Source organism: Pongo pygmaeus, chromosome 4 (genome assembly GCF_028885625.2).
Source record: "Pongo pygmaeus isolate AG05252 chromosome 4, NHGRI_mPonPyg2-v2.0_pri, whole genome shotgun sequence".
Classification (NCBI taxonomy): domain Eukaryota; kingdom Metazoa; phylum Chordata; class Mammalia; order Primates; family Hominidae; genus Pongo; species Pongo pygmaeus.
The window spans coordinates 140,557,586-140,628,760 of NC_072377.2; the positions used below are offsets into that span (position 1 = coordinate 140,557,586).

General features: G+C 47.1%; 1 protein-coding gene across 1 annotated transcript; it reads left to right on the forward strand.

Moving 5' to 3' along the window:
* Positions 1-15,695: 15,695 nt before the first annotated feature.
* On the forward strand, positions 15,696-50,594 carry TGFBI (transforming growth factor beta induced). Its single transcript, XM_054489201.2, has 17 exons — positions 15,696-16,061; positions 20,582-20,680; positions 30,896-30,960; positions 33,189-33,349; positions 33,705-33,869; positions 34,129-34,275; positions 36,290-36,431; positions 39,706-39,918; positions 40,742-40,879; positions 41,476-41,621; positions 42,442-42,578; positions 43,429-43,559; positions 45,855-45,979; positions 47,602-47,704; positions 48,268-48,347; positions 49,431-49,455; positions 49,954-50,594. The coding sequence occupies exons 1-17, from the start codon at positions 15,928-15,930 to the stop codon at positions 49,992-49,994; spliced, it is 2,052 nt and encodes a 683-aa protein (XP_054345176.1). The 5' UTR covers positions 15,696-15,927; the 3' UTR covers positions 49,995-50,594.
* Positions 50,595-71,175: the final 20,581 nt, after the last annotated feature.

Below are 71,175 nucleotides of genomic sequence, written 5' to 3' on the forward strand. Positions count from 1 at the left end.
TCGTATGTTTTCTTTTGAGAAATATCTATTCAGATCTTTTCCTCATGTTTTAATTGGATTATTTGATTTTTTCCTATTGAGTTGTTTGAGCTTCTTATATATTCCAGTTATTAATCACTTGTCAGGTGGGTAGTTTGCAAATATTTTCTCCCATTATGTGGGTTGTCCTTTTGCTTGTTGATTGTTTCTTTTGCTCTGCAGAGGCTTTTTAGCTTGATGTGATCCCATTTGTCCATTTTTGATTAGGTTTCCTGTGCTTTCGAGGTCTTACTCAAGAAATCTTTGCCCATACCAATGTCCTGAAGAGTTTCCCCAATGTTTTCTTTTAGTAGTTTCATAGTTTCAGGTTTAGATTTAAGTCTTGAGATAAGGGTCTAGTTTCATTAAGTGGAATAAGCCAGGCACAGAAGGACACATTTTTCACATATTCTCACTCATATGTACGAACTAAAATTTTTTAAAAATTGATCTTATGGAGATACAGATGATTATCAGAGGTAAGGAAGAGCAGCAGGAATGGGGGGGTGTAAAGTGGGGATGGTTACTGGCTACAAAAATGCAGTTAGATAGCATGAATAAGATCTAGTGTTCAGTAGCACAACAGGGTGACTATAGTTAACAATGATTTATTGTGTATGTTTAAATAACTAAATGAGTGGAATTGAAATGTTCCTAACACAAAGAAATGATGAACACTTGAGGTAATGGATACTACAATTATCCTAATTTGATCATTACACATTGTATGTCCTGTATCCAAACATCAGATGTACCCCATAAATACATGCGACTATTCTGTATCCATAACAAATAAAAACAAAAAAATGACCCCCAAAAACCCCAAGGTAGCAGCAGCCTTCAGAAATCTTTTTCCCCATCCTTCCTCTTCGTAGGGCTTGTCCTCAGCCAAGTGTAATAGATGGCTATATGTTCTTAAAGATCTCCTTGGGAAGCCGCCCAGCAGCCTCTGCAGTCTGTTCCAAGCCTAACACTCAAGAGGCCCTTTTAAATGTGTAATGTAAATTTGCCCCACTCTAATCTGGGGCCCTGCGGGGTACTGGCCTTAACACCACATGCCTAGGTGAGACACAGGGAGAGAGGCTGACTCATTTCTGTCTCTGCTAAATATCTATTCTCTTATGTGTACTAGGGAAGTAACATTTTCTAACATTTCTCTTGAGACCTATGGTTTGGGACTAAGAAGATAATAATGAAAGAAATTATCTGGCTCTTTAATAAATCCTGCCATATGCCTGCAACCCCATCAGTACAAATTCTTATCTCAGAGAAGAAACGAGTCTTGAATTCAACCTACACTGATACTTATCAGAATCCTGTCTACAAAATGGGAAGGCAGATCCATATTAGAAATAGGTGTCTGGCAAGGGCAAGAAATGAAAGTGAAGGTCACCAGCAACTAGAAAGAACAGCAGCTTGGATTGTAGAACCTTGGAGAGGAAGGCATTTTGTCAGCCCTGCTGAAAGGCACATAAATGGCAATGATGGTGAGGTGACGTCTCCGCCCTGCGCACTGTCTGTAGACATTAAATATCTGGTTCTCTGCTTGATTTTTATGAGGACAAATTACTAAATGATTTCCATAGCATGAAGGGAAAACAGAGGAGGAGTCCAAGCCCAAATGCAAGTCTCTGCATTAAAGGAACATTTATCATGGACTTGAGCTGAGGCCAGGCTCAGACTGCCAGATGGATCTGGAAGGAGTGATTGGAGAATATTTCCTTTGAAGTTTGGTGGTCAGCTGCTGCCGGCTGTGCTGATGAACCCATCTTGTTCTAGGAAGAGTAAGGCTATTATTTAGAAGGGAGGGAGCCCACATTTGAAGTTCTGTATTAACATTGCTACAAATGATAAAAAGCTTTTCATTTCTAGGCAACGTTTAAAGCAACTTGCCTGATGTGGGTTTTGCCCACTCCCCTTAGGGTAGTAATTTTTAAAGAGCTTTAATTTAATGGAACAATTAGTATGCCAAGTAATCACCAGCGGTAGTGGCGATGGTTTGCAAGGCTCCCTGAGCCTGTCTCTGCCTGGGGAGGGAGCAGGGCGGGGGTGCAGCTCTGTGTGCCCAGGCAAGTGGCAGGTCTTTCAGGGTAAATAAAGAGAAGTGGGTCCCTACTCTGCTCTTGTAGCCCACAGGCTAATGGGATGGGGTGAAGTGGGGAAAGAAGGCATACAATGTGAATCTGAAGTAGAAAGTATAAGGGAAGAAACACTACATGTAGGTCACAACCAGGCAGAGGGGATCCAATGGAGGAGGTATCTTAACATGATCCCCCAAAGGAGCAGAAATTTGGGCAAGAAATGGAGCAGAAGACAGCAGACTGTGGTGGGCATGTGGGAAACTTTGAGGCACGTTTAGAGAAGAGAGAATCATCAGGTTGGATTGGAATGGAGGGGAGTGTCTGGAGAAAAGTCTGGAAGGAAAGTCAAGGCCATGTTGTGGAAGGTCTTCCTTTGGGTGGGAAGGGCTGGAGGCTGCCACAGTAGCCCAGGTAAGAGAATGAGCATGCGGCGGCGAACGGGTGGGCAGAATGCACAGAAGAGCTACCGCAGACAAGGCTATTATTTAGAAGGGAAGGAGCCCACATTTGAAGTTCTGTATTAACATTGCTACAAATGAAAGTGGTTCTCCATTGTGGCTGCACATCAGAGTCACCAGGGAAACTTAAAAACTAGTGTTGCCTGGACCACATGACCAGAAATTCTGGTTTAAGTGGCCTAGGGTGTGGCCCTGGGCATCAGGATTTTTTAAAAGCTCCCCATGATTACTTATTCTAAGTTGCAGCCAGGGTTGAGAACCACTGGTTGTAGCAGATTCTGATTCAATGGGCTGAGGCCTGTTCTAGAACGCTCGAGGCAATGTTAGTGACGCTGGCCCATAGACCACTTTTTGAGTGGCACTCGATCATGCCACATCAGCACAGCACCTGCCTGCATTTTCACTTCTCTGGGGAGGCGAAATTACAAAAAAAACTTTGACCTCTTTTCATCTGCTATTCCCTGGGATGTTGGGCCCGGTAAGAGAGGGCTGCCTCATTCACTGGTGGTTGTTGCCCTTCAAGGACAAATGGAGACTTCAGACTGGAACACACACATCCTTGGGGCTACAGGAAGACCTTTTAGGGAGCATGCATAATTTTTACCAGAATCAACTTCCAAGTCCCCATTTTCCACATGTGCCCTCTCCTAGAACAGATCAGCCTAAGCACGTGCCTCCCCTCTGCTGATGCTCCTACTTTCCCTTCCTCAACCTCCCTTCTTCATGAAGGCAAGATTTCCCTCTTACCGGCTTACCATGGGGCATTGTGCCAGGACTTCTAACAAAGGGGAATTAGAAAAGGCAGCCTCTCATTGTTCAATTAGAGTTTATAATAATAGCAAACACTTATACAGAAGTGTGGAGCAGTCCTTTTTCTAAGTACTTTACATAAAATTATCTCATCTAATCCTCCTAATAGTCCTGTAAGTAGGTATCATTCTTATTCTCAATTTGCAGAAAACATTGACATAGAAGCAGTTAAGTAACTCACCCAAGGCTGGTATGAGGGACAGAGTTGAGATATGGCAGAGATTTTCTATCAACTGCATAAACTCAATCTAAAGTTCCAATATTTTGACAAAAACATAATGTAATGCTCATATTCAAAATACAATGCTCTGACATCTTTTACAGTTATTCAAACACATGATAAAAAATCTTTATAAGTCAACTTTAAAATGTGCAAAAAAGGTCAATTCTTTGAGTTGGGTTGTGAGCAAAATATTTGAAGATCATTGATTTTGAGCCAAACAGCCCTGGCTATGACTCTTGGCTTAGTCACTATGCCATCTTGGCCAAATCCCACTCTTTCTGAGGCTTAGTCTCTCATCTGTAAAAATGGGGACAACCATCTCAGCAGGGTTGTTGAAAAGATCAAATGAGACAGCCCAAGAAGTGGCCTGGCCTGCAGCCAACTCAGGGTGAATGGCAAGTATTATTAATGTGGTTGGCGTCTGGCAAATCTTGGCATGTGGTAAGAGCTCCATGAATGTGAGTGCCCTTCCCCTTAGTAATGGTTCCCAGATTTGATTCCCATGGAAGCCTAGACATCTTGTGGAGAGGGAGGGGGTAGCATGAGGCCCCCAAGTTTTGTGCCTCCCATTGTTTTCCCTTTTCAACTTCCTCAAAGAAAATCTCAAAATGCACCTCCCCCAAGTTGCCTTCCCTGACTAATACAGCTTCACTGTGACCTTTTTCATCATTTGACTGGCTCATGCCAGGCACTCCATAGTTAATTAACCAATGAATGAATGAATACCGGGAATGGGGTAGTGAAGAAGGCAGGCATTTTCCCTGCCCTCATCAAACTTGCCATCTGGTAGAGAAAACAGACATGTCACTGATAGATGCTGTGGTGGGAGAAGAAAAGGAGCCAGTAAAAGTCCACAGAAAGGGCACCTACCCAGGCTAAAGGCATCAAGGAAGGCCTCCCAGAGAAAGTGTGGTCTAAATTAAAATCTCATGGACACATGGAAGCCAGACAGCAAGAACAAAGGTCTGTGTTCACGGGTTCGGAGGTGGAAAAAAAGCATGCTAGGTTCAGAGAACTGAAAATATTTTAGTAAATTGGCTACAAAAATGTATGTTTTCCAGTCTTGAACTTGATTTCTTGCCTTTCCTTGGCCTTCCCAGACAATGGTGTGCTTCTGGAAGACATGAAGGACCTTCTACATCTTTTGTGTTTACCCCTTATTTGCTTGACTGTGCAATATCCACAGCTGACACTTTAATAAATGCTTAGTGGGTGTGGAACTTACTAGAAAAGGAGACCTCTCCGAAGCTTCCTTGGAGCTCATTTCATACATTCCCTGGGCCTGGGCAGCACTGTATAGAATCCCTTCTAGCCAGAAAGGGGCTAAAAAAATCCACCTACTGGCCCTTAAGACATGTATCTACAGGAAGCCATGCTCTGAAATATCTTTTCATGCATTATCCCAAACTCAGGGTTATGTATTAATAGGAGCATTTCACCTGCAAGGGATACTCATAACCAGTGGCCCTGAGGCTGGGGCTCTGATCCTGTGGGATGGATGAATGGCAATGGATGGCTTGTCTCATTCTGCATTTCCTGTCCAAGACCAAGGAAAGGCACGGGGTTGGCAGGAGGGATGAGAGAGCAGGATTGTCCATTCAGACTCTGGCTCTATCATGGACAGGTCAGATCCAGTCACCAGTAGATGGACTCGGCCTTTCTTGCTGTCCCAAAGTGGCCCTTGCTAGCCATCTGTTGTCCTCTTTTCACACCCTTCAAGGCTTTCTGATCAAGTCCACAAAATTGACTCCTGCAAATGACACTGGGAAATAAGCTGTGGTCACCAACAAGGCAAAACCAGCTGAGATCAGATATTTATTTTGAGGCATGAAAACAAAGATTTTTGGTAATCTTTTAGAGCATTCCTAGCTGCAAACTTTTCCCACAAATCCATAAGTAAGTGCTCCTTGTGTCCTAGAGAGCAATGAAATTTATTCTTACACCATCCATACCAACTGAATGCTAGTTATGATAGGCTCTAAGGTGGTCCATGATACCACTGCATACATAGGTAAGCTTACTTCCTGTGTGTCTGCTGGAGAAAGCTGTGTTTATGCCAAATGAATTTATGTTTCCAGTTTTCAAAATTCAGAGCTGATTTTCCCTGGTTTGTGGCAAGCGGGTTGGCCAGCAAATGAAAATCAGCAGGAGGAGACTTTCCCAAAAGTCAAAGGAGGATGGAAGCAGAATGTGAGAAGTCTAAGCTCAGCTAGACTGGTCTCCAAGCCTTGGGCCACATGCAGCCTGGTTGGTACATGACCAAGGTCTGAAGTCAAAGGTGAGATTCCACACACATGGAGACAGGCCAGTTGAACCATGCCAGAAACTACCACTTCCTAAGTGCACCTCTTTTCTCTACTGAAAGCAGACCCAACTGTCCTTAGTGAGTCCTTTAATATGTCTGTTTTGTGTCATGCGTATGTGACTTCTCTCAGGCACCTTGAAGTCAGGAACAATCTTCTCTCACCTCTCCCCTCAAGAACACTAGAGGAAGCAACCATTTCATCTATGATAAGAACAGGACCCTGAGCTGACAACTTCCTGCATATCATTTCCTTGGTGATGAGATGTTTTTACCCCAAATTCAGCCCATGCCTTTCCCTGTTGTTTAGGATTATTAGATGTATGTACTTTTCTACCACCTTCTTTTTCAAGAGACATCTTGCACTGAGGTTCTTGTGTCATTTGCTGTCCATAGCATATGCCAGGTAAACATTCAGCAAGAGGCAAATGCTTCCAGCCACGTGAGACCTCTGAAATGAAAACACAAGCAGGCCTTCTGCCGGGACCAGTAGCCGCCTGCTGTTAGCTGGGGAGAAAGGACTTTCATTCGTTTTTGTCATCGAGCTGATGCTGTGCCAATGCCCACATCTGGAAACAATTATCAAGAAAGAAGAGGCATGCAAGCCTGGGTCTCATGACCCTGCAGCCTTCCTTTCTGCTGCTCTATTTATTAATGTACCGGTTTAGAGGGATCAACCTACGCCCCCAGAGTAAGTTACAGAAACTAAATTTTAAAAAGACCACTGCCGTCACACCACTCCATGAAAACAGGCCAAGGTCTAACTTATGGGGTCTTGGATGGAGTTTGTATCTAAATAAACACATTTTAAAGTTGCTTATTGTGTTGTACTTTAATCACTGAGCCAAGCCTTTTTAAGCTTTGCCTTGAGCTCTGTGCCCCTCCCCATCTTGGCAGAACTCTGTCCTATCTGTCTCAAGGGCTTGATAGAATTTGTACTTATTGGATCTGGACACACAGATAGAGGAGTCTGTTATTTGCACGTCACACAGACCCACATACACAGATACACACTTGTTGCCCTTCCTTGCCTCCTTCACTGTAAGTAACTAGAAAGTTAAGAAGGAACCTGAATTGTGTTTGTGTAGCACCAGCGCTATGTGATGTTAGTTGCTGATCGTGCCCTGAAGGTGTAAATAGAATCCACAGGGGCTAGGGGCCTGCCTCGGGGCTTATTGGTTTTGGAGTCTGAAAAGTGCCCACAGAGAAGACTTGAACCTATTTTTGAGAAGGACCAAATCAAGTCATAAGATATTTAGTAGATCTCTCTACAATAGAGGGAGGAATAAAAGTGGCCATTAAGAGTGAATACAGTAGAAAGCATTTCTTTCAGGCTTATATATGTCTCAGGAATTGTAAAGTGCTAACAAGAACCAGAAATTCAGACCAGCAATCCTGTCTCTAGTACTAACCCCGTCTCCGGTTTCTATTTTGATGAGTTGCAGTCTACCTTGCTGACTTGGCTTCACTGTCCACCAGATGATGAATCACCTCTTCTGGGAAGAATCTGGTTTCCCTCCGGCTACCCCAAACTCCCCCCGCCAATCCTTGCTACCCTCCCACCCCCGTTGTGTGGTGTGTGGTTGGGTACTTCCCTTTGGAGTCCTTTTGTGTATAGCCATGCATTTGGCACTTATTTCATTGTATATGTGCCTGGCTCCCCACCAGAGAATGACTCACTTGTGTCTAGAACCGTAATAAGCAGCCGACTGCTGGGCTCCTAACATGAGCTCAGTAAATATTGGTAGAATCTATCAAGAACTGCTTTCTGGAGCAAGCTGGTTGTTCATACATTGTCGGTAGTATTTTTAAAAAATAATGTAGAATAACAGGACTAACTGAACTTCTAGTTAGACTGTTACTTCAGGAATGTGCTAACTAACGTGGGCAAATCTTTTCTAGGCACGCTGGACGTCGTTTTAATTTTTTTGTTGTCCTGGGATTTTGGTGTATCAAATGTTCATTGAAATGACCATGCCACGAGTTCGAAGATTTCTCAGGAACATTTAGTTGATATTTCATCAGTAATTAAATGAGGGATTAAAGGTTGTTGAGGATTACTAAGCAATTCTAGTTGATCCACTGAAAGGAATGCTGATTCATGGTCATCTAGAGAGTGGTCCATCAGCTCAGGTCCCCTGTCTGTCTGGAGAAGGGGATGAGTGGCTGCGTGCTGGCTGCTTTCTTCCCCAAGCCTGCCTCACTTACCACAGCAGCTGCTAGAGTCTTGCTCAGTGAAAATGTGTGCAAGGGAGAAGGTTTGAAGGTTGTATGAGTCCGTTTTCATGCTGCTGTTAAAGACATACCTGAGACTGGGTAATTTATACAGAAAAAGAGGTTTAATGGACTCACAGTTCCACATGGCTGGGGAGGCCTCACAATCATGGTGGAAGGCAAAATGCATGTCTTACACGGTAGCAGACAAGAGAGAATGCGAGTCAAGCAAAAGAGATTTCCCCTTATAAAATCATCAGACCTCATGAGAGTTATTCACTACCATGAGAACAGTATGGGGGAAAGTACCGTCATGATTCGATTATCTCCCACCCGGTCCCTCCCACAACACATGGGAATTATGGGAGCTACAGTTCAAGATGGGATTTGTGTGGGGACACAGCCAAACCATATCAAGGATTTTCCAAAAATGTGCAACTACACTACCTGGGGAGGGGGCGCATAGTGGTTTAGGTAGGACAAGTACTGGGGGCTGGGCTGCCTGTGTTCAAATGCTGGCTCTCCTACACACTAGCTTTGTCACCACTGCAACAAACTTCTTCACCTCTCCAGCCTTGCCTTCTTCATCTGGAAAACAGAAAAGAGAACAGTACTCAACCCATAAGAGTATTGTAAGGATGGAATGACTTAATGCATAAAGGTATTGAGACTAGTACCTGACATTGGTAAACTTATTTGTCTTTAATAAGCCAATATTCTATGTGGGCACATGCATGCACATACGTGGTTTTTTTTTTCCTTCTGCTTGCTTCCCTGCATCATTCTCAAACGTATAGCCTTTCCTAAACATAGCCTCATCTGGAGGAAGCTTGGAGGCTAATTCTTGCTTTTGTTGTCTTTAGAAGCAGAAATCATTCTAAACGTTTGCATCTTAACTACAGAGCACTATGTGGTTTGTGTAGAGCACAGCATTCACTCCATTCCTGTCCCAGTGAAATATGAGGAGTCCCATGGATGGAAGACTGAGGAAGAAAATGCTGGGAAAGACTGGGGAAGGGGGTGTTACGGCTGGCCTGCCACTGGGCCCAGTGCCCAACCACTAGATGAAGGGCAGTGGAGGGTCCAGAGAAATCTGGGGTGGGTATCATGGGGCACTCTACATGGGGTTTAATTTTTGTCCTTTCATGCCAGGGCAAAGGTGCTGATCTGGACAATTAGCAAGTTCTAAAATGTTAAAACCAGCAGGCAAAATATGGTGGCTGTCATCTCACCAGTTCTCTAGGCTGCACAAATTAATTTCTATGCCATGGGTTTGAATGTCCAGGGTGTTTTGGAGTAGGGTGGATCAGGTCAGGATAGCAGCAAATTCTTAGGAATTTTGAAAATGGCTCTCAGAATGGCTGCTATGGAGCCATCAGTCACGGCTGCATCAACCCTGCTTCCCCTTTCTACTTTCTGATGCTGGCACAACATTGCAGCTGAGGAAGCAGAGACTTTCTTTCACCTAGCATGAGGGAGCATCCAAAGGATCAGGATGTGATGTTGGGAGCACCGGCCCCAGAGAAGCTCGCTCCTTCTCCTTCGTGCTGGGACTTAAGGCCTGTGCTAGGGAAACTGGGGAGGGAGCCAGGTCCAATGTTCTTTAAAGCCCTTCAGAATCCCTGCCTGACCCAGAGGGCCACGCAAATGAGTCTAGTCCACAGCATATGGTGGAGCAGTCACCTACAGCAGAGCCAACAAATGTCTTTGTCTATTCCGACCACTCTATTAGAATAGATGTGAATTATGCTAGAAAGAATTTAGGAAGCCAGTCAACTGATGGATCCACAAATGCTAACTGGGCTCCATGCTGACTTATTAGGAGGCTGTAAAAGAATCAGAGGAACAAACACACGGGCTCACTGTGATGACGGATGTTAGACTTCAAAAAGGAGAGGCTGTATCCAGTGGGAGAGCCATGGAAGGGAGACCAGCTGAAAAAACAGCAGCCCAGAGAGGTGAAGGAATTTGCCTGAGCAAAGCTTCTTAGCAAAGCTGGTTTTGGAGGGAGAGTATCACATACATGTGTAGAGGCAAAAAAGGAGCACAGTGCTCACTACACGGGGAGCAGAGCAGGGCTGGGGGTGGGGGCCTGAGTGGGTGGAAGAGGCACAGGCTGGCCCTGCAAGAGCCTAGGCTGAAACTGGGACACAGGGAAAGCAGGTTACATGAAGCAAAGGGGGAATTTTGCAGAGGACTTTAGAAGCCGGGTACAGTAGAAAGAGGGCAATACGTGGGAAGTTCTTTCAGTATAGGGATTATGGATGTGTGTGTTCCTCTTATCTAGCCTTTTCAGTATTTTTTAAGGTTTTTCTTTTTTTGGTAATGTGCCTGTATTCCTTTTTAACATGGTGGGGTGCTGGGGAGGATAAGATGTCCATCAAAAAAATAAATAAATAAACAATCAGAGAAGTCTGGATTTTCTTTTACAAACAATAGAAGCCATCGGGAGTGTTCTAGGAGTGCAGTGTTTTGGTAGAAGTGGTGTTTTAGGAAGATAAGACCAGCCACGTTGGGAGATGGATGGCTGGGGTGGCAGCTGATGTCAGACTGGCTGGAGGCTGTGGGTGGTGAGAGGTAAGGCAGTGGGGAGCTGGAGTATTTAAGTAGCAGAAGAGGGAACAGAAGCATCTAGGAGAGATTTGGAAAGAACACCTGCAGGATCTTGGTGACTGATTGCACATGGGGGACTTGAGAGCAGAGACAGGCAAAACTGAATGCAAGGTTTCCAACCTTGAGCGGCACCATGGGCAAGAATGAAGAAATGAAGAAGGGGAGCTGGATGAAGGAGCAAGAGATTTCTGCACTTTGGAATGAATCGCTGCTGGGTGGTGTCCATTTCCCTGAAGGCCTTTATCCTACGTGCAAGAAAACTCATGGGAAGCAGAGGAAAGGCATGTGTAAGCCAACAATCATCTGTGGGCATCCCTCCACTAAAGTATTTGAGGTCAGGCAACTAAAGCAACCTCAAAAGTGCCTCTGGATTCTTCTTAGATATTTTAGCTGAGCCAAATCAATGAAACTCTCATGAAAAATCAGTTTCCCTGGAAAATGAAATTGGGTTCTAACCAACAAGTAGCATTTGGCAGGCCCTGATTAAGAAAGCCAGTGTTTGGAGAAGTTGTGAAAACAGCCAAGTCATTTAAGAAACTAAACACTGAGGCCTAATGCCATTCTAGGGCTGCGACGGCTGTTCTGTTCCCAACAATTGCAGAGCCCGAAGCCTCAAGTTTGTTTTAAGTTCCCGCCGTTACAAACCTGTTGATTATCCCAGCCTCCCTTGCAGGCTTTGAAAAGAGAGAAGAATGGAAAGTGACTGAGGCCAATTTCCCCTCCCTGTCCAGTGTGTGGAAGACACTGAATATGCAACAACTGACCTTGTACCTGGGCATCTTGAAGGTCATCCACAAAGTGAGCTGGGCCTCAGCGGAAGATGAGAGTTCCTCTGTGGTCCCTTCACTGGTACACATTTTCAGGTGTATTTCGTTTCTTCCATGCCTACATAAATTGCATCCTGTTTTAACCACCTCTGAGCTCGTAGCTATTTAACATGACCCTGTAGTCCTGTGCATACAGATCACCTAGGGATCTGGTGAAAATGCGGATTCAGTGGGTCTTGGGAGGTTATAAGATTCCACATTTCTTCATGAGAGCTAGAAAAAATAAATAAATAAATAAATAATTGGTTAAACTTTCCACATTTCTAATGAACTCTGGGGTTGTGCCGATGATGCTGTTTTGCAGATCACATTTTGAGTGGCAAGATTGTGGATCCTTCAGAAATCAATCCAAAATCCCCTAAATGGTACTACAATCACAACTTAATGTTAGTAAACTGAGATGTTTCTTACCTTTATTTGTACCATGGAAAAAATAATTACTGTATATGAAGTACCATTCTAAGTTCTGTGTGTTATACAAGGGATGGCAATTTTCCCCCAAATTTGATTCATGTCTTTTCGTTTGGATATCTCTTGCCAAAACTCACCTTTTTTTTCTCCCTAGCAAGTCTTGGGGAGCTGAATTTTAAGAGCTCTTTATTTAGCTACATGGTGGCCTCTGAAAATGATTTTGACTGTGTCTTCTGTCTCCACGTATGCCCAAGCATCACCAGGAACTTTAGGGAGTAAGGAAAAGGCAGGCCCGAGGTCAGCTGGGCAGCAGATGCCAGCTCTCCCACCAAGAGGCCCAGAACCAGTTTCTTTCCTAGGTTCCTTTGTGAAGAACTTGTTGGAACTACTAATTTATCATGATGCAAAAAGCTTGTTGTCATACCCTACAGGATTATTGTCAAAACCTGAACTGTTTTTGGTGACCTTTCATGTGCCACAAAATGTAAAAGCAGTCATTTTTTAAAAAGTGCTTGAAAAAGTCTAGTAAGGATTCTTCCAAGCAAGCCTCACTTTCTCCTGTTTAGATTGTTTAATCTGGAAGGAAAAAATTCTTTCTCAAATGACAGGGTTTCTGGTGCTCTGTGTTTGCCTGGTTGGCTCTGGGTCATCTGGGGATGGAGGGTCCCTGCTCTTACCTCCAGCAGCATCACTCTTGTCTCCAAAGAAGCAGCAACTTCAGGTGGGAAAATATTTATACTCACAGCATTCTGCTTTCCATGTTTGAAAGAGGGGATGGGTGGTGGGGCATGGAGGTGGGATTTTTAAAAGATATCTAAACCATAAATAAAGTATTACTGCAATCTCTTTACTGAGCTCATGGAAAAACTCAAGTCATCGAATGTTAGTTTTGCAGACTGGAGAAGTGAGGTCCAGTGAACTTGCTTGACTTGCCCTAAATCTTGCTAGAGAGAGAGCTGGAACCAGATGGCAGGGCTCCTGGCCTCTTACATAGAAGGAGCATTTTTCCTAGAAACTGCAATGCAGCCAAATTCTACTGGTCTCAGGGGAAACTTGTTCTGGGAGTCAGCCTGAGCTTGAATCCCTTTGGGTTCTTCCCATTATCCTATGCCAAGCAGTCGTGCCGAAACAGAGAAATGTTTTGCTTTCAATAAATGAAATGAGCATTTTCAGATAATTATTTCTGTAGTTGCTCAAAACTATCATATCGTTTCATTGAACCCTACTATATAGAACAATTATTGGGGAGAGGTAATAATAATAGCAATGCATATTTATTGGCCATTTTACTCGAATTGTATCATGTAACCTAGTTTAGAGTCCTGCAAGGTAGGTTTTATTATCCTCTCTATGAGGCTGAATAACCTGCCCAAGGCCACACAGCTAGGAAGTAGAAGGACTGGTATTTGAACCCATCTTCTCCTTTTCTTCCCCTTCCTCCTCCTCCTCCTCTCTTCCAGCCTGCTCCTGAGGAAGCTCATCCAGTGCATGACTTTAGCTACCACCTGCTCGTAGTGGTGACTCAAATCTGCATCTCCAATCCTCATACCTATCCTGAGCTCAAGACCTTTGAATATAGCTCCCTCCTGTCCATCCCTCTTGGAAATGCAGGTGGCTTGTTCACGCATAATGTGAACACAAATGGAACACTCTCCTCACACACCCAAATGTGCACCTTCACCAGGGTGCCCAGCGCAGGCATCCCTTCCTGCCAGCTACGAGCCTCGAGGTTAGCTCTACTCCCCCTCCCTAACCCTGCATGCCCAAGGGGTTTCCAAGTCTAATCAACGCTACCACTAAAATCTCCCATACACCTGTTCCCTCCTCTCCACTAGCTTGGCCACTCCCCACACAGGCCCTCAATTGCTTTATGCTCTCAGTAGGCCATTCCTCCTCCAGTGCCCACACCACTCTGCTTCCTGCTTCCCCTTGCTCCTGTCCCCTCACTTTCATTATCTCTCTCCCTTCTCCTTCCCACCTTCTTTCTGTCAGAGTTCTAACCTCTCCAAGCCCCGCTTGTCTTTGTCTTTCCCTGGCTTCCATCCTAACTCACCCCTTCCCTTCTCAGACAAGCTTCTACATGCTACTCATCTCTCCGTCAAACCACCATATTCAGGCTTTGGCCATCTGCTCTCCACAGCCAAGTCCCCAGTGACCTCTCTGCTTCTGACACAGTGAAAGCCATTCAGATCTGTCTTGTTGGCAGCATTCCTCATTTTGAGCAGCGCCCTCCTACTAGGACACCCCTCCTTGACTACAACCCCACATTCTCTACTTCCTGGGCTCTTCTGTCACTGGAGGATGACTCCCAGGTGTGAATCTTCATCCTGCGTCCCTCGCTCAAGCCCCCGATCCTCATATCCAGCTTTACCCTCATGGGATGCTTCACCAGGATGAATCATAAGCACCTCAGACTCAGGGTGTCCCAAACCACTCACCTACCTGGCAAGCCTGCACCCTGCATGTGACTCATTCTGAACGTGGCACCATCACCTGCTGCAATGTCCAGACCACAAACACCCTACAATATCCTTGACTCTCCTTTCTCCCCCTCTCCCTGTATACAGACTCCAAATTCTACTGAGAATATTACCTCCTACACCCATCACATTTGCCCAGCCTTCCCCATCTCTGCCTCTACCACCATAGTTCAAGCTCTCCCATGGTCCCTTCCTGGTTACCTGTTCTTCTTGCCTCCTTAAGCCTCTCATGACACTGGCCATGTCACTTGCCTCCACCCATCACCTGCTAGGCTCTTAGCTGGAGTCTGGGCCCTGCTAGCTTCCTCCCCTTCTTCCCTACCCTTGACTCCACCTCCCTGTGCTTCAGCCAACCAGATAACTTGAGTTTCCTGAATGCATGCCTCAGTTTACCTGATTAACTCCTTTTCATCTTTCAGGCCTCAGAGCAGGTATCACCCTGTCAGGGCCAGGTGCCTCCTCTCAGCCCCCAAAGCCCCAGCTACTCTTCATGGAACATCATTGGCTTGGGCTACGGATTTGGGCTTCCTAAATTGGAGCTTTTTCACAAAGGGCTTAGATCTCACTCATTCTATTCATCCATCTGTGTCTCCCCAGGGCTAGCAGTGCCAAGTAACTGATGGGTGATTAATAGATGCTTAGGTAAGTATCACCTCTTTACCATGTGACAATTTGTTTACCTGCCCTGAGCTCCTCCAGGGCAGGACTCTTGCCTTTGCAGAATCTGTCTGGCAGGTACTGTTGCAGAGATGTTTACTGAAGAAGGGAATGAGTTAGTACCAAGCTGAGGACCCCACCCTTCCCCACGGGCTCCAAAAGCAGCTTAGAGCCCAACAAAACCTGCCCCACATTTTTGGCGTTTCTGTGGATCACAGGATTTACTCATCTGTCTTTCAATGAGCATGACAGGTGGGGTGGGGGTGGAGGGATTAGAGATTGAGGAGCTGGGGAGGGGGGTCGGCTCCTGGGGTGCAGAAACAAGTCTGATGGGCCATGGTGTTTTGGGAATCAGCACTGCCTCCCCTCACCCCTCCCCGCAGTGTTTTGTAGCCTCAAGATCAGTGAGGGAATCTTCAGGCCCCAGCATGCAGGACCCAAGCCCCAGAGACAGCTGTCCCTCAGTCCCAAGGTCCCCATTTGGAAGCAGCCACAGGAGGCCTAAGGGACCTATACCCTTGGTTCGAGGGAGACTGTGGCGAGGGAGAGAGGGAGGGAGGGCTGGCAGTGAGGGCAAGGGCTGGGAAAACTGAGCACGGGCACAGTGCGGGAGCGGGTGGGTGCCCAGGGCAGCCGTGGGCGCGCGGGTTGGGAGGCGCCAGGCGGCCCGCCCTCCTTGCACGGGCCGGCCCAGCTTCCCCGCCCCTGGCGTCCGCTCCCTCCCGCTCGTCGCTTACTTAACCTGGCCCGGGCGGCGGAGGCGCTCTCACTTCCCTGGAGCCGCCCACTCGCCCGTCGGTCGCTAGCTCGCTCGGTGCGCGTCGTCCCGCTCCATGGCGCTCTTCGTGCGGCTGCTGGCCCTCGCCCTGGCTCTGGCCCTGGGCCCCGCCGCGACCCTGGCGGGTCCCGCCAAGTCGCCCTACCAGCTGGTGCTGCAGCACAGCAGGCTCCGGGGCCGCCAGCACGGGTAAGCCGAGCCGCCTGGCCAGGGGCCGCGGAGGGTCAGGTCGTCGGGGCTCGGAGCGCAAGCCGCTGGGGGCATTGAAGTGGGCTGGGGTCGCAGGGGACAAAGCCCGAACTAAAAGCCTGCAGCTTGGAGCGCTCGGACCACCAGCCCTGCACGCGGTGGAAGGAGAGAGGGAGGGAGGTGGGGGACCATGGAGGGAAAGAGGGCTGCCGCCGCTTTGTAGAAGGGAGTGGGGAAGCGGACCAGAGACCTTCGACTCAGGCCAAGAGCCTGAGACGGACAGCGCTTTCAGCTTCTCCTCCCAGCCGCTGGAGAAAGGGGGAAATGGCAACTCTTTGGCCATAATCACCGTGGGAAGGTGCCGAGGGCAAAGCCCACCCAGCAGTACACCTATTCCAACCCAGCCAAGCCCCCGGCCAGCGACTCCAGACAAGAACCTGGGCCACACACGGTGGCAGCATCTAAGGTGCCCCAGACTCCTGTGCTCCTGGCCAGGCCCTGCACTCAGACACTGCTGGCACCCAACACTACTCTCTGGGCACAGCAAGGGCAATGTGGCACTTCTTGTCCTGCCCGATGAAGAGCAGGAGAATGCACCGGGCCCTCACACACACTGTTCAAATGGGGAAACTGAGCCCTGAGTGGTTCCACTTTCCCACAGTCCTGAATTGTGCGCTGGAGCCAGGATTGGAGTCTGTCTTAAAGTAATAGCTGGGTTTGTAAATGTAGGACACTATCATTGCAGGAATTCCTTTGAGACCCTGAAGATGTGTTGGCTTTAGGAGACAAACTCAAGCAGAAGGTCTGGTCTGATAGTGGCCCTAATTCTGACCCAGGCAGGGGCAGGCAACATTTCTACCTCAAAAACTAGGCCATACCTGTGTCACAAATACCCAGGCTTTGCTGCAGCTTCCAGCCTACCTGGTTGCACCAACTTCTTTTTCATAACTAAGTAAAAATATATATGAGTAGAATCTTGTAGTGACTCCTCAGAGGAAGCCTAAATACCATCGGGGTCTGGCGTTCACACCCACAAGCAATGCCCAAACCTCCAAGAGACTGGGCAGATCTGTGCTCAAATCAAAACTCATTGTTGGAGGTGATAGAGTTGACTTAATAGGCCCTGACAGTCTTGGCTCCTTGCACTAGGAGTGCTCTGGGTATGGGTACAGGCTGCCCCTTGTAGGGCATAGTTGCTCTTGTTTCCTCTACTTGTGGCTTTATGGTCTAGGCCTTTCAGGAGTTTGGGGCTCTGGCAGAGAGGGCCTGCTGGGAGCACATCTGGCCACCCTGCAGAGTGAAATCAAACCAGGCCCGGCTGCAGCCTCAACACCCTCCTGGAAAGAGGAGAATAGTGGGGATATCCTGGGGTCTTTCTGGAAGTGGGAGAATCACCTTTGACTTGGGCAGTGTGCAGAATAGAGTGAGGGGGGATGTCAGAAAGACGAGAGGGATATGAGGCCTCAACATCAAAATGCAAGCACCTGGCATTTTTATTATCGCTGCCCACCTCTCCGTTGGTCTCTCTGCCTTTCTTGCCAATGAATTGTGTTATGTTTGGGTGCCTCAATTTGCCTGGGAGGGTTCTATTTCTTCTGTATCTTCACCACTAAGTCAGGGGAAGATCCTTATAGCATGCCCTGCAACAGTGTCACCTGTAAGGGCATCTCTCTGCACAGCCACAGTGAAGGATCCTCAAAGGTATTGAGGGCTTTCCATCAAGAGCCATCTTTATAGCAAACCTCTTTCCCTTCAGAGCCCAGAAGAGTGCTGACCAGCTGGAAAATAGGGTTTTTTTTCTTAAATGCAGATGCTCTTGATTATGAGTTCCAGATATTAGATCAATGTCCCCACCATACCCCTGCAGGCAAATCCTCTTAATTAGCTTCCTGCAGCACAGCTGGAAAGGCCTATTGTAATCTGTGATGGGCAGAGTAATCTAAGAAGTCACAGGAGCACCCCTCTCCCAGTAGAATCTGGATGTGCAGGCACATGAACCATGGCAAAATGGTTGCAGGCACAGTTGTATTTACTCTGATCTAACTGTCCCTGTTAATGCCACAGGGCTGCCTGGCCTGGCACACAGGGCTGTGGCACCTTGTGCAAATGGATAACGTTGTTCAAGCTCCAGCCTTTCATTCAAAGTGAAAACTGTTAGAAAGGGAAGGAAAACTTTGCTATTTTAAGGAATTGTAGTGTGCTGCCTGATACGAAGGAAGAAATAACAGCTGTGTCTTGCTTGTGCGCAGCACTTGATTGCCACTTTTGCTTTCGACCTCACCACAACACAGTGAGATCTACTGTTCATGTTCCCATTTTACAGGTGGTGAAATGCAGCTTAGTGAGATAGAGAGTGACTTAGTTCAGACACAGAATGCTGTTGGGAGAGTAATAACTATGATGTGGTCTCTTGACTCCCAGCTGTATCTGTGTTGCTATAGGGAAGGGGAAAAATAATACTGAAAGAGAAGTAAAAATTCGATCACACTTCCAAACATCAACAACCAAAAACTGAAATGAATTTCCTGAAGCACTTGGTTTTCAAATCTAAGCTGAACATCAATGCTGTTATTCTTGAGGCCCAGAAGCAACTTGCTCATTTCAATTAAGCTTCAGCATGAATTTCCTATGTACACAGCCCACCCACACTCCCCGATGTGAGAAGGAGAAGGTCACAGCTGCCCCCAGCCTCTGCTGCTGCCACAAGGACAGCAGCAGTGGAAACATTCAGCAAAGGAATGTTGGAGCCACATCCACAAGAGACTCACTCAAGATTCGCCAAACGCCTACGGAAAGTGGCAGGGAATTCATTGACAGTAATTGTTTCCTGCTTGATCAGATTGAAGAGCTTCTGGGATTCTGTAACAATAAATAAGACCAGGGGCTGGAGTATGGCCAGCAAGGACTCTTCAGGGGTTGTTCAGGGACTGTCTAACCTGTGAATCCTAGGCAGCAAACAGAAACCAGGTATTCAGAAATCTGGAGGATTTGGTCAGCCCCAGCTAGAACTAGGGAGGCATGGGCCTCTGCTGGCTGTGGTCCCTTCTCCATCCTTCACTTCTCTTGCCCCTAGATCCTTACATGGATTCACTAATGCTCATTGCCCCCCCTGGGCCCACTCACTTTCACCTGTTGAACAAAAAACTGGCCAAGAGGTGACAGTCATATCACCGTAGAAGAGACAGGGCAGAGAAATGAAGGGACAGAATGGACTCCCACCCAAAAGCCTGACTCTGAATATTTGAGAATTGTTCAAGTTCCTGCAGAGGAATCATGATGGGGACAGTAGGTGTAGTTCTTACTGCAATATTGGTGTCTTCTTAACAAATACGCCACACATCAAGTGATGTCTGTGGATGGCATTCTTAAAGTAACAGGGAAATTGATGTTAAAGAAATACTTCATCCTTTGGGTGATAACTGAAGTTCTCTGAGCTCGGAGGTCTTGTGAAAGCCCTCAGTATTGTTTGTTTTCTTTGCTTTCCTCTGACTTGTGATTCAGTCAGATGCATGCCTGCCTCCAGCTCAGGAAGATCAACCCTCTCCTGACTGACCATGTAGCACAGCAGCTTCCTTTCCCTAGGGGCTCCTAATGAAGCTTTCACAATCACCTGGCCTGAATAAAACATGCAAAACCAAAATCCTATGGTTCTGGAAAAGGCTTCTTAGCAGAACCCCCAGATATTTACACTTTGCTTTTTCACAGGGTCCCTGAGGATGCTTTGGATCTGGGTAGTTTGGGGAGCAGTATTTTCAACAAGTTCATTTTGTGCTCCTTCTACACCCTGCCTGGATGCTAGGCCCCATCTAGAATGTGAACAACAGAACAAGGCAGAACACTTGTCCTCAAGGTTCTGTTGAGTGTTAGATGCAGAGAAGAGACAACCCCCACCTCCCCGCATCACTTACAGGAATTCTGTTTGGAACATCAAATAAGGACCGTATCCACTGTCAGAGGATGGAAAGCAGCATGTCATCTGGGACATTGGAGAAAGGCTCTCTGGGGGAAATGGGACTTGAGCTGGAATCTAAGTAATGAACAACTGAGAGTTAAATGGGAGAGCATCCCCTATCAGGGTCCTGACAGCAACCAGCCGTGGTTTAAACCAGTTATAAAGCCTCTGGTTTATAGGATGGACAGTAACAATGGCTTGTCTTTGGGAGCCAAGCAGCTCGTCCAGGGATGCAGAGCATGTCTGTATGGAGAGCTGCCTGAGAGATGCTTTTGTTTACACTTATCAATTGCCCATGTCAAAGAAGGATATGTACATGAAGTTACAGCAATATGTAAGAGAGATTTTAACAATTTTTGCAGGGGAAGCTTTCATGGGGGCTGATGGGAATCTAGGTAAACAGAACCAAAGTCTAAACCCAAGATACCCCCAGTACCAAGACTGAAATGACTGTCTCTCCTCTATCTCTAGAAAGTTCCAGTGACCCAAGGAGGCCAACATGATGGGAGTCATTAAAGTGGAGTGGACGTGCTGATCATTTTCCTAACTCTGCTGCTTTTGTTTTCAGCCCCAACGTGTGTGCTGTGCAGAAGGTTATTGGCACTAATAGGAAGTACTTCACCAACTGCAAGCAGTGGTACCAAAGGAAAATCTGTGGCAAATCAACGTGAGTATCTGTAACCAGCCAGGAGACCAAGCTGTATGCACACTGGCTGCGGTTCCCCAGGGCCTGGGCCAGCCTTCTAGAAGGTCAGGTTGCCTAAAAAGCCATGAAGATGCATGTGCGAACGTGACTGGGACCTGCATGCTAGGGAGTGGCATTTTTAGGAAGCTGGCCAATTTTGTTTTGCATTTTTAAGTCTGCTGACAAGACTTGGAGACATTTTGACATTTTTCAGGGCTGGTTTGGGTTTGCAAGAAACATGAAACATTGTGTGTGTGTGTGTGTGTGTGTGTGTGTGTGTGTTTCTCAATCCCCATAAAATAATACAGATATGCAGTGGAGAAGCCACCAGCATGTGACTCTGGAAAAGAAATCCCATTGGTGAATCTGTACTAAAGAATGCCATCCCTATCTTACAGTCCTAAGGTAAACACCCCAAAAAGACTGAGAGCACTAAACATATGCAGATTATGAGACAGCATGGCATATAATACTTGCACAGACTTCCTCATTCAAACCGTAGCTCTACCTGGGCCAGTCGATTCATCTTTAGAACCCTCCATTGCTTTACCTGAAAAGTTGGTATAACAAAAGGACCCACCTTATCGAGTTGTTACAAGGATTAAATGAAATAATGTACATAAGAGACTGAATATGGTGCCCAGCACATGTCAGTGCTCAATAAATGCTAGCTACTATTATTATTATCACCCTAGATTTGCAAACCTAGACCACACAAACAGAAGTAAGAGTGCCAACAGGGTGTGGACCAGTGTGGTTACAATAGGGCTTGTTGATGTCTGTATCAGCAAAGAGGGAGGCAGCTTTTACCCCACTGCCCAGCTCCCTGGTGGAATCAGGTGCATGTTCTAACAATTCTGGGGAAACCTAATCTGTTTTGGCACTGTCAACAGATCTCAAAGCTGGCTGTCTCCTACAGCTAGGAAGATGTGTGTGACAAATCTCCTGAGCCACTTGTGAAGGCCTGACCTTCCTCCTGTCTCCATACATAATGGGATGATTAAGAAACTCTAAGCCACTCTCTTAAGCACTTTCCAATGTTAGGGATTTTTAAGTTTATTGTTGTGACATTGCTTTTGAGCAGACATCTCCTCCAATTTGATAGCCAACTGAAAGAAGAGAAAATGCTCTTTCCTTAAACTGTATGTGGAAATAAATATCCCAATGTATGACCCTGATTATGTTAGGCAATTAGCAATCCTAATATGAATTGAGGGAAGTTGGGATTCATGGCAGAGCTGGGGAGATATCAGCAGTCCCTGAGAGCCTGTCCAGGGCAGGTCCATGGCAGCTTGCTCCATGCCTGATTGAGATCCCAGCCTGCAAGCTAAAAGTTGAGTGAGCTAGGAGGACACACTGCCAAGATTCAGCTAACAGACACCCAGCGATATTCTCGCTGCTACAAACAAAAGGAGACTATGCAAATTATACACCACCCATTCTTCCATGATGCCTGACTTAAAAAATAAGAAAAAAGATGGGCCAGGCGCAGTGGCTCACGCCTGTAATCCCAACACTTTGGGAGGCCAAGGTGGGTGGATCACAAGGTCAGGAGACAGAGACCATGCTGGCTAACATGGTGAAACCCCATCTCTAGTAAAAAAAACAAAAATATTATCTGGGCGTGGTGGCAGACACCTGTAGTCCCAGCTACTCGGGAGGTTGAGGCAGGAGAATGGCATGAACCTGGGAGATGGAGCTTGCAGTGAGCCAAGATCGTGCCACTGCAGTCCAGCCTGGGCGACAGAGCGAAGCGCCATCTCAAAAAAAAAAAAAAAAAAGAAAACCTTTAGTACTGATTGATTTTTTTTCCCATGTGTGTATATTATCTACTCAAATTAACAGTTAATTAATTACTTAATTAAACACAAAGCCAGGCCTCACCTAATTGCTTCTTGGAAGGTGACCAGAGCGCTAGTGCCAAGCAAACAACTCTTCTATATCTCAAGAGCCCTGGGCTTCAGAGGGCCATCTTTTTTGTTAGTTCAAGTTTCTCTGAAAATGGAGACCCATTTATGATGACAAGCTGGCTACAAGGTAGCATCTGCCACACTGTTTCGGGGGTGCCGCTGGGCTGAAACATTTGCCCAGCTAGTTAACAATAGCTCGATAACATTCCCTATCAGTGTCCAGGCTGACAATACTGTCAGTGATGAGTCGCCTTGGCTCTCGTACCTGTATCTTTGTGTGCCAGGACAAGGCACAAGCAACAGAGCTGTGTGTTGCCAAAATGTTCCTGATGAGCAGGTCATCCCCTCGGGGGCAGGTTTGGATATGATAATGTGGTGATGTGGTGGCGCAGCTCCCTTACCCAGTGAACACAAGCGGAGTCCTTTAGGAAAAGGAAGAAATGTCTGGATGAGGTGGGGGGATGGGGTTCTGAGTGGACTCAGGCAAAGCCCGATGCCCAGTCCCAGCTGTTGGCCTAGTCTCACAAAGCCAGAAGGATATGACATTCACATTCAACTCTTGAATTTGTGGCCATTGCTTTGGGCAACTTCAAAAAGAGAAAATGAAGGTAGAAAAATATTATTTGATATAAAACTTGTAGGACAAGAGAGGCCCTTCCTGGAACATCACATGTAGTCTTAGGAAGGTGGAGCTGCCCTGGAAAAGATCCAGAGAGCTCAGAGAGAGGAAGAGGTGGAACCCGTCTCTGTTCTTGTAGAGAGCTCAGTAAGAGTGGCTTGGCAGGGCTCCTGTGTACCTGAGACCAAGACCAGTGAGGAGGCTACTGTCTGACCACCTTAAGGTCAGAATTCAGTGCCATGGGTGGTCAGGTGGGAAGGGGAGAGGGCTGTGCTGGCTGGAGTTGATGTTATCCTGGGGAAAGTGGGTCCCTAGATGCCTTTAGTTGGGTGAGGACCAGACTGGGAAGTGGGAGCACAGTAGTGGTTGGAGCAAAAGGGACTGTCTCTGCATGGGGTCCATAGGCAGTTGGAATTTTCTCAGCAAGACTCCAGAGAAGGAGGCTGGAGCAGAGGTGTATGTTGGGATGAAAAGGAGTAAAGTGTCATGGGAAAGGAGGCAGCTCAGGTTGTCAAGGGTCCCAAAACCAGAAGGAGAATTTCACCTTGGAAGCAGACAGAGGTACCAAGCATACAGGGGAAGACTTTGTGGTGAGAGGTCACACAGAGATACAGGAGCCAACCTGGTGAGACAGGAGCCTGGAGCCATCTGCCTGCTTTTGTGAGGCCTCAGACTCCACTGCTATCATCAGGTGAAGCTCTGTTCCCTGCACACAAAAACTTTTCTGCATTTACAGAGAGAGAAGGGCCTGAGTCTCTGGTGCAATGCGTCAAGCTGACATATGGACTTTATTGCAGGAAGTGGTTACCAGTGGGTCCCTATTTAGTGGCTGTTATTGTGAATTTTATTGTTCAGAAATTCACTTTAGCATTTATTTCAGATCCTAAAGAACACCAGAGTGATACAATGGCTAATCAAACAAAGAGGGCTGTGGGGGGCAGACAGTCAGCATCCCCCTCTGTGATTTCAGGCCCTGGTTTGATTAGTAGCCATAAAATTTTTACGTGTGGCACTTTGAGCAAAGGTGCAGGAAATTGTGGTCAGGAAGCCTGGCTGCCTCTCGACAGGCTTCCTTTGTGCTAGCCCTAGGGAGAGGAGGCCTATTTAACAGCCAAGTCCAAGTTGACATCATGGGACTGGAATGGTCATAGCAGGAGCTCAGACATCATAAACGTGGCATAGGGAGGGCTGGTGGAGGAGCTAGCGGGTATGGGTGGCAGCTATTCATTCCAAAAGTCTTGAAATTGTTTTCATGAGCAACACATTTCACAAGTGCGAAGCCCTTCTCTGGAGCCAAGATGAGCTGGCAGAGCACTCCTGTTACTCTAGTAGCAAGTGTTCCTTTGCCCAGGGGCAAAAATATTAATACTTCTTCAGCACTGCATTAATGCTTAAAGATTTCACTTTTAAAGAGATCAGCTGGTGCATGGTCGAGCTTTTCCATCAGCTGGCAGGGTTTTTTCAGTAGGTGTCCTTCTGGGCAGGGCACCGGGGACAGCTGACGTGAAGGTGAAGAAGAGCTGTCCTTTTCCTCCCTTATATCCCACAACCTTGGTCCCAAGAGGAAAAAGAAGAAGATGGTGAGAAGCCATCCAAGCAGACCCCAGACCCATACTAGTGCTTCCTTTCCTGTTTCATATCCCTGTGCAGCCAGCTGGGATCTCTTAAATAATCTGCTCTGGGGGCACTGAGATTGGACATACACCAAACAGCAGAGATCGGCCAAACGCCTCTGTTGGGCAGTGTTTCCTGAGGGTTCTGTCCCATCCTGTAAACTAGGAGGCTGACTAGCTGACAAGGAATTTTATTTTGTTGGGTATTTACATGAACCTGTGTGCCACCTGGGGTAAGACCCTGTGGTAGGTAGAAACATGACCTCCCAAAAATGTCCACATCCCAATCTTCAATCCTGTAAATATATTCCCTTACTGGAAAAAGAGACTTTGCAGGTGTGATTAAATTAAGGATCATAAGAGGGGAAGATTATCCAGGATTATTTGAGGAGTCTAATGTAATCATCAGGGTGCTTAAAAGAGGGAGGCAGGCTGGGCATGGTGGCTCACACCTGTAATCCCAGCACTTTGGGAGACTAAGGTAAGCAGGTCACGAGGTCAGGAGTTCAAGACCAGCCTGACCAACATGGTGAAACACCCCCACCCCCAGTAAAAAAAAAAATACAAAAATTAGCCAGGCATGGTGGTGCACACCTGTAATCCCAGCTACTCAGGGGGCTGAGGTGGGAGAATTGCTTGAACCCAGGAGGCAGAGGTTGCAGTGAGCTGCGATTGCACCACTGCCCTCCAGCCTGGGCAACAGAGCAAGACTCCATCTCAAAAAAAAAAAAAAGAGGGAGGCAGTAGGATCAGAGTCAGAGAAGGCAATGTGATGATGAAAGCTGACATTTGAGTGATGCAACCACAAGCCAAGGAATGCAGGCAGCTTCTCAAAGCCGGAAGGACAAGCGATGGATTCTTCCCTACAGCCTCTGTAAGGAATGCAGCCTTTGATTTTAACCCCATAAGGCCGATTTCTGACTCTAGCCTCTGGAATTATAAGATAATTTGCATGATCTCAAGCCACTAAATTTGTGGTAATTTGTCACAGAAAGCAATGGGAAGCCAACACAGGCCTTATTTGTTGAGTTATAGATGGATTTTTCTTTATTTCAATGTACTTTTATCAGTGGTCTCATGTAGGGCATTGCTTTCAATGAAGTTATTAACATAGCTTCAACTTTAAGGTTTATACCTGGAGATTCTTTAGAAGCTTCACAACTGACCACTTAGTAAACAGTAAGCATCTGTTAAGTGCTTCTTATATGTAAGTTCATTCAATTCTCACAATCACACTATAAGATAAATATGATTATTAGCCCATTTACTGATGAGGAGACAGGCTTAAAAGGCTTATGCAACCTGGTAAAAATCATTCACTGGTAAGCTGAGGAGGTCTGTCCACTTCCCTTTGCTGCCCTCAGGGGGTATCAAGCCTGGCAGTTAGTGTCAGTGACTTGGGAGGTGAACAAGTGAGCAGGCCTGTAGGACCTGGCTAAACTGCCCCAGGTCTCTTGTCTACAGCCTCAAACCTGTGGCTGTGGGTCCCAGAGACAAGGCCTCCTCAGCATCAGAGAAGGATGCCTTTGTCTCAGAGTCATCAACCTTCTCCAGGTTGCTCACTCACTGCTGTAAAGGGGATCCCCAAGACCACTCATCAGACAAGGAGCTTGGGAACTGAGGAGACACAGTCAGCCTCCAGGAGTGCCCAAAATGCCCTCACATGCTGCACACAGATTGCCACAAATAAAGTACATCCACATTCTGAAGACTCTGTCCTCATCACTAACCAGGCTGGCCCCTGGTGAGGGCTGTAGTGGTTGAGGCCTTTGTTGGTAGACAGTAGGTTAAAGCAAGCCCTGATTTTCTATTGGGAGGCTTCAGAATCAGCTCAGCTGTGTTTCCAAGACCAGGAGGGCAGAAAGCAAACCATCCCAGGCAAGCAGTCCATGGGCCATGTCAGATGTCTAGACGTTATGGGTCTGTGTTTGCTCTGCCATTCCTCTCGGAAACTATGATGCCTTGTATGGTTTACCTTCAGTCACAGGTGACTGGCCTACAGGGCCATTCCTTGCTCCAACGACTTCTTGAGTCTAGTTAATCCCAAGGCATTTACAGCCAGAGAAGCCGGCCAAATCTGTGAAGTACAGTGGTTGTTTTAAATTATATTAACTTATTGGAAACTTATTTTAGGGAGAGAAATCTCAGTACTTCTCTCTATCCAATCATGAGTAAAAATGTTAGAAGGAACTGGTGGAGAGCCTCCCAGACATCCCTACACGTAGACTTTGGGTTGACGTTATCTCTTTGCACCCTCCTTTAAACTTTCTTCTAAATTAGGTGCCTTCCCTAATTTAGGCACCTTCCAGTACTAGTCTGTGACCTGTTAGGAACCAGGCCACACAGCAGGAGGTGAGTGGCAGGGAGCGAGCATTACTGCCTGAGCTCCACCTCCTGTCAGATCAGCAGTGACATTAGATTCTCACAGCAGTCCAAATACTATTGTGAACTGTGCATGTAAGGGATCTAGCTTGTGCCTTCCTTATGAGAATCTAATGCCTGATGGTCTGAGATGGAAGAGTTTCATACCAAAACCACCCCTTCCACCTGTCACCATCTGGGGAAATATTGTCTACCACGAAACTGATCCCTGGTGCCAAAAAGTTGGGGACCGCTGTCCTAAGGGATCTGCTTTTTCTGACCTGAGGTTTTTCTTTATTAGACTGTGTCTGGCTGAGGAGAAGCCTGAAGCCTTTAATCAGAACAGCTTTGGCAGATGAGATCAGATTCAGAAACCAACAGATTGGTCTTTTCTATGCAGGGAAGCCTAGGAACTGGGGGGCTACGGCTGGGAAGCCCCCTATTGTTTCCATCCTTTCCTATGTTCATCCTGGAGGAATGGCATCAGACCCATGCCTCTGTGATTGCTCCCAGCCCATCCAACCACAGCATCTGTGCTCTCCCTGGGACCAGGGCCAGGTAGCATGGCACACTGAGCTGAGTATAGGGAGAGTGGAGCAGGCCACTGCCAGCCCAGAAAATTTTGGTCAAAGTTGCCTGAAATCTTCTCAGCCTTTGATTCACAGCTGCTGTCTGCTGCTCTGGGGCCATGCAGACCAGTTCAGAAAAGAGCTAATTTGTTGGGGCAGTTGGAGGCAGGTGGACCGCCAGCTTTGACACCTTCTCAACCCACAGGCTGCTGCACTGGGGCTGAAGGCGTGGCTAACCCCTGCACACCTAGAGAGTGACAGAGATGCCAGACTGGGCAGCAGAAAGGCAAGAGGATTAAGAGAGAGCTTCCTGGCTGAAAGCCACATTCAGTTAACCAGGAAAAAGCCCTTGGCACGAGAAGACTCAGTGGCCTGAGGGACTGAGCCTTGGTTGTGGGGCGTGTGCTGCATAAGCCATCCATGTGTGACAGTAGAGTGTAGTCCAGCCACTGTGGGACATGGGTGCTGAAAGACCACATGGAGAAGAACAGTGAGTGCTGACAAGGGCTAGCCTTGATCACTTTGGAGACACCCCCTGTGTCTTCTAGATGTCAGACTTTCCAAATCTGTCTGCTATCCTCCAAACATGTGCATTTTCAAGAGCAACAGAAAAAGGATTGGACTTGATGGAATGCAGCAAGAGTCCTAGGTCTGTTACTACCTACCTATGACCTTAAGAAACTCCTTCATCCCTCAGAACCCTTACAGCTTTCTTTCTGATTCTATCCTGAGTTACTCTACTCCAAGCTGAGACTTTTCTGCTTAGATCTATCCCTTCCTCCTAAACCCCTAACCTCCATTTCTCCTGGTGTCATTCTTTACACACCCCTCAGCATACACACACACCTAGGCACAGGAACCAATGAGTTAATATTTGAGGAGTTGGTTTTCTTTTGTCCTCAATGAAATCCTGGTGAGGCCACTTGAGCTGTTCAGCTCCCTTGTGGTATTTTGGGGATGGAACTCAGAAGCCAACAATATAGAAAAAGAGTCTTTGGCCAGCTTGTCCAGGGGCTCCATGCCATGGAGAGTACTGCACCCGTGTGCACAGGGGACCCTGACATGAGGACTTTGAGGATAGCACTATTCCTCCAACTCTGCTTCAGCAACTCCATGGATTTTCACACAGACACTTTTGGAAAGAAACTAAGTTTGGGGGGACTTGACCTAATCCCACATCCCAGCCCTAGTAATACAGCCCTGGAATTTATCACAGAAAGCCTAGAATCCCATGCATATGCACCCCTAGTCCTATGGGTTCAAGGCTTGGAGCTCTCCCTGGATTTAGCTGGGAAAAGTTGGCAGACAGTATCCTTTGAAAGAGTTCTTCTCTGTCTTCTAGAAATGTGGACTAGAATTGTGAGTGTGAGATTGCAAGTAACTTTTAAAATCATCTAGTTTAACTTCACCCCATTTCATAGACCAAGATACTGAGACCAGAGAGAGAAATGGACTTTCAAGTTCACCCTGCTAGTTACTGATGGATCACAAGCCAAATGTCCTGATCCTAGCACTGTTTCTCTTGCACCACACCACCTTTGAAAGTGTGTCAATCAAATCTTACTTTAGTTGCAGAGGATGACTTTAGTTTCTGAAGATAAAATTGTGAGTCAGTCAAGATCAGTCCCAAGACAGTAGCCTGTTTAGGCCTTATAAGTTCAGAGATGAAAGGTTAGAAAGAAACAGGATGGAAGGAGGACTGGAGAAAAAAGCAAAAGAGGAAGGAAGGAGGAGGAAGCAAATAGGAAAAAAAAAGAATGTGCATAGCTTGTCCCTCCTCAGTCATTTCCTGGGGGCCCATTTCTAGCAAAGTGACAGCTTCAACTCCCTGGCCACCTGAGCATCTTAGCTGATCTGTCTCTGAAACACCCCCTGGATAACAGATGAATCAGGCTTCATCTTCATTTAACTAAGTCTTCCCTGAGACAACTCTATTTAAATGAACAAGAGCAGGATGTCCTGGGCACAGTGAGAGCACCTTCCAGAGGCCCCTCCAGAGACCTAAAGCCTGTATTTCTTCCAGTCGGCCTGTTTCTTTTCTGGTGATGTCATTAAACGTCCTGTGAGAGTCCCACGGTGAGCACTTCTGTGGTAAAACCCGCTGCAATTAAAATCTGAGTCCTTTCCTGTCTCAAAGGGCATATCCATATAGAAGAAAGGAAAGGGAAAGACTGGCTGTTTGCATCTGATTCCAGGCCTGTTGAGTAGAGATCGTGCTCACTCTGCCGGTACAGGGTAGCCTTCAGCAGAACCTGGGGATTTGGTTTTAAGCAAGTCTTTCTTAGGTGTGGGCTTTCAGAACGCTTCCTTCCTTGCAATATTATTGGAAATTCTCAGTGTTTTAGGTGTCCCCAGAGTATTGGTTCGTTAAAGGTGTGTATTTCAGATCTCCAGACCGTGGTTAATGTTTGTATATTTTCAATTTCAAACTAGAAAAAAAAGTTCTTACTGATTAATTTTTTTATTTAAAAAATAAAAAGTAAGTGTCTTCATAAGAGGAGCTTTGTTTTAATTTTAAAATTTAAAATTTGATTGTGAAGACAGGGAAAAACTTGATGATTGTATATATATTCCCCTCTTTGGTTATTTAATCAGAGAACGAGAAAATCATGAGAGATTTAATGACCACTGACTGATACACATATGTGTTTTACAGATGAGGAAACTGAGACCCAGAGAGATGATGAAATTGGCTGAGGATGTCCCAGCTGGTCAGTGACAGACTCAGAGCCAGAGCTGGTGCAGGGCTCTTTCTGTTCCTTCCTGTTCCCTTTCAGGAACACTCACCATCGGATTTCCTGTGAATAATGTTGAGATAAAATCCTTGGTGCATTATGTTTTCTAGTCACAACATTGACTAGGCTGCCAGAGTCCTCTGTTCTCCAAGTTGGCTGGCTGTAGGTGTTGGCAGCCGCCAGGAGCATTCTACAGAGCAGAAGAGGAGTGAGACTCTTCTTGCTCAGGAAAGGCAGACCTATGACTTAGCAAATGATTCCTAAGAGGAGAGTGTTTCACCCACCATTCCTCTTCCTTGGCTGTGGAGGCAACTTTGTGGAGAGGGGCCCGAAGACCTGTGAGGAACAGTGAAGCCCTGCCTAACACAATATATGGTTGTCTTGTTACAGAGTCATCAGCTACGAGTGCTGCCCTGGATATGAAAAGGTCCCTGGGGAGAAGGGCTGTCCAGCAGGTGAATGAATCTGCCGGGCCTTGCCTGTTGGTGTGGGTGGAAGGGAACGGTGGGAGAGAGGAGTACCCACATAAAAGGCAGCAGAGTGTGAATGGGGGCGGTGGCACAAGGACATGGCATTCTCCCCACGTGCCCACTGGCCCCAGGCTCTATGCAAGGGGCTGAGGATGGAAGCTGGAAACAGTGCATTTCCTGAGCTGCTCCTTCTGGCCTCCTTACCACACTGGTGGAGCAGACTCCAACTGCGGCCTGTCCATGCCCTTCCCAGCAGGCACAGGCTCAGGCTCAGGCTCTTGGCCGCTGCCTCTGACTGGGAGTGATTCTAAACACATCCAGCAGGGTCAACCTGATAGCCCATCAGTTTCCGATCAGCCCTGCTAGAGAGCAGATGGGATGTGGGAGGAGGGGGTCACTGGTGGGCTGGCAACCCCAAGCCATCCCCATCTCCCTCTGTGTCTAAGCTTGGCCCTTTGGAGTTTTGGAGGGAGAAGAGCCATAGGCCAGGTGGGCTCACCCAGAGTCAGCAGAGAGTCCCACAAATGGTTGCACTGGGCGAAAGACAGAATGGCACCTGTGAATTTTATTAGAGCCTTTCTTTTAGTGCCACATACAAGTGACTGTACAGGGGAGTTAGTATTTTGTTTTAATTTTGAAATAGAGTCATCTTTTGGTATCTGCGGGGGATTGATTCTAGGACCCATTCTAGGATGCCATATCCTCAGATGTTCAAGTCCCTGATATAAAGTGGTATAGTATTTGCATGTAATCTATGCATATTCTTCCATATACTTTAAATCATCTCAAGATTACTTATAATACCAAATATAATGTAAATCCTATGTAAGTAGTTGTTATACCCTCTTTTAAATTTTTGTGTTATCTTTTATTGTATTTCAAAAAATATTTTTGGTCCATGTTTAGTTGAATCTGTGGGTGAAGAACCCACAGATATGAAGGGCCAACTGTATTGGCTATTTTTTTTAGTTAAGAATGTGAGACTAAGGCCAGGTGCAGTGGCTCATGCCTTTGATTCCAGCACTTTGGGAGGCCGAGGGGGGAGGATCACCTGAGCCGAGAATTCGAGACCAGCAGCCTGGGCAACATAGTGAGACCTTGTCTCTTAAAGATTGTGAGACTGGGCTGGACGCGGTGGCTCATGCCTGTAATCCTAGCACTTTGGGAGGCCAAGGTGGGCGGATCAACTGAGGTCAGGAGTTTGAGACCAGCCTGGCTAACATAGTGAAACTCTGTCTCTACTGAAAATACAAAAAAATTAGCTGGGTGTGGTGGCAGGTGCCTATAATCCCAGCTACTCGGGAGGCTGAGGCAGGAGAATCGCTTGTATCCAGGAGGCGGAGGTTGCAGTGAGCCGAGATAGGGCCATTGCACTCCAGCCTGGGCAAGAAGAGCAAAACTCCATCTCAAAAATAAATAAATAAATAAATAAATAAATAAATAAATAAATAAATTGTGAGACTGAGACATAACAGGAAGGAGGGCAATTTGGTTGGTGCCAAGGTTCCTAGAGTATGCGATGGGAGAGGTTGGTGTGAGTGGGGCCATGGAGGTACTGACTCAAGTGGAGGGACAGGTGGGGAAATGGGATGGGAAAAGAAGATTGACCTTAGAAGGGGAGCTCAACCTCTGAACCCTAATTTCAGACCCTTCAAAATGAACATTAAGCTCATTTTGGTCTAAGAAACAGAAAACAAATGAACATGAAACTCATTTTGGTCTTATAAGGTCTGAGAAACCCCTTCTAAACTTCAAGCTACTTTAAGAAATAACATTTTATTACCTGCAAATACACACAGTACTTTGGAGATTTATAATAGTCTCTCATTCTAATAGAAGCCATTAGGGAACCAGTTTCAATAAACTGGTAAATCTGTAAGACTAGTTTGTAATTAGGATATCTGTTTCCAGTGTCCATTCCTGCCTCTGTTATCTAAATGTCTGGGAACAAGAGCTGTGCTCTGCTGTGTTTAAAATGATTAAAAATCACCAATTAGTTGAGTTCATGTAGAGAGGCATTTGACTTATCGAGTTGTTTTAAGAAGACTATAACAAGCTTTAAGCCCCCCAGAAACAGCCTATCTTTGGGCTTTCCCACATGCCTCCTTGTCCTCTCCACCTGCAGATGTACTGTGCTCTCTGGCAGAGAAGGGAGGGTGTGGTTGGGCTGGACCCCCAGAGGCCATCCGTCCGTCTGTCTTCTTCTCCTGCAGCCCTACCACTCTCAAACCTTTACGAGACCCTGGGAGTCGTTGGATCCACCACCACTCAGCTGTACACGGACCGCACGGAGAAGCTGAGGCCTGAGATGGAGGGGCCCGGCAGCTTCACCATCTTCGCCCCTAGCAACGAGGCCTGGGCCTCCTTGCCAGCTGTGAGATGACCTCCGTCTGCCCGGGGGACTCTTATGGGGAACTGCCTTACTTCCCCGAGGGGTGGCCATGATGAATGGGAGTCTGCAGTCATTTCCTACTGTTTTGGGAAGCTTTTTCCTTAACCCCTTAGAAAAGGCTGTGGAACTTGAGCTAAAATATGTCTTACCAGGTTGCGTCTAATGCCCCCTGTGCCCTACTGGGCAGAAAGACTTGGGTGCTTCCTGAGGAGGGATCCTTGGCAGAAGAGAGGCCTGGGCTCACGGGGGCTGAGAACGTGTTTCCCAGAGTTGCAAGGACCCATCTCTTAAACACAGAGTCTGCAGCCCCTAACTGACACCCTGTCCTTCCTCCTAGGAAGTGCTGGACTCCCTGGTCAGCAATGTCAACATTGAGCTGCTCAATGCCCTCCGCTACCATATGGTGGGCAGGCGAGTCCTGACTGATGAGCTGAAACATGGCATGACCCTCACCTCTATGTACCAGAATTCCAACATCCAGATCCACCACTATCCTAATGGGGTAGGGGATCCCCAGCCATACTGCATGGCCCTTGGTCCATAAGGAACCCACTTCTGTTCCATGGGTGGGCTGGTTTCTGGGGTTTAAGCTGTAGACAACTCCCCCACCTTTGTGCCTGCTTCTCCTTGGGCCCTCTATTCCACAGCTTGTGGAACCCATATTCTGCTACTGTGTTTGAAAACACTGTTTTCTCCTCCTGGGGCTTTGGGACTATGCCTCTGTTGTGTTGACTGCTCATCCTTGCTGCTTCTCTGGGCAGATTGTAACTGTGAACTGTGCCCGGCTGCTGAAAGCCGACCACCATGCAACCAACGGGGTGGTGCACCTCATCGATAAGGTCATCTCCACCATCACCAACAACATCCAGCAGATCATCGAGATCGAGGACACCTTTGAGACCCTTCGGGTAAGGGACTGCCCTGGGTGGAGGCCCAGGCTTGGGACACATTGCCTCCCAAGAGGGGCCTAGCAGGAACTCTTCTGCAGGAGGGGTAGAGGATGGCTCCTGTAGGGGAACATAGAGTAGGTTCCTCTGAATGCCCTTGAACATGGAGAATCCATTGACCAGACATTCAGCTTGACCTAACCTGTGAAATTCTCCATCTGTCTTCTTTATAAAGTGTTCCCTTCCTTGCCTCCCCTGGAAAGGTCAGTGGTGTGTGGCCGCAGCAGCACAGGGTCCTCTGAGCCCTGGACCTGCACTGTGGCTTCCAGAGGTGGCAGTTCCCACATGGGGGACTAGAATAAATGGCCTATCAGGCTGTGTGTGCTTTGGGATCACATGTCCCCACCCTAGGACCCTGGTTCCAACCATACCCATGTTCTCTTGGAGCCTAGAACAGCAGAGAAGCCACCAGTGTGGACACAGAAGTCAAGGGTCTGATTTCCAGCCTGGCTTCTGACTGCTCTGGGGCCGCAGGAATACGGTTCCTTCCCCCATGCCCAGCAGGCATTTGTCTTACAACTGGAGGGGAAGGCATGTTCCTCTTGGCAAGGGCTGCTCAGGAGGAAGTGGAGGCAGGCTGCCCTGTCAGGGCTTTTGCCTTGATTCAAGGAGAACTTCCTAACCACAAAGGATACAAGTGGGAGTGGGGTGGACCCTCCCTAGAGATCTCCAACACAGAGAGACAAACATGCTGGGGCCGGCTGGCACTGACAGGCCTCGCAAGCGCGGATGGCTGTTAGCTGGGAGCCTCGCTGTCTAAGCTCCTCTCCCATGCTTTTCTTATGGGTCGCTCGAAGGACAGGGGTCTGCAAGAAAATGATGTTCCCTCATAGTTGGCAGCACATGAACAGCAATTGATCCCTTTGCATCACCTCCTCTTACTGTTTAGATTTGGTAAACATTTCTTCCTTCCCTCTTCTGACCCTCCATTGTGCCCATCTTTCCTTCTTATAACACATACTTAGTAGGTACCTGCTACTTCCCGGGTGGGCCTATGTGCCAGGAGTATAGAGGTGAACAAGGAAGGCAAAGTTCTATTCTCAGTAGAGCTAATATTCTATCTGGAGAGAGACAACAAACAAATCAACAAGGTAGCCATGGGCTGTGATAATTTATGTCAAGTGGGCAGGTAAATAGGGAGTGACAGTAGTGCAGGGAGGATTGGAAAGTCAGGGAGTTCTCTCTGGAGGAGGTGGCTTTTGATTTGCAGCGTAAAGGATGAGAATGGGTCCATTATACAAAATGCTGGGGCAAGAGCACACCCAGTAGAGGGGAGAGCAATAGTGAAGGCTCAGGGCAGGAAGGGCAAGGGAGAGGCCAGTGGGTCAGGTCACATGTGAAGGGCATACAACGGGCAAAGGCAAGGCCAGGTGGCCAGGCCCGATCCTCCAGGACTTGCAGACCTGGGAAAGAGTCCATCTCCATCCTGGGAGCAGCAGGAAACCACTCAGGCCTTTAGAAGACCCTTCTGGCAGCTGTGTAGAGAATGGGTGGTGTGATCCTTCCATGCATGGGCTCATGTACATGATTACTAATAACTGTCGAGTGACAGTGTGAGAAGGGCTGCAAGCCATGAGTGTAGGCACAGCAGACAGACTCACCTTTGTCTAGCGGTGAGATGGGGTGGGAAGTGTGCCAAGTTGACCTCCCAAAGAAATGATATTTTAGTGGAAGAAGGAGTAGAATCAGAGAAGCAAAAAAGAAGGAAGAGCAGAGAGGACAGCAGGGACAAGGACTTGGGGGCAGGAAGAGGAAAGGCAGGTTAAGGACATGAAAGATGGCCAGGCTGGCTGGAGCTCAGGCCCAGCAAGGCCCCCTGGTGGCCATGGTAATGGGTGAGCTTGGGTTTGGCTTCTGTTTTCGTCTTCTGTAAAAGCCTCGAGCCCTTGCGGGGAACCAGTGAAGCTGTGTGTGCATCTTCTATGGGGAATGCCAGAGTCTTCAGGGAGCACTCCATCTTCTCTCCTCCCCACAGGCTGCTGTGGCTGCATCAGGGCTCAACACGATGCTTGAAGGTAACGGCCAGTACACGCTCTTGGCCCCGACCAATGAGGCCTTCGAGAAGATCCCTAGTGAGACTTTGAACCGTATCCTGGGCGACCCAGAAGCCCTGAGAGGTGAGCATCCTTTGGCTCCTGCTGCTGCCTCATTTGTGCAGCTAGACTGAGCCCAAGACCTGCTCTGGTTGAAGATGAACATGCCATCTGCCATGAGGTGACCCTCAGGATATCCACTGCAGCCATGGGCTAGGGTCATCCTGTCCTGTTGCTTCAGCTAACCATGTCTCTGGCAGCCACACTACTCTGAGGGCTGACTACAGAATCCAGCAGCTTTTGTCTGGGACAGCTGGACTGAAGAGAGGCGTAGCTGGAGACCCATAGCTGGCCCTGGCCAGAAACAGGGAGAGTGAAAGGCTGGAATGGCCAAGGCTCCAGAGCAAGGCTAATAGGTAGAGCAACAGCTTACAGGTGTGGGGGTGGCAGATACTGGCACCCTTGAAATGGATTCCTCATGCCTACTCTTCACTATTCTTCTCTGTGGCTAGGGGACTTATGGATAAACCAAAATTACAGTTAAAAACCAGTCATAGGCCAGGCACAGTGGCTCACGCCTTTAATATCAGCACTTTGGGAGGACAAGGTGGGCAGATCACCTGAGATCTGGAATTTGAGACCAGCCTGGCCAACATGGTGAAACCCCATCTCTACTAAAAATACAAAAATTAGCTGGGCATGGTGGTGGGCACCTGTAATCTCAGCTACTCAGGAGGCTGAGGCAGGAGAATCACTTGAACCCAGGAGGTGGAGGTTGCAGTGAGCCGAGCTTGCACCATTGCACTCCAGCCTGGGTGACAGAGCGACACTCCGTCCCAAGAAGAAAAAAAAAAACAGTCATAGTAGTCAACTTTTGACTCTCCATTTCAGATTTCATCATGGCCTCCTCAATAAGCTGCTAAGTTAGGCAGTGCATTGATTATTGCCGCAGGAGACGGAAGGAAGGAGCTAATGTGTTTTCACGTGTTTTCCTTTTGGAGATGAGAAAGGAGGACTCTGCCTTCCCCCTACCCTGCCCCTTTCTACTCCAGGACCTCTGAAAGGCCATGAGCACAAAGCTGCTGCCTGAGTCCCCTGAAACGCAGGGTACGCCCCAGGTCTCTGATGCACCCCACCACACTTTTCCTCTCAAACATATTCTAGGGTCACTTGATTTCTTTTGAATCTATTTAAACCCACCGTGTCAATGTGCTGTATAAAATGTCTAATGCATTTCAGACACCCTATACATTTAAAGTGTTCTCCTTCTAGCTGTGCAGGGATGGGAAAGGGCATATTTCTGAAAGCACAGATGGGAAGACGGGATTTGTTCCGTGTCCAGGTGATTATGGTACCCCTATGCGCCTGGCCGGCACTGGGGACAGAGGTCATGATAATGAATACAGCACAGCCTTTGCCTCCAAGGAACTTAAGACCTAGTAGAAATGGCAGGCTTTAAAACAGGTTGTTGGGATCTGATTTGGTGACTGCAATGACAGAGATACTCACAGCACAAAATGGGGAATGAGGGCAGGCATTGGGACACACATAGCCTCAAGGGGCCCAAAGGCTTTTAGAACTGTATTCCCTATTAAAATATGGTTTGTACAGAGCACATTTTTTGCTTTGGAGACCTCAGAACTCCTTACTATAGGCCAGGCATGCTTATAATCCCAGCACTTCGGGAAGCCAAGGCGGGCAAATCACTTGAGGCCGAGAGTTCAAGACCAGCCTGGCCAACATGGTAAAACCCCATCTATACTAAAAATACAAAAATTAGCTGGGTGTGGTGGTGGCCGCCTGTAATCCCAGCTACTCAGGAGGCTGAGGTAGGAGAATCACTTGAACCTGGGAGGCAGAAGTTGCAATAAGCCCAGATCATGCCACTGCACTCCAGCCTGGGCAACAAAGCTAGACTCTCTCAAAAGAAAAAAACAAAACAAAACAAAAAAAACCCTCCTTATTATAAACTGTAAGAAAAAAAAGGCCCCTACTTCATTCCTTTTGCAAATCTGCCTTTTCCTACTCAATAACCAGCTGGTTCAGAGCAAGGACACTCTGTTTGGTGCCATGGCTGCAGACTGGAAGGAAGAGGTCCTTGCCCCACACCCAACAGTCTCCTGCTGTTACTGGCAGGTTGGCAGGCAGGCAGGCGAGAAGCAGCCAGGGCTGGTGGTGTGTCCCGTTTGAAGACTGGTTTCCAGCCCTGGCCCTGCTCACCCTCCTCTACCACACCCTGGACTTCACCTTTCTTCTCTAAGAAGCTCAATCCCCAAGGCCTCATTCCCATAGGCCTTCTCACCCTTTATCTTTCCCTCTGGCTGAATGTGGCCAGCATGGGCTTTCAAGGCCATCAACTCGTCTGCAGCAGCCCCATGCCTTGCAGGGCCTCAGAGCTTCCTCCTGCTTATGACAGTGTGGTTTTGGTTCCCATACTCGGGATCAGATTGAAACTCGCCTCTGTGGTGAGAATATGGGACATAGAGCCTCGGTGACCTTGGTGAGCAGCAGTCCAGGCCACCTGCTCAGCCTGGGGTGGGGAGGGGCTCTTCCTCCTTGACTGGTCCTTGCATTTGCCTCCGTCCAGCCTGTCTGGGCTCTCTGAGGCAATGGAGACCAGCAGAAGTCACAATGGGTCAGGAGCCCCCTTTGGGCCTCAGCCCTGCCCTGCCCCCTAAAGTAGCACTTGGATAAGCAAATAAATGATTATACTTATTATTTATGGGTGTCGTGAATGGGATGGCAAAGGCCATGTCTTACTGATCACCAAACCTTAAGATATATCCTGGCAGCTGGTAGACCCTTGGGCTAAATGAACAGAAACCTGGACAAATAAAGTGTACAAATAACTCAAAACTGTCATTTGTACACTTTTCATCTTTTCCTACTACAGTTTACATTTTTATAAAGGTCAGTAGATTTCTAAAATCCCGTGGTAGGCTCTCTTGAGTTTTACTTGTATCCCTGAAGTTCAGCCACAAATAAGCTAATCACTAACATTTGTTGAGCATTTACTCTGTTGTCAGGCACTGTGCCAAGTGCTTTAGGTTCAGAATTTCATGTCATCCCCACAGCAGCCCTAGGAGATGAATGCAATTCTTATGTCCACTTGACTGATAAGGAAGTTGAGGTTCAAAGAGGCTAAATGACTCTCCCAGGGTCCCACAGCTGGAAAGTGGCCACAGGGCCCCAGCTGGTTTTCTAGGGCAGCAGGCAGGAGGCGAGGAGGATCTGGGCCCTGTGGTGCCCCAGCCTCATCTGAGAGAACAGGATCCTCACAGCATGGGCAGGCTGCAAGTGGTCCCTGAGGTCATCCTGGAGTGGACACTGACTTGACCTGAGTCTGTTTGGCCCCCAGACCTGCTGAACAACCACATCTTGAAGTCAGCTATGTGTGCCGAAGCCATCGTTGCGGGGCTGTCTGTGGAGACCCTGGAGGGCACGACACTGGAGGTGGGCTGCAGCGGGGACATGCTCACTATCAACGGGAAGGCGATCATCTCCAATAAAGACATCCTAGCCACCAACGGGGTGATCCACTACATTGATGAGCTACTCATCCCAGACTCAGGTAGGCCAGGCCTCCAGGGGCCTTGGCCCTGCCTGGCCCAACATCCCTTCTGCCATCTCTTGTGGCGGGGGTGGGGAAATTCAGAGATCTTTGGGGGACTTCCCTGCCTGGACCCAGCTCACAGCTTCTCGGCCACTGCAAATGTGTGGGTTGTGACCAGACTGATTCGTCTTGAGCTTCAGGCATGCAAGTGCAGTGGAGAAGCAGTGGGGAGCTATTGAAGGGATCTGGGGACAGACTCAATCACAGAGGCCTTTCAGAAGATCTGCCTGCTGTAGATGGGCAAAGAGGGCCATTTGCTGACCTCAGAGCATGTGCTTTCTCAACAGTGCCCAAACTGTCCCATGGTCACTGGCCCAGTTAGAATGACTGAATGGACTTTGGCTTGTGTTTCATTAGGAATTCTAGCCCCATTCTAGTCTTCCAGTGAGCTCTGTCCATGAGTGAAGGAATCTCATAGGAAAAAACAAAATGCTTCTATGGGTGTGGTTGCTGGCCTTATCTACACCACAGAAGCCATCACACAGACTGTCTTTCTTCCCATTGTTAGAATGTGCCCTGACCAAGCAGCCCACAGGGCCTGGGACAGAAGCTGATCTCTGCCTAACTGAGCTCACCTCTCCTCCCTCTCCTCCTGACTGGTTAGATTTTCTAGGCAACTGTTCCCCTGATGACACAAGCCCACTGGGCCCCAGCAGTGTTTAGAGGGGTTGTTGACTCACGAGATGACATTCCTGCTGATGTATGTCATGCCCTGGGGTGGATGAATGATAAATGAAAACAGCGCTTTTAACTTTTGAACCCACTTTCTCCTTCCTTGTAGCCAAGACGCTATTTGAATTGGCTGCAGAGTCTGATGTGTCCACAGCCATTGACCTTTTCAGACGAGCCGGCCTCGGCAATCATCTCTCTGGAAGTGAGCGGTTGACCCTCCTGGCTCCCCTGAATTCTGTATTCAGAGGTAACATGGGGAAGGCATCCCTGTTAGATTGTCCCTGGAGGCAGATTCCCCAACCCTGTCACCTCCACAACACTCTCCAATTTATAGCATCCCATGGGACATTAGAACTTCCACTCAGCTCAACCAAAAGCAGATGTGACTTCAGCAGAAACTTCAGAGGCTCTGTTGTTTTATTAGGCAGTGCAGAGAATGCCTTTGGGGAGCCGTTCCTCAGAACTCAAGACTTGACATCTGGGAGAGCAGAGCATTCCCTTGCCTTTCTATTTGCAGGGTCACTTGCCAATGTATAGTCAAGAGGTCAGAGTGAGGGTACAGCTGAGCTGCAGCCCCAGGAGGGCAGAGAAGGGGGCCAAGTTGTGTGCGTGCCTGCCCTTCCCTCTTAGGGCAAAACTCCAAACACCCTTGATTATCTGGATCTTCTTTATTTCTCCATAGAAGATACCAGATGTTAAGGAATATTGGCAGCTTCACTTGGTTTCTCAATCCCTGTTTCCAAACTCAAGGAGGGATGGGCTTTTTTACTGTATTTATCTCTCATCACTCTCTTCATTGCAGGAGCACATCTCTCTGGAGCTAACCATCACCCTTTCTTGTAGATGGAACCCCTCCAATTGATGCCCACACAAGGAATTTGCTTCGGAACCACATAATTAAAGACCAGCTGGCCTCTAAGTATCTATACCATGGACAGACCCTGGAAACTCTGGGCGGCAAAAAACTGAGAGTTTTTGTTTATCGTAATGTAAGTTCTGGGTCCTAAATCATGCTCCTGGGAAGCTCCTTACTGTGGGACTTGTATTAGTGTAAAAAAAAAATGTCCTCAATAAGCAGGAGTTTGCATGAGAACTGGTTGCTGACAAGGAAGGAAATAATTTCTGGAAAAGTAGTGATAACAAAATGAGATCCTGCAGAAGGATTGGAATCTCTTTTTCTGGAGGCCTTCGAGAATAAACCACACAATTATCCAACCTGTATTGTGAAGGAATAAGTCCTTCTTGAATCCAGGAATTAACACCTGGGAGGAGGGATGGAGTTCGGACTCTTTCTGCGCTTATGAGAAGAGAAGCCCCCTAAACTAAAATACAGCCCTCCTTGGTCCAAAAGGTGCCTTCTCTCTTCTGCTGTATCTTCTTTGTTTTCAAACCCAACAGTTACCCTGGAAATCAAATAGGAAGTACAACTCAACATAGCTCTTGCCTGGGACCAACCAGCACCATTTGGCTAAAGATGGTTACCATCTGTTAAACAAAGAAATAAATAAATGGGTTCAATGTATTTATTTCAACATTGTCAATGGACCTCATGTGTAACTGATATTCTCATTATGGGGCCTCTGTGTGACTTTATTGGGGCCTCTCTAGCCATTCTTTCCTTAAGGAAGACCATTTATTGTTTTATTTCCTGGAGAAAATACATCATTTTATCCCAGCCTTAATAACCCATCCCAATGTATACTCCTTCATCTTCATGGATGATGACCCTGCTACATGCTCTGAACAAATCAGGAGGCCCCTCGTGGGAGGATAACCTGTCCTTTCTTTCTCTGTCCCTCTTCTGTGCAGAGCCTGTGCATTGAGAACAGCTGCATCGCGGCCCACGACAAGAGGGGGAGGTACGGGACCCTGTTCACGATGGACCGGGTGCTGACCCCCCCAATGGGGACTGTCATGGATGTCCTGAAGGGAGACAATCGCTTTAGGTAATTGGTTCCATCCCCGGGTGGGGCTTCTGCCCAGTGGTCATGCTGGAGTGGATGTGGGGCCCCAGCTATTTGTCAAGCTTTCTTCTACCTTGGGGATTCAATTAACACTAGCGGTGCACTGCTGTGACCTTCCAGACTTGGGATGGGGAAAAGGCAAGGGTCGCCTTGAAAGCTTACATTGGGAAGAAGGGTTACTTCTAAGAGTGTAATCCTCACATGCTTGGGAAGCAGGGAGGGGGGACTACATTTTTATGACTGAAGTGCAAGGAAAACATCACTCTCTCATTATAAAGCTCCAAGTGAGCCAAGAGCACATAGTTTACAGTGCATGATGAGCCTCTCACTCTCTGTGCAGTATCTGTTTATTGCAACTGAAGCACCCTTGTTGAGTTTGTTTTCTTGCCCTGCTATCTCCATTTCTGACTTGCTCATTCACCTCGGGGTGCTGTCACATTGAATGTTTCCCTGTCACTGACTTCAGCCACCTGCACAAGGGCCTGGAGACCACACCTCTCTGCCCTCCCAGAATCATATCCCTGGAGGCTCAGCTAGTCTCTGGGTCATCCATACCTCTGCCCTTTCTTTTCCCTCCTTTTTCCTGTGGCCTCTGACCTCTGGCCATTTAAAAGAGCTTAGCATTTTTGCTGGATGGAGAGGAGATGGAGCCTGGAATCACTCCCTCTTTGTGCATAGGGAGGGCATGAAAACCAAGGTGTGTGCATTCCAGTGGCCTGGACTCTACTATCCTCAGCGGTGAGGTATTTAAGGAAAATACCTCTCGGCCATGGTGAGGTATTTAAGGAAAATACCTGTTGACAGGTGACATTTTCTGTGTGTGTATCTACAGCATGCTGGTAGCTGCCATCCAGTCTGCAGGACTGACGGAGACCCTCAACCGGGAAGGAGTCTACACAGTCTTCGCTCCCACAAATGAAGCCTTCCGAGCCCTGCCACCAAGAGAACGGAGCAGACTCTTGGGTAAAGACCAACTTAAGTACACATCTCCATTTTTCTAAAGTAATGATCCCTCAGGGCCCCAGCAGCAAACAGTTGGCACATCAAGGATTGACTTGAAGAGATTTAATGACAAGACTATTTGTGGAAGAGTGGGCGGGACTAAAGGAACTAGCAAAGGATGAGGCCAACCAGGGACTAGCAACCCTGGGAAGCCTTTACTACCCCTAGGCCTGGGGGAATGGGAGGATGAGAGCAGGAACCAGGGAGGTCATGAGCCTTGAACAAGGGCACAGAACAGCAGCCAGAGCCATGTGCAGCCAGCCACTGTCAGAACCATGCAAGGGGGACCACTCAGTGCCCCAGCCTCCCTCTCAGACAGTTGCTATCTGGGTCTCTCGTTGGCTGATGCGAGAGCAGGAGGGAGCCCACTGATGCAGTTCATAGAGCTCAGCCTCCTGGGCAGGAAACCAGGCAGAGAAGAGTAGAAAGGAATTGAGGGTGGCTGCGACCAGCCCAGTCACTGAGGCATGTTTCCCACTGGAGACCTATGAGCACAATGATAATAAAGCCAGTTACCTGCATTGACTATCCCTCCAGACAAAAGCTTTCCCAAGAAGTTAGTCATGGCTCTGAGAGATCTAGTTGAGGATGTTTGGCAGGAGATCTAGTGGTTACGAGTGGCTAAGAAAAATGAGGAAGGTAAGGGTATCTTGCAGCCTGTGTTGTGAGGATTAAATAGGATGCCACACACAGGGTCAGGCAGACAGCCTGGTCAATAATAGCCATGACGATGGGGGTGGGGGGAGCAGGAATGGGAGTTGCAGTGATTAGCTCAGATGCATGCCTGTGAGAGATGCTTCCACTCTCACAGAAAGATGAGACCAAGGAAAAGGAGGAGGAAGAGGAAGGACCTTGACAAACCTTGAGGCCCACATTGTCTACACCTCCCTTCCTGCTCTAGAGCAGAATAGAAAGTTCAGGTTGCAGGCAGCTCTAAGTTGAATTTGTGTCCTGTTTAATTTTCTTTATTGCTAAATGAATGCCTGTGTCTGTGATGCTGACGTATGTTCCTAAGGAGAGGGGAGAAGTTCATTCTGAACATAAACTTTTCATCCTCTCTCTGTCCAGCAAGAATGGAATATTCCCCAGGTGGCCTGAGCCAGCTTGGCTTTCTTTTTGTTTTCAATTATGTGGGAGTTGAGGAAGGGGGATGGGAAAAGCTTCCCAAACACACCCTCCCCCAGGCCTGAGGCACCCCTAGGGGACAGAGAGTGTTAGAGGTTGGTCCAGGTGTTAGAGATATTGAAAGGACATCCCATGTACCCCAGGGGCTGGTGTGGCTATGTACTTCCAGGCAATATTTTGTGGAAGGGGAACCTCGTCAGCTCCAGGTTGTGAATGTTTGAAAATCAGTTGGTACCCAGTGGCTTCATCCTCTGGCACGAATGTGGATTTGTCAATAACCAAGTGAACTCTCCAAAATATGTTAAAACTTCCTCCCTTCTCGGTTTCAAGATGCTGGAAATAGCTGTTCATAAGCCCTGGGGAAATTTAGCCATTTGGCTGGTAATGGGAGTATCCAAGATGAGAGGGCAGCTGGAAACTTTCGGAATGACCTCCCACACTTAATTTGGGAAATGCCTCTGCACCTTTATGGGCAATCAGATGCCTGCCCCAGTTGCTGGAGACACTGATGTGGGCTGAAAGGAATGCTGAGACGTGACAAGGAGAGATGCTGCGGAGGGAATATCCCCCTCAGCCCTGACCTCATCGGCTCCATGGCTCCTCCACAGTACAGCTGTCTGCTCTTTTAAGTTCTCCCTTCAGGAAATAGCCGTCTCAAACAGAATGTGCATTTGAGGGCAGAATGTGTAAATATTGCACTACTGTGTTATAACCGTCAGGAGCCATGCTGATGATGAAACGTCCCAGATGCCGGTGCTGGAAAGGTCCCTGGCTTTCCAAGCAAATATTTATCTCATGGAAACATGAGTCATACTGACAGAGGAGTATGGATTAACTCCTTCTCAGCAGCCAGGGAGCCCAGCATCCCAGAGAGCATATTTAACCCAGAAGCCAACTGACTGCCGGGGCAGATTTGTGGTCATGAACATGTGCTTTGTGTCCTCTGACCATTAGACAGATTGTGGGTCACAACGTTGAGTATACAGTGGGAGCTTAATAAGTGCTTATTCTCTGGGCAGGGAGTTCTTCATTTCAGGGGTGACCACTTACGTCTTCTACTCTGGGCCCTCCTTGACCAGGCTAATTACCATTCTTGGGATTAACTCTATCTCCTTTTCCCGCAACCTGCAGGAGATGCCAAGGAACTTGCCAACATCCTGAAATACCACATTGGTGATGAAATCCTGGTTAGTGGAGGCATTGGGGCCCTGGTGCGGCTAAAGTCTCTCCAAGGTGACAAGCTGGAAGTCAGCTTGGTAAGTGTCCTGCAAATCAAAGGCTGGCTGTGCCCTGCCACCAGGGCTCCAGGACATATCTCACCCCCAGGATGGCATTATACACACACAACCTTCAAGATGCAGCCCGAATCTCTGAGTGTAATTCGTCCAAAGAAAAAGAGAAAAGAGAAGAGGGTCTTCAGGGAAATCAAGTGAGATCATAGTTAGACATGAGTAAGAACTTCCAGATTTACAAGGGAATAGAGCATCTGATTTGGCATCTGAAAGAGGCTATTAGATATTCCTTCTCTTAAGGAGGTGGTAGGCAACTAGTTACGTGACTGAAGAGATCAGTCTCTACTCATACCATCCCACCCCTGAAACCCAGGGGTTCACTGAGTTGTACCATGAACCAGACCATCCCAAGAGGCTTTTTGAGTTCTGACACTTGCTCTGTGAGCCTTCCCTTGCTCTGCACATTGATGATATAACTTTGTAACTGCACTAAGAGTGTTCCTAAAGCAGATAGCCAGCCGAGCTCCAGAAATCTCCCTGGCTGCACCTGCAGAGGCCACTGACCCCTCTGTGGAGGGACCACTCTTCAGTGTGTGGCTGGCTTCTACTCTCTGCTCCTCTCTCCTGGTCTTCAGCCATCCGTTGCTCACCAGTTTCTCACCAGGAGCATAGGAAGATGTGCATGTAGGGAGGTAGGCACGGGGATGACTTGTTTGACTTTAGCAGGTCATTCAAGAATCTCCTCGCACCTGGTTTCAGATGCTGGGGTCCTGTCTGTCAAAGGCTTCTGTGCCTCCTACCCCCTTGAATTTGTCACATGGACCCTTCAGGAAGGCCTGAGATAGATTTGCCCTGGGTGGGCCTCCTATGAGAAAATCTTAAGTCAGGCACCCAGGCAAAATGGAAACAGCCTTTTGCCCAGAGCAGGAAGCCTGTCTTCCATTTCCAGCTGTTCCACCTACTTAGCTTAAAAGAGGCACTTCACCTGTCTTCAGTCTCAGTCTCATCTTCTGTGGAATGGGACAATAATATCTACTCTCCTTATCATACACTGCTGTGAGGACTGAGTGGATCACACAAAAAAGCATTATGTAAATTGCAATGTGCTAAATCCACACAGGAGATTTGAATTAATCCACCACACTGAGGGTCTGTCAAGGGCAGGGACTGTTTCATTCACCAGAGTATCCCCAGTCTTACACAGGACCTGGCATATGAAAAGTGTTCAGTAGGCCGGGTGCAGTGGCTCATGCCTGTAATCTCAGCACTTTGGGAGGCTGAAGTGGGCGGATCATCTGAGGTCAGGAGTTCAAGACCAGCCTGGCCAACGTGGTGAAACCCCATCTCTACTAAAAATACAAAATTAGCCGGGCGTGGTGGTGCATGCCTGTAATCACAGCTACTCGGGAGGCTGAGGCAGGAGAATCACTTGAACCCAGGAGGCAGAGGTTGCAGTGAGTCGAGATCACGCCACTGCACTCCAGCCTGGGCAACAAGAGTAAAACTCCATCTCAAAAAAAAAAAAACCAAAAACAACAAAAAAAAAGAAAAGTGTTCAGTAAACACTTGCTGAGTGAATAAAATAAATGTATAAATGTATAAATAAATGCTCTACTTTCAACCACTACTCTCTGTTTTTCTTTTAGAAAAACAATGTGGTGAGTGTCAACAAGGAGCCTGTTGCCGAGCCTGACATCATGGCCACAAATGGCGTGGTCCATGTCATCACCAATGTTCTGCAGCCTCCAGGTAAGTGTCGCATCCCCACTGACTCTGCAGCCAGTCCTTTTCTCCATGTGGCAGTTGGTGGAGAGAAGAAAAACTGTTCTAAACAATGATCAGAATAACATGTAATTGTGATAGTTAAACTGTGCCTATGTGACTGATTGCAGAGTGAATTGGGAGCTGTTGGTTTTGAATACACCACACTAAGGAATGTGAGGACACATTGCTCTTTGCGGAGTTGCCCAGCTATATTAGCTCCCCTCGGACACAGCCCAGTTTTCTGTATTCGTGTGGATGCTGTCCGCGCGATTCCCAGCACTCCTCTTACAGCATCTCACCTCAGTGTATGTTCCTTGCCTCCAGTGCAGTTGAACCTCAGTCCTTCCTCTCCTCATGTGTGCATTCACCTTTCTTGGTGCTCTCTCCCCATGGGCCAAGTTCTACCATGAGTTATGAAACATTATAGAGAAAATATGTCTTTGGAAATGTGAGCCAGAAAGCCCACCGGTGCCCCTCAGTCACGGTTGTTATGAATGACATGCTAATGATTTCACTCTGGTCAAACCTGCTTTCTCTCTCCTCTTCAGCCAACAGACCTCAGGAAAGAGGGGATGAACTTGCAGACTCTGCGCTTGAAATCTTCAAACAAGCATCAGCGTTTTCCAGGGTAAGATGCCTGCTAGGTTTGCACCTAGCCTGAGCAGCCTCAGGTCCTCTGTTTGGGCCATAGAGGAGCCTCTCCAGCCCCTGTCTTCCTTGGCTGCTTCCCAGGGCTCTCTTAAAACTTCTCCCCACTCCCACTGGGGCATCCTCAGCCCCAGCGTGTGTCAAATTCAGAGTAAAGAACCCAGGCAACTCCCAGGCTTTCATGGGCCAAAGCGCAGGCTTTCACACAGAGGCCTCTGAGCCTCAGATCATGGGGTAGTCACTGCTGGAGAGAACAGACATAGCTCTGGAAGCCATCTGCCCAAGAGGGCAGCCCATCCCAAGTTCATCTTACAGTGGCCAGGCCTGCCCTGAGCCGGGGCCTCTGGGTCACTCTTCTGCTGTCCATGGCATTGCCCATCCTGGGTGAGGCTAGGGCTCTCCTGGGCACTGTGTGGATTCTGGATACAGGGATACTGGGCTCGCTATGTGTGTGGAGCCATCCCTTCCTTGCCCCAGCCCCACCTCCCTCTCAAACCCTCTCTGGCTCTTTCTGAGCTTCCTTTCCTGCTCCCCAGCTTGCCTGGTGCTCAGTGCCCTGCTTGGCTCTTTTGCTGCTTCGGGTCAGGTGGAGCCTCTTGGGAATGTGAGGTTCCTTACAGAAAGATTGCACTTCAAGAGGAGAGGCTGCAGGGAGCTGTCCTGAGCCCAGAGGCCTGGAGCTTACTGTGTCACTTTACTTTTGTACACAGGGGTCTCCTTAGTGCCCTCGAGAAGGATTCTTGGCCCTGATCTCCTCCTCCTGAGGCCACCTCTGTGCAGCCCCAGCTCCCTCAACTCTAGGCTGTAGTCTCAGTGGGAGAGCCTGGCTTGGGAGTCTCCTAGGAATGTCCACCTGAAGCCACACTTGATAGGGGCTTGCACAACTTATGTCTGCCAAGGCCACCTGAGGAACTCCCTGGTGCCTATAAGTTCCACCTTCCCCTTCCTCTTCCTCGCCCCAGCATTTTTTCTGAGTAGGGGTGGCAATGGGCAAAGCCATTGTCATAAGCAGTTGCAGGTATAACTTTCACTAGAAAACCTGACACCTTGTGTTTTCTTTCAGGCTTCCCAGAGGTCTGTGCGACTAGGTAAGTCTGGTCTGGGTTTGAAGTCATTGCAGACCTGTTTAGGCCTTACCCCCAAGCAAGCCCAAGCCTGCCATCTGCTGTATATAGATAAGAACACCATGGTGCAGTAAAACAAGCCTGGCCTTTGGAGTCAGAACAGCAGGGTGAATTGGGGTCAGTCCCAGAGCACCCCATTTCCTTCTCTGTAAGATGGAGATAATAAGAGTAACAACCTTTTAGGGTTAATGTGAGTTTTCAGCTTAGGAAGTCTGAGAATATTGCAAAGGGCTTGGCAGGAGCCCATGGTGAGGATCTAGTTCCAAGTTGATAGGTACAGAAAACCAGAACATCGGGCCTTGAGTAAAGAGTGAAGTTTCACAAACCACAAAGCACCTGCTGTGTGCAGGAGAGCATGGCAGAAGGAGGCTGCTTGGCCTTGGTCCTTGAGATTCTGACAGTGTCCTAGACAGACATGGGGAGATCTGCACCTATTTGACGTTACAAACTTCTCTTTTTCAGCCCCTGTCTATCAGAAGTTATTAGAGAGGATGAAGCATTAGCATGAAGGACTACAGGAGGGATGCACCACGGCAGCTCCCCGCCAATTTCTCTCAGATTTCCACAGAGACTGTTTGAATGTTTTGAAAACCAAGTATCACACTTCAATGTACATGGGCCACACCATAATGAGATGTGAGCCTTGTACAGGTGGGGGAGGAGGGAGAGAGATGTACTTTTTAAATCGTGTTCCCCCTAAACATGGCTGTTAACCCACTGCATGCAGAAACTTGGATGTCACTGCCTGACATTCGCTTCCAGGGAGGACCTATCCCAAATGTGGAATTGACTGCCTATGCCAAGTCCCTGGAAAAGGAGCTTCAGTATTGTGGGGCTCATAAAACATGAATCAAGCAATCCAGCCTCATGGGAAGTCCTGGCACAATTTTTGTAAAGCCCTTGCACAGCTGGAGAAATGGCATCATTATAAGCTATGAGTTGAACTGTTCTGTCAAATGTGTCTCGCATCTACACATGGCTTGGAGGCTTTTATGGGGCCCTGTCCAGGTAGAAAAGAAATGGTATGTAGAGCATGTAGAGCTCAGATTTCCCTATTGTGACGAGCCATGGTGTGTTTGTAATAATAAAACCAAAGAAACGTACGTCCCATGTGCATGGTACAGTGTGCTGGCCTGAGGCCGTCATGCTCCTCCACACCTCAGTTCCGCTCTGGAAAAGCTCAGAAAGGAGCCCTGAGGGATGGTTTTGGGGAGATTCCAGCAGCCAGCCCTCAGACACCCAGACAACTCATGGGGGTTTGAGCCTGTCTTTGCCAAACAGGTTTTCATTTCACCCTCTTCTGGTCTTGGGGTTTCAAGTTTTCAGTGTTGCCTTCACCCCGCACTTTATTCCTCTTATTACTTGGAAGTCCCTTCCCTCCAGCATGGTGATCCCCTGCCTGTGTGCTGGACTTTTGAGTCCTCAGCACCAACCTGTGAAGTGGTTGCCAGCACAATCCCATTATATAGATGAGGAAACCAAGGCCCGGTGAAGGGAGAACCACCGGCAGCATGTAAAATAGCTGAGCTGGTACTGGAACCCACACCTCCTGACTCTCAGGGACCACCACTGACAACAGAACAAGTCCAGGTTTTCCAGGCCCATCCCCTCTGTGCCAACCCACGTTCAGATTCCTTCCCCGGCTCCTGTAATCTCTGGCATCCAGAATATCCTCAGCACTCTGGGAGGTGGTATCATGTGGCTGTGGTGCTGTTGCCCTCTACCTGTGTGGCCTGGGGCCAGTCATGTGACCTCCCAGGGTCTCCTCTTCTGTAATAGGCAGATGACTGTCACATCTACTTCATGGGTCCGTCGTGAGGATGAAATGAGATGATCTATATAAAATGCTTGGTACAGCATTAGGTGGCCTTATTTTTATCCTGCTGTCTGGGACTGCTCAGGATCAATGCACCTGAGAGCCTTTATTTGTGTCTTTCCCACAGGTGGGCTGGCCCACTTTCCTGGAGAATGGGACAGACCTCCTTCCCACCCACACCACCCTCTGGCAAGGCTGATTCACTCCAGCAGGCGGAGCTCGTTTCACTTCATAGAACCAATGACCCAAAGATATATCCCCAGCACTACTGCTGGTCAGTCCACTGCTGCTGGGAATACAGCAATGGTAGTGGCAGACAGAGGCCCTCTCTTAAATAGCTTCCAGTCTGAGGAAAGACAGATATGACATCAATCCATTAAAATCATTCATCCATTGGTTCCACAAATATTTGTTGAGGGCTACCTATGTGCATCCCCATGTTAGACCCTGAGGAATAGACATGTCATTCTCATGAGGCTTCTCTACTGATGGAGGGGAAGAGAATTGTCAACCAGATAATGGCACTACAGCCTGTGTGTTCTTAGTGACTCTGAGGATAGCACTGTGGTTCTGTGACAGATAATGAAGGATTTGGAAGCAGGAATGCCTAGGAGCTCCCAGAAGTGGGAAGAGATGAAAGGAATGGAAGGAACTTACCTGAAGGGGAAGGCATCAGGCTAGGAAACCAAGGGAGAAGGTGTCCTGAGAGGTAAGGCTTAACCTTGGGTGTGCATTCGGTCCCTGTCACTCTCCCATAGCTCTGTCCTGCTGTTCCCACCTCCCCGGCAGCCATGCGGGCTTGGGCGGCTAGTGAGGGCCTTGCTCATGCTGGGTATCCTATGCTATGCTTCACTTTGAGCACCCAAAATACACACACTGCACTTTACCAAGATGACCTCGGAAACCAAAGAAGTGATCAGCATAAGTTTTAAAGACCCTTAAATTTAAAGTAAAAATCACTACAGGATCCATTATAAATGCCAAACACTAAGATGTGTGTTTCCACTTCTCCCCTTCATTTGTCCCTGCTCTCCCTGCCGTGACTTTGCCCCACCACCTAGTAATGTGGGCTCCACTCTATTCTCCAAACTCTCCCTGGAGAGCAATCCTCCTTGTGGTTGAGGACCAGGCGCAGCCTTCCCCTCCCACCAAAGAAGGTCAAATTCCCTTTTTTGGTTCCTAACCACCCACACCCCTTCTTTTCTCATGAAGACTCGGGCTAAGCATTCACTAGGGCTGCCATCTGGAGGATGGACCCTTAGAGCTGAGGGGCCAGCACTGTGTGTTTCCAGGGGTGGGTGATTTTGGGGAGGGAGGTGTGCCTCACCCCAACAGAAGGCCAGAGGGTAGCCCAAGCTAGAAGGAGGTCGCCTAGGCCTTGCCTGAGCCTTGACCACTGAGCCCCAACCAAGGAAAGGAAGGAGAGGAAGAAGGGGAATGGGCTCTTCTTAGTCCACTTCTGTCTTTGCTGTCACTCTGGGAGTACAAAGCCTTCTGGGATGTAGAGAGGACTGCAAAGACCCTCAGCATTGGGCCCTGAGGCCTCCCAGGATGGGGTATGCCTTTCCCACACAGGGGACAGGGGTGGCCTAAACCTGGCCACATTGGCCAACTGAGAGGCCAGCTCAGCCATGGGGCCAGAGAGGCCTGCTGTATTGGGCTATGCACCTATGCGCATTATTTTTTCTATTACTTACATTGATACTATGACACAGGTAAGTACTATTAAAATTCTTATTTTACTGCTGCAGAAATAGAAGCTTAGAGAGCTAAAGTAGTTTGCCAGGTCACAGAATAGGAAGAGGCTGAAACACAAATCCAGCCATTCTTAACCACGCTTCTCCCTTCTGCCCAACTATACCAGAGGCCAGGAGAGGTAGCCAAGGCAGCCATGGACAAGCAGACATGAATGCCAGGTGGTCAGAAGGGCTCAAAACCCCCTACCCTCCTGAGAAGCCCCTGCAGGCCAGGTCTCTGCTTGCACAGCCTAGAACATAACTTGTTTCTATGGTGCCAGGGCATTAAGAAGAATTAGCAATAGCCATGAGTGCCCCAGAACTCATGTCTGGAAAAAAAGAGAGGAAAATACCTCTGTGCTTGAAAGCATAATTCAGTGTTATGCTCTTAGAAGAGCTGCCTGGAATATTATGCTCAGAACTCTTTTCAAAGCCAGGAGAGAAAGCCATGGAATGAGGGATGGGCCTGAAGCCCTGTCCAGAGAAGTCAAATGAGGCCACCATGGGCCATCCCTATCTGGCAGGGAAAGAAACTCATCCATTCCAGAAAGCCAGAGAGCCAGTCCAGAGAATAAGTGGTGGGTGGAGAAGAGAGGAGTCTGGGACAACCTCTACACACACGCACATTCATTCACACACACACACACAAACACACACACACACACATGCATGCACACACACCCCTGCATGGGAAAGCGAAGACACAGCCTTAGGCAGAGAAAACATGCACAGCACACCCACTTGTGGTTGGGGAGAGGACTCCAGGACCTGGAGGTAGAAGGCAGCAGCCAGGGCTCTGGCCTCAGGCCTGTTAGGGGAGGCTCCCCAGAGCTGCTGCAACCTGTCACCCATGCAGGCCCTAACAGTCCCTGCAGTGCTGGAGCTCACCATCATTTGGGGAGGCGATGGAGGTCACTGAGACCTGAAGAATGAAGAGGGTGAGGAAGAGAATTCAGTCTGAAGAACAGTGTCATAAAGGCTCTGAGACAATGTGAGAGAGTTTTGTGTGGCTAGAGAGAAGAGAGACAATTCCTCTGGTGAGAAGTTTGGGAGCCAGACTGTGCTGGGCCTCGTAGGCTAAGTACTATCATAATTAGTATTAAGAATTTTAGACATTATCCTTAAGACAATGAGAAGCCACTGGAGGGTTTTAGTTGGGGGAGGGAGATAGAGAGGGGTGTGCAATGATCAGATATATATTTTATATTTAGTAAAATATACATGGCATAGAATTTACCACTTCAACTATTTTAAGTATACAATTCAGTGGTATTCAGTACATTTCCCATTGTTGTGCAACCAATCTCTTCATCTTGCAAAACTGATCTGTTCCGTTAAACACTAACTCCCCATTCTCCCTTCCCTTCTGCCCTTGATAATCTCTGTTCTATTTTCTGTCTCTATGAATTGGAGTTCTCTAGGTATTTCATGTAAGCGGAATCAGTATTCGTTCTTTGAGACTTGCTTATTTCACTTAGCATAATATCTTCAAGGCTTATCCATGCTGTAGTGTGTGTCAGAATTTCCTCCCTTTTTGAGGCTGAATAATATTCCATTGCATATATATACCACTCGCTTTGTTTATCCACTCATCTTTTGATGTACATTAGGCTTGCTTCTACCTTCTGGCTCTTGTGAATAATGGTGCAATGAATGCGGGTGTACAGATGTCTGTCAGAGTCCCTGTTTTAAATTAGTTTGGTTATACCCAGAAGTGGAATTGATAAATCATATGGTAATTCTATTTTTAATTTGGGAGGGGGGGAATTGCTATAATGTTTTCCATAGTGGCTGCACTATTTTACATTCCCCCCAACAGTGCACAAGGCTTCCAGTTGCGCCACATCCTCTCCAATACTTGTTATTTTCTGGTTTTTGGTAATAACCATTCTATTGAATGTGAAGTGATATTTCATTGTAGTTTTGATTTTGTTTTGTTTTTTAATTATTAGTGATGTTGAGCCTCTTTTCATGTACTTATTGGTCATTTATATTTCTTCTTTGGAGAAACGTCTATTTGATTCCTTTGCCCATTTTTTAAATGTTTTTTTTTTTTCTTTTTTAGTTATTACACTTTAGGAGTTCTTTATGTACTCTGATATTGATTCCTTATCAGACATATGACTTTCAAATACTTTCTCCCATTCTGTGGGTTGCCTCTTTACTCTGTTGTTAGTGTCCTTTGATGCATAAACATCTTTAATTTAGACGAAGTTCACTATATTTATTTATTCTTTTATTGCCTGTGCTTTTGGTGTCATGTCCAAGAAATCATTGCCAAATTTAATGTCATGAAGCTTTTCTCCTGTTTTCTTCTAAGAATTTTAGTTCTTACATGTAGGCCTTTTATTCATTTTTAGTTCATTTTTGTATATGAAATAAGGAAAGGGCCCAACTTCATTCTTGTTTTCCATGTGGCTACCCCATTTTCCACATGGCTACCCAGTGCTGGGAAAAGATTGTCCTTTCTCCATTGAATGATCTCAGCACCCTTGTTGAAAATTATTTGACCATACAGGCAAGGGTTTATTTCTGGGCTCTCTACTCTATGCCATTGGTCTGTATGTCAGTCTTTATGCCAGTACCACACTGTTTTGATTATTGTAGCCTTGGTGTAAGTTTTAAAATTAGTAAGTATGAGTCCTTCAACTTTGTTCTTCTTTTTCAGAATTGTTGTGGCTTTTGGAAATTCCTTGAGATTTTGTATGAATTTTAGGGTAGATTTTTTTCTGTCTGCCAAATATATCATTAGGATTTTGATATGGATTATATTGAATCTGTGGATCACTTTGAGTACTATTGACATTTTAATAATAGTAAGTCTTTCAATTCATGAACATGGGATGTCTTTCCATTTATTTGTATCTTCTCTAATTTATCTCAACAATTTTTTTGCAGTGTTCATTGTACAAGTCTTTCATATCCTTTGCTAGATTGATTCTTAAGTGTTTTATACTTTTTGATGCTATTATACATAGAATTGTCTTCTTAATTTTTAAATATGTTTTTAAATGGTTGTTTTGGTTTTTGTGTGGAAAGTGGGTTGAAGTGGAGGGTAGGAGTAGCAGCTGGGAAGCCAATTAGGAGGCCGTTACAGTCATCCAGGCAAGACATGATGGAGGACCATGGTGGTGGCACTAGAGATAGAAGGACACAGAGGAACTTGAGACATATTTTGGAGGTAGAACAGATAGGACTTGAATATGGGTTGGAGGAGGAACATGAGAGAAAGGGAGGATTCAGGAACAGTAACAAGGTTTTTGCCTTAAACAGCCAGCTAAAGGGTTATGCCATTTTTTTTTCTAAAATGCAGAGCAGGGAAGAAGCTACTGGTAAAAAAAACAAACAAACAAACAAAGAGTCTACTTTGGATAGTTTAAGTTTGGAAAGCCAATTAAAAATCCAAGTGAGATGTTAAAAAAAGCTGTTAGATATTCAAACCTAGAGTCAAGGAAGAGGTCTAAGCTGAGATGGAGTATTGGGGAGTTAGTACATATAGGTGCTATTTAAAAAGAGTGACTGGATGTGATCTCCCAGGGAGAGAGTGTAGAGAGAGAAGAGAGCCTGAGACAGAGCCTTGGGTAGCTCCAGCATTTGGAGATCTGGAAGAGGAAGAAAAACCTGCAAAGGGGTCTGATAATATGTGTATGGAATCCTAGAAGCTGAGGAAGGATAGCCTTTTAAGGACAAGCATCAACTCAGATGAATTATTGATGTGTCTGATGGGTTTAGCCATGTACATGTCATCAGGAGCCATGGCAAAAGCATTCTCAGGGGAGATGAGAGAACTGACTCTGGGCTGGGAGGAAAGGGAGCAGGAGAGAAGGATACATTTTCTGCTGTGAGTGTTTGAATGGATGCCATTTTTTAGGGATTGAGAACCCCACAGGCATATGAAAACCCAGAAGTCTACTCGTTCAGTCTTACCCTTCATGTCAGATCAGCAGTTCTTTCTTCTAAACCCCCGTGCATGTGCCGCCATAGCCCTAAGGACTTATTTGAGTTAATTCCCCACTTCTTGTTAGGCCTTCCCTGCTAGGAGGTGAGCTGCTCAAAGGTATGTAGGGACTCTGCCCAGTGCCTAGCATAGGGCCTGGCACACAGTACGTATTCAAAAAGTGTTATCTCAGAGCCTGGTTTCCAGAGAACAAATGATTCTTTCAGTCAACAAGGTGTGTTTCCAGAGAACAAATGGCTCCTTCAGTCAACAAGGTGAGCTCAGGCCCCTGTTGCCTCAAAAAGGAAGAGGAGGCTTCTCCAGACCCTTGAGGTATCCTTCTGGGGTCTCTCACGCATGTGGGCTGGAGGAAGCCTGCAACCAGAGCTCTCCTCGGGTCTTCTCAGGAAAGCAGGGTGGCTTGTGAGCATCACCATCCCGAGGGAAGCCTCCTGCCCAGCTATGTGTGCCTCAGTCCTCTCTGGCTAAGACTCCCTAACTGAGAAAGGTCACCCCTGGGTCAGCAGGCCCCAACTCAGAGAGAACATCTGGGCCCAGAGAACAGGTAAATGGCTGCTGAGTCACACTGCAGAAGGGCTGCTTCATCTTTAGCAGGTGACTCCACCCTCTAACCCTTCTGGGGAGGAAGTTTCATGCTTGGAGGTTTTTCCCCGTTCCCAGGATCCTAATTCAATTAGAAGAAAGTCTGAGATTTGGGAGTAGCAGAGACAGAGGGGAAAGACTTATGATTAAATATCCTCATTTGGGCGGAAATGAGTTTTTGAGTGAACAGATGGAAAACTACTTTCTTCTCCTGTCAGTGGGGCGGGTGAGTCCCTGCGGCTTCTTGGCAACAGCTTATGAATAATTCAAGTTCAAGGAAGCCATGTGCACGCAGGGACCTTTCTCTGATGACAGCTCTCAGTTGGGCTTCCAGAATCAGAAGGTGAGAGAAAAAGCCCTGCTATAGGGGTTGTTTTCAGCCAGCTTTGGAGTGAAGAAGGCTTGGTCCCTCCTACAGTGGAGGGAGGAGAAAAGAAGGGATATAGGAATAAGCATTCCTGGGTCCTCAGTTGGTCAGTGATGCCTGAGAACTAAGGAAGAACGTGGTCTTTGAACAGCGAAGATGTAGCCTCAAATCCCAGCCCTGCTTTGAGAGGAATCACCTACAATCAGATCCTACTCACTTTTAGACTAGAACAGGATTCCTAATCTTCCTTAGGCCAGGGACTCCTGATAAAAGCCGTGGACCCTCTCCTCAGAAAAATGCACAGGTATGTACAATACACACGATTTTGATGACCACTCCCCCTCGGGCCCTGTATTACTCCATTTTCATACTGCTGTGAAGAAATATCCAAGACTGGGTAATTTATGAAGAAAAAGAGGTTTAATGGACTCACAGTTCCCCATGGCTGGGGAGGCCTCATAATCATGGCAGAAGGTAAAGGAGGTACAAAGACAAGTCTTACATGGCAGCAGACAAAGAGAGCGTGTGCAGTAGAATTGCCCTTTATAAAAGCAACAGATCAAGTGACACCTATTAACTATCACGAGAATAGAACAGGAAAAACCCAACCCCACGATTCAATTACCTCACTGGCTTCCTCCCGTGACATGTGGGGATTATGGTAACTACAATTCAAGATGAGATTTGGGTGGGGACACAGCCAAACCATATCAAGCCCCTATTCAAAACACATTTCATACAGACCGATGTGCTTCTTGCATGCACTGTACTATGTGCTTCTTACGTGGAGTCAACAAGTCCTCTAACCCCAAAGCATCAAGCTTAGACATTGCACACAGTAGGTCATGCATAAGCATAGAACAAGTAGGGCATCCAACTGCAGCCCAGTTTCTTTGCCTGCAACAGGGCATAGAGGCTGTCCCCCAATGGCGCAGTGGCAGCCTAACAGCAAGAGAGAAAAGAGAAGAGCCGTAGCCAGGTGTGCTGTGGAAAGGCCCTTAGAGCTCATGGCACTGATTCGCTTAGTAAAGTATGCTGCAGAGGAGAAACACTGTGATGTCAGGAATGTAGACGACCTTTACTCCACAGGCAAAACTGTTTCAGTATCGGAGAATCCATGGGCTGGGAAACTCTGAGAACTTAATATGGAAGCACCTTCTTTATGGTTTATTATTTACATACTTGAGAGAACTCAACCAGGAAGGAAATCTTCAAACACATTTATCAATAGCCCATCTCTTTGTTTGAAGATCATAGAATTTACACAGGTGAATGATTAAAAATAAAAGCCCTTTTGTCATCTTTCTAACCAGATTTTTAGAAAAATTGTATTTGTGAATTTAGTTTTATTTCCTAATGTGTCTATTGTGTTATTTTTAACTTTTATATTCAACTTGAATTCCATTTCCTCTAAGATGGAAATTCAGGGTCTTAATGAATTAATTTCACCTCGAAATTTTTATTCCACCATCAGAAATGTATCAGTTATTTCCCTGTTCATTGCATTGTTCTGCCTTCTTGGAGATATGTTTCATTATTTATATCAGCTTGTGTCTCTGGGCTACAATATCTGTTCCTTTGATCTACATAACTATTTTGCACCTGGACCACACCACGTAAATTGGTGTTAATTTAGTATCTTTTAATATCTCATACAGTCAGATCTCTTTGCTTTTGAAGATAACTTTTTTCTTTTTACAAAATTGACACTTTCTCCTTGTGGAAGTTTTAAAAAGTATAGGCAAGCAGAAAGAAAAAAGTAAACGATTGTCAAATCACTGGAGCAGATTCTTTCAGATACTGTGTTTGAGGAAAACATGAGCATATATAATATATTGCAATCTTCCCCTGTTGTGCTATAAGTTTCAAAATAAAAAGAAAATAGGTATTGTGGTAAGCAGAATTTTAAGATGGCCACTGTGACTTTGCCCCACAGTGTTACTCCCTTGATAGCAAAAAGGAGAATCCAGGTGGGCCCAATCAAATAACAGCCTTTTAAGCAAAGCCTTTTCTCTCCAGCTGGTGGCAGAGGTGGAAATCAGACAGATTTGAAGCCTGAGAAGGACTTGGTGCAAGATTGCTGGTTTGAAGAACGAGGGGCATGAGAAATAAGAATGCAGGCAGCCTCAGGCCGACAGCCAGTGAGGGGGTGGGGACCTTGGACCTTCAGCTGCAAGGAACTGGATTCTCCACTAACCTAAATTTGTTTGAAGAGGGAGTCTCCTCTCGCTCCTCCAGAGAGGAGACCTGCTGTCACTATGCCTGTGAGACCCTGAGTAGAGAATCTCGTTGAGTCCACCCAGAATTCTGACTTTACAAAATTATGAAATAATTGATGGGTATTGTTTTAAGCCACTAAATTTGTGGTAACTTGTTAGGCAACAATAGAAAACTAATATAGGCCTTTAAAGCAGTGGATGATAGAAAGAAATGTCCTTTGTCATGTTTCTTACTATATTCTTAAGAAAAAATGATATTTGGGAATAAACCTGTGAATTTAGTTTCATTTTCTTCACTCTGCCTCTGCAGAGACTTCTGAGTATATGGAAAGTCTGAGTCCTGGGCCAAGAGGGGTCTCTGGGCCTAGGCATCAGGGCCAGGCCCTGTGAGGCATTACTGTGAAGAAAAAGACCCTTAGGAATCAGGGGGATTCCCCAGCCCTAAAACTGTCCCAGACCCACAGGCACCTGCCGAGAGCTAGGGTACAGAACTCCCCTGGGGCTCTGGCTGCACCTTCTACCACATGCGTTCCTGGGCTTCTGCCCTGATAAGCTAGCTGACAGCCTGAGGACATCCACACACATCAGGATGACATTGACTGACAAACTGTGATCCCCATCAGCTGGGCCTGTGAGATTCCACAGGGTCTTCTGGGAGTAAGTGTCCACTTTTGCATTTTAACATATTGAAGGCTTCAAATTTCTGCTCCAAAGCAGTCAAGGGTGGCTCTAGGGCTGGCTGGAGAGAGACAGACTGTGTAACAAAGGGCCCTGGACCTCCTCACACCCTCCAATCAAAGCCACCTCTTATTGAAGGCCTGGTTTGTACAAAGCTTCATTCTCACTAGTTTACACTCACGTTCTCATTTGTTATAATGTTTGTTTCCAGTTTACAGAGGAGAAAACTGAGGCTCAGAGAGATTGAGTAATCGCTATGGACTGAATGTCTGTGTCTTTCTAAAATTCTTATGTTGAAAATGTAATCCTCACTGTGATGGTGTTTGGAGATGGGGCATCCGGGAGGTAATTAGGTGATGAGGGTGGAGCCTTCGTGATAGGATTAGTGTCCTTATAAGAATGGTGGAGAGAGCTTGCTTCCTCCCTCCACCAAGTGAGGCTACAGCAAGAAGGCAGCCATCCGCACATCAGGAAGAGGGCCCTTACCAGAAACCGAATTGGCCAGCACCTTGATCTTGCACTTCCTTGCCTGCAGAACTGTGAGAAATAAATTGCTGTTGTTTAAGCCACCCAACCTATGATATTTTTGTTATAGAGGCCTGAGCTAAGACAGGAATTTACCCCAGGAAGCTTTGTTATATAAGTGATGAAGTCAGGATTCTAACTCAACTCTGACTCTAGGTTCTTTTAACCACTACCTTGGGAGGCCAATGAGAGGGTGTGCATTCAGCAACGACACACAGAGAAGTGCTTCTCGATCCTGATTGCATGTTAGACTACTCCAAGGAGCTTTTTAAAATTCTGATACCTAGACCAGAGATTCTGACTTTAATTGACCTTAAGGAAACTCAGTCCTCAGCAGTTTTAAAACTTCCCCCAGGTGATTTCAATATGCAGAGCAAAGGTTCTCCAATATTACCATGCATCAGAACCCCCTCAGAACCTCGTTACATATACACATTTCCAGGCTGTACCTTGTCATCCTGTTTCAGTTATGCAGGGAGGACCCCAGGAATTAGCTTCTTTAGCATACCTCCCAGCTCAGTGTTTCTCAAACTTGTTCAGATGAAGATTCTGACTCGAGAGGTGTGGGATGGAGCTTCAGACTCTGCATTTCAAACAAGTTTCAAGTCACACTGCTATTGGTCTATGGGCCACACTTTGAGTGGCAAATACCTCAATAGGTGTGGAAGAGCTGCCCTAGGCTAATGTTTCTAAAAGAGTAGTCCTAGGACAGGCAGCATCACCTGGGAACTTGTTAGAAATGGAAATTGGGAGACCCCCTCAGCCCTACTGGATCAAGAATTCAAGGAGTGGTGCCCAGCTGTTTTAGAAAATTTCTAAACTTTCTTTTTTTTTTTTTTTTTTTCTTTTATTATTATTATTATTATTATTATTATTATACTTTAGGTTTTATGGTACATGTGCCCAATGTGCAGGTAAGTTACATATGTATACATGTGCCATGCTGGTGCACTGCACCCACCAACTCGTCATCTAGCACTAGGTATATCTCCCAATGCTATCCCTCCCCCCTCCCCCCAACCCACAACAGTCCCCGAAGTGTGATGTTCCCCTTCCTGTGTCCATGTGTTCTCATTGTTCAATTCCCACCTATGAGTGAGAATATGCGGTGTTTGGTTTTTTGTTCTTGCGATAGTTTACTGAGAATGATGATTTCTAAACTTTCTAAAACAGTTCCCACCCAGGTGATACAGGGTACAGTTTGGGAACCACCACCAGAGAGAGGGACCACATCTGCTGAGACAGCCACTCAGGGCAAGCAGAGTGCAAGTGTCTTAGAGGTCTCTTCTTTGCTCAAAGGCAAAACTCTGTTTCCCCAGGGGGTCCAGTCAGGTTGAGCAGTAAGAAGAGTAGCATCCTACCAGCCACATCTGGAACTCAGCATGAATTCTCCAGTTTCCCAACAAGGTCAGGGGCAGCCATGTTGGTATCATTAGGTAAATATGCAAAAAGCAACATTCTTGAAGGAAAGCCCTTGACTTTGATTTTAATGAGATCTGGCTCAGTCCTCTCTCCAGATGTCTATTTACTGGCTTACCAACAGCTGCCAGGGAGATGCAATGCAGGGTTGATTTCTTTGTTTTCTCTCAATTTAATGCATCAGTTTCTGGAGCCTAAGTACCCGTATCTGGAAAGCTGTGGGATTTCCATGGCCTGGGGAAATACAGAAAGTTAATACCTTCCTGAAAGGATGAGTAAGATTATCATTCTGAACATGTATTCATTTATTCATTCTTTCAGTAAACATGTATTGAATACCTGTTGTATGCCAAGCACTATGCTAGGGAGAAATGATAATACCATTTATTGTGTTAGTGATATCTTTATCATGTTCTCATGATGTTTTTCTCATGGCTGTTTTCTCATGGAATTTTCTCATGGCTGTTTCTATAGCAATGAAGCAATTTCTATGAAGTAGACAGTATCATTAACCTCCCCTTGATTTTGTAGATAATAAGCTGGGACTCAGAGAAATCATCCATGCCCCTGGTCACACAGTCGATTGTGGGGCCATGAGGCAGGGAGGAAAGTGGGATGTAGTGCTGCTTTATCCATTACCTGTGGACCTGCAAAACTGTGGATTGAGGCACTTGGTTAAAGATCCTAAAGCGAATGGCTACTTGCACAGAATTAGCCAGCTTGTGTCTGCTAGGTTGGCGCACAGTGACTCCATGTGCCACTGCCCCACACGTGTCTATACCATCCCCAGGAGAGCTAGAGAAAGAAGAGCCTTTTGACTCTGAATGTCCTCCTGGGACAACCGCCATTTGGTAAGTCATCTCTAATTTGTCCATTTATTCACTGTCTCTTCATTGGCCCCTACATCATGCCAGCAGTTTCTCATCACAGGGGAATGAGAAAAACAAGAGAGGGATGGAAAAAACAGGTTGGACTCACTGGTCCAGTTCTCAGGATAGGTGAGATCCCACAGCACCCTCTTCCTTCTCTAGTCTGAAGAGATCCATCTCACCAAGCCCACACCCCCTCCAGGGGTCAGGTGTCAGGATCCCCTCCCCCACAAGGTCACCAGGTACCCTTTTCAGGGGTCTTTGGTCTGGGCAAGAAATCCAAATAAGCTCCCTTAAAAAGCAGAACCCAGAATGGCTGTGCCTCTCTGAGCTGGAGCCCTGGCCCTCTGAAGACAGCATGCTCAATTACAGTTGAATGTGGAAGGAACAAGAGAGCTGGACCTCGGGATTGGGGGCAGAAGTGGTCCCTTATGCTTTCTCGGAAAATGGCTCCTGTCCTCCCGCTTCCCACCCCTGAGCTCTGGGGAGATAACATGAGTCTCCTATTTAAAGCCCAGCTGCTCGGCCTGGTCCTGAAATGGAAGCTTTCAAATTCCAGGACACCTGCAAGAGGAGCCAAACAGGGAGCAGGGCACAACCCCACCAAGAAGTCTCTTATAGCTGAGGGATGACCTCCGTGCTAAAAAGTTGTGTTGCTGTAATGCTGTTTCAAGTCTGAAACAAAGGGAGCATAAAAAACCATACATCAACAGCTTCGGAAGGCAGCTAGTTAGAGTTCCCTTTGAGCAGGAAGAGGAGAGTGCTTTCTCCATTTCATCTTCTGCCAAATACATGCATTTTTCATCATCCACTGGTTTCCTGCCTGAGGCTCTTGAATTAAGATGGGGTGTGTCTCCAGCCATCCTCACAAGGTTCAGATTTAGGGATTTAAATAGACTCAGAGCATCCCCCTACATCCCTCTAGGCCAGCTAGCTTCTGTATCCCAATATGACCCCAGGAGCTTTGAGCATTTCCTCATCTTTTTCATGAAAGAAAATTAGAAGGAAAGGAGGATTAGAATGGATCATCAGTTCACTCTACTGTGTGAGGAATGGGCTAAAGGGTGCTCACAGAAAGCGGGGAGCCCAGATGAATGGCTGTTAAGTAGTCCAGGTGAAAAGGGATGGAGTCAGAGTTTATTTGGACCAAGTTGCAGTGGCAATGATGAGAAGTGATTGAATTCAGGATATATTTTACAAGTAGAATCAATAGGACCCATCCTCCCCTCCCAAAGACCTCCTGTCTAGAAGCCAGTAGTCACCAGGTTAGAGGAATATATGTCCCTGAAAAGGGAATGTGGTGATCTTATGGGGGAGGGGATCCTGGCACCTGATCCCTGGAGTAGGTGTGGGCTGGTGGGATGGATCTTTTCATGGTAGAGAAGGAAGAGGATGCTGTGGGGTGTGTTCAAGCCGTCTTCTCCATCCCTCTCTTGTTTTTCTCACTCCCCTGTGATGAGATCTTGCTGGCATGGAGTAGAGGGCAATGAAGAGATAGTGAAGAAATGAATCAAGTAGGGACAGAGAGGCTTTGCCATAAAGGGGACAGACAAATAGATGTTGTCAAGAAGGGACATGGGTTAGGGAAGGTTTTGTGTGTGTTTTGCTTTGTTTTGTTTTTGCTGTGAGGGAGACCATATTAAGGTGAGTTTGAAGGCTAATGGGAATATTTCCGTAGAGCTGGGGAGCTGGTGGTGTGAGAGGTTAGCCAGGGGTGTCCAATCTTTTGGCTTCCCTGGGCCACATTGGAAGAAGGAGAATTATCTTGGGCCACACATAAAATACACTAGCACTAATGATACCTGATGAGCTTAAAAATCGCAAAAAAAAATCTCATAATGTTTTAAGAAAGCTTATGAATCTGTGTTGGGCTGCATTCAAAGCTATCCTGGGCCACATATGGCCTGTGGGCCACAGGTTGAACAAACTTGGGTTAGGGGCTGGGATCTGGAGTTGCAGGAGGCATCTCCTGTGGTGATTGCCTGGACACCTCCACTAGAAATGGTGACAAGGCAGGCAGAGAGCCTAGAACCATTGTGGTAAAGGTATTGGCTTTGGTGGTGGGAAGGTGATTCTCAGGTTTATGTAAATTCATTTCATGAAATATAAGGCAGATGAATCAGTTTGGGAGAAGGTTTGAGGAGAGGAAATATGAAATAGTCACACTAGTGTGCTTTAAAAACGCAGGTTCCTGCGCACCACCCGGTGATTCTGATTCAGCTGTCAGGGGTGGGTCGGGGGAGGAAGCTGAAGTTTTTAAAAGACCCTCAGTTGATGCTGGTATGGGGATTGTCCCTTTCCTACCCACAGCAGGAAGGATTTGGTGTTGGTTTTGTTTTACATTAAGTAATCTGTATTCTTTATGGTAAACTGGAAAATGAAGATTGATCAAATGTCGAGTTGAATCCCTCTAGTCCCTTACTTCGCCACCACCATCACCACTGCTAATATCTTGGCTTCTATCATAGGTCTAGCTCAATAGTTTTCCCCTTAGCTCAGTTTCTCTCCCTTGAAAGGTTCAAGTTTGGGCTCCTCTTTCTGTGCCTGGGTTGTTTCTCTCCCAGAGGGAGGTGCTCGCTCCTGATGTTCGCTGTTCCCAAACCCCTATAAGGATCCTTCAGTCCAACCTCTTGGGTGGGGAACAGAGGGGGTCCGTGAATCTCCAAGGTCCTTCTCCTGCTTGCCAAACTGAGGGAGGAACTCCCACTAGCCCTAGGTGTAGCAGGGGGCCCGCCAGCAGTCCCTGGGGCTCTCTGCTTGGGGGCACACATAGGAGAGGAGGCGCACACCGGAGAGGAGGCGCGCGGGACGGGAGGCGCACACCGGAGGGGAGGTGCCCCCACCAAAATTTAAGTGCGGCGCAACATGCACCACAGGTAAGGGCACTACCGGGGCAAAAAGACTTGGTGAATGCGAGGGCCGGGCCTGATCAAAGGTGCGTATGGTGTACCAGAGCAAGGCGGAACAGCTGCTCAGTGGTCCGCAACCGGGTCAAGGGACGAGAAGACGATTCTGGATTGTAGGCCGCCCGAGAGCGCCCCCAGGAGCCCATCACTGCGAACACCCACTGCCTCTGGGCTTGCATTCTCTGCCTCCCCAGAGACGCAGGCATTTTCTCCCCTGAAAAAGACCCCTCCCCATACCAGCCTAACCTTTCCCAAGAGAACTGAGGCCACTTCAATCTAAAGCCCTAAGTATAGGCAAGTTGTGTTCCACAATTCTACTTATAGGAATTTAATATGAAAAATACGTGTGCATGTCCCTGTGCATTAAGCTACTTAAATCAGCTAATACTCAAATCTGGTCAACAATGTACTAGACGCTGTAGGTACAGCAAGGGCAGAGGCCCCTGCCCTTGTATGGCTTCTAGGGGGGAGCCCCCACGCTAAAGGTAAAGAAAAATTGCATAAAATGTCTGGACACGATGCGAACAGGTGAGAACAGCGTAGGTACAGGCCGCCAGGGAGGAAGAAACTTGGAACTTTCAAAGACGTAAAGAAAAATTCCGAGTGGGTCTCACTCGCTGTGGTCCAACAGGCAAGTCCTGGCGGGCGGCAATATATGTAAAAAAAAAACAGTCATACAGATAAAATAGTAGATGGCAGCTATTGCTGTTAGACTTCCGTTCTACTTGGGACGAAATCCATAACGCACTCCGCGGTCCGAAGTTGTGGGGTCTCGGAGCTTCCAGGTGTGTCTCGTGAACTGCACGAGCGTTTTTTTGTCCCCATGCGTCCTACCTGGCAGTACAGGCCGGTCACGCACGCCCTGTAAGACAAGTGGCCCGCCTCCATACTTTCTGTCACACCATCAAAGCGACACCAACTTATGTTATCAACCTATTAATTTAGCAAAGTTAAAAGGGACAAAAAATAACAAAGCCTTCAGAGTGACAGATTATACCGAATTTAGTCCATAAAAGGGTCAGTAAGCACCCGCGGGTCTCGAACCCCAGCACAGAGATGGACAGATAGAAAGTCCGGCATGAGGAGGTAACCGCTTGAGCTAACTCCGACCCGGGTAGGAGTGTGCGACTGAAACTTCTAAACCATAGAAGAGTGACGACGTGGAGAGGGACGGGCTGCATGTGTTCCCCGCCCCCGAGAGGCCTGCGTCATGCGGTCTCGTCCGCTCTGCGCCAGGCGTCCTGCTAACGTGTCCTGGAGGGCCTCTCAGTTCCTCCCGCCCGCATCCTGCGCGGGAACCGTGGAAGGGGGCAAAATCCACCCACTGGAGGGGAGGCAGGAGGGCGCAGGGGGGCATGTGGGCTGCCTACCTAGGTCCAGCAGCCAGGCTGCTGAGAAGTACCCCCGCCAAAGGCTTTTCGGGGTTCTCTCCAGCAGACGGGGGCAGCCTAAGGCCTCCATAAAATCTCCCCGAAGCAGCCTATGAACTTGCCAAAGGCAGGGGTTCTGTGGTTTCATTTCTTGCCAGGTCCTGGGCTGGACCCTGGAGACGGAGTTCATCATCAGCAAATCCTCTTTGGATGGGGAGTTGAATGAATTAATGAGTGATTATCAGGGCACCAGGGCCCAGGAGTAAGCCCAGAATTGAGATCACAGGCTGAAGATTTAAAAGCTTCATGGCTCAAGAGAAACGCTCTGTTAAGGCTGAAGAAGAATAAATCATTCCTCTTTTTCCCCAACCCATCCCCTTGTCTACACTACTTTTCTTTTGAAAGATTCAGGAGCTGGATAGAGAAAATTGCTAACAAAGAAAATGGGACCTTCAGAATATTAATAATGTCCCTGTTTGCTGAGCACACACACACCATGTGCCACGCTCTGGGTTAAACATTTACCTCATTTCATGGCCGGAACAACTCTGTGAGATCCATAATGTTGCCCCCATTTTGCAAATGAATAAACTGAGAATCAGTGGTGGTAAGTAACTGAAATATTAGGAATTAACAAAAAGTGACATATTCAGGAACAGAACCAAAGTTTGAACTCTCAAGAAAGAGTTGCCTGTAGTGTATGTCTGTCTGCCTGTCTTGCTTAAAAGTATCTCAAACAACTGGTAAGCTGCACTAGACAGGGATCTTCCATTCTGTTCTTTGCTGTCTCCCTATATCCTCCTCAGTTCCTAGCCTGGTCCGCAGTAGACACTCAATAAACATTTGAGTGAGTGAGTGACTGGGGATAGTAGGACCCCATTATACTAGAAACTGTGCTGTCCCAACCTGGGTTTGAATCCAGCTTCCCCTCTTCCTAGCTGTGTAGCTTTAAACTTTTTAATTGTTTTTCATATTCATTTTGTATTAAACAAAACCACCAGTACAGTAAAAATTAAAACAATAAAGGTAGTGAAAGCCCGCCACCCTTGACCTAACTGCAGCTTCCAATCCAGATCCCTCCCCAGAGGTAACCACTGTTTTTTAAAATTTTGCTGTCTCCTTCTAGTCTTCTTTCTATTATATAAAGATAATTAAAAATATATAGCTTTATTTGGGTTATGACTGTGTTTTGATATGAAGGACTGCACTGTACACATTGTTCTGCACCTGCTTTGTGGGAAATTCCACAGCATGCCTGGGAGGTCCCTCATTATTTATAATGGCTCCCCAAGAGTGCATGAAGTATGATTTGTTTTGCCATCCCCTGTTAGGGCTAGACATTGAAGGTTTTTTTGTTTGTTTGTTTGTTTGTTTCCGTGAGTTTACCAATAGCTCTCCAATGAACACCTTTGCACAAACCTTTTTGTGAACATGGGCAATTTCATGAATGTGAGGATAAACTCTCAGAAGTGGAATTGCTGGGCTGAATAGCATATATGTTAATTGTAATTGCCAAGTTGTCATCCAAAAATGGGGCTATTGATAACATACCCCTGATGGAGGGAGGTATGGGAAGTTATGCTGAAATAACACATTTTATTCAGGCTAGGTACCTAGTAGTCTCGGTAAACAATTACAAAAATAACTGCCAATGACCATTTCCCTGCTAGCCATTTCCAGCTGCTGATCTGATCCAGCCCTGTCTTCGTTGCCTGGAGCCTGGATTTAGGAATGAAAACTGGCCCCAGAAAGGAAAGGACCCAGCGGGTGCGTTCCAGGTGCTCCCCCTGGTGGGGAAATGGCCCTGGACAGTAAGGAAATCCCCCGTCTTTGTACACTCTAAATCAAATCACATCCCTCCCAGCTCAGCCCCTTGAAAGACCTCCTCTCTTATAATCCAATCCAGACAGGGTTACTGGATGATCAGGTGCCCACCTAACTTTCTGACAGTACCTGGTGCCCCTCTCCTCTTTCTTTGCTCTGCTGCAACCACCCTGCCTTCTCTGGTTCCTCAGGCATGCCCTTTCCATCCTTTTCACTCTTTCTCAGAGATTCCCCACCCTCCAATCTCATTCTTTAACACTCAATTCTTATGCTACCACCTCAGAGAACTCTTTGTTGAACACTGTCTAAAGGGCCAGGCCACCTCTCTGCTCTCCACACACCCTCCTTACTGTTTGTCACATCACCCTACGTCTTTCCACCATTAACAAGACATTAACCCAGACATTGCCAAATGTGGTAGAGACAAGTGTCATGAAGACAGAGACCATATCTGTCTTACGTATGCTATTTGTCTCCCAGTGCCTGCCACAGCACCTGGCAGTAGAAAGTGCTCAACATTTGTTACATGAATGGATGAATTAATTAATAAATGCTACCAACAAGCAGGAGTAGAATTGAAATTGAAGGCTAGCAGTGGGTGAGGCAGGACATACCTCCCGGGGTTTTTGTTTCCTCCCCTTCATATGCTCTTTCGTGATCAATATAATAATTTTTTCCTGGGGTAGCCTTTAGTCAGCGGCATTATCCTGAGTGCCCTGGAATAGTGAAAAGAAGATAGAGGAGCTTTCCACAACTTTACTTCCATAATCTTCACCAAAATCTGCAAGGTAGACCCTTTTATTTGCTGGATGAGTAAACTGAGGCTCAAAGGTGAAGTAGCATGTGCAGCTAGTGTTGGGCTCAAAGAATGGGAGTACCTGGTGAGGGGAAGGTTAGAAAACAGTCTCTTCCTCTAGTCCAAAAGGATATATGGTCTAAAAGGAAGTTCAACCTCATGCTTGTGCAACGGTGGTACTTCTCAGTGGATAAATGTATACTGGCTAAAATTCAGTGGCAGGCTCACCTATTCAGCACACCTTTAAAGATCATCTACTTTGTGCCAAGCCCTTTGGAGTTTATTAAGGGGGTAATTTCAGCCTTCAAAAGCCTTACAACCAGGACATGTAACAGATCATTGTTCTGTAGGATGTCAAGTGATATATTTGGAGTATGTACAGGCAAGGCTATCACATATGGCCAAGTTGTGCATAACTCAAATCTGGGTGTTGCCCTTCAGAATGACTGTGATGTGAATGGTACTCTCCGGAGTTATGCAGTGTACAACCTGAGCAAGCATACATGGCTGCCAGTGGGAATGGGATAAGTCATCTGGATTTAGGTGCACAATCTGACAAGTGAGAAGAGAAAAGAGATCTCGGAGGAGCGTCAGTATGTAGTGTTCTATGGGAGAAGCA

Excerpts from the sequence above, each read along its gene's own strand:
- TGFBI (XM_054489201.2), top strand. The coding sequence starts at position 15,928 with ATGGCGCTCTTCGTGCGGCTGCTGGCCCTCGCCCTGGCTCTGGCCCTG. Across the intron at positions 20,681-30,895 it reads AAAATCTGTGGCAAATCAAC|AGTCATCAGCTACGAGTGCT; the intron begins GTGAGTATCTGT and ends GTCTTGTTACAG. Across the intron at positions 45,980-47,601 it reads ACAAGCTGGAAGTCAGCTTG|AAAAACAATGTGGTGAGTGT; the intron begins GTAAGTGTCCTG and ends TTTTTCTTTTAG.